Raw genomic sequence first — 72089 nt, 5'->3', positions numbered from 1 at the left:
AAGGAATCATCGGTGATAAGAGCCATTATTGAAGGCCACAGACACCTTTGCGCATGGTGGAGGACTTATAGCTTCTGGCAGCCACACCATACTTCTGAGAGACAGATGAGTTTTCCTGTCCAAATGTTCAGCTTGTAGGGAAAGGACAAGGAATAGGACTAAGCACATCAATAGGAACAAGGTACACCTTACCCACAGCTCCAAGTCAAACCTAAAAAGCCTAAAAACAGTGGATTTGCAGAATCAACTCTGTAACATCAAAAGACTGCATTTTTGTACTGCTGCAACCAAAATCATCAACAGTAAAAGTTGTGAGTTGCATCTTACCACTGTCTACCTCATTATTACTACTAATGGTTGTACGACCATTAACGGTACTGGCATCACAACAAAAACCATCAAGGGACTCAGCCGCAACAAGCACCCTAAGCACCCTTAACATCAAGGGCACCTCAACCACCATCTTGGCTGATGCTTCCCTACCACAGAGTGTGCCCCGGAGGATTTCGTGCTGTCCACCTCAACACTGTGCTGCCAGCCCAGGGAGGCTTTCTGCTAACCATGAGTAAACTGATGAATTGTGTGTTATAATTTGGCCCCTCATCGGTCCACCGTGCACCTCACGCGTTGTCCCTGCGAAACTGGCTGGCTGCATAAGTATGTGGCTGGAGGTAGATTACACGGTCATTGGATATCAAGTTTACATCAGGCCAGTGTACTACAGGCCCCAAAAATTATGCATTCAGAGTACATAAAAGAACAAGTATGTATGTGGCTGGAGGTAGATTACACAGTCATTGGATATCAATTTTACAGCAGGCCAGTGGACTACATGCCCCAAAAATTATGCATTCAGCAGACAGAAAAGAACAAGAAAGTATGTGGCTAGAGGTAGGTTGCACGGTAATTGGATATCAATTTTACAGCAGGCCAATGTACTACAGGCCCCAAAAATTATGCATTCAGAGTACATAAAAGAACAAGTATGTATGTGGCTGGAGGTAGATTACATGGTCATTGGATATTAATTTTACAGCAGGCCAGTGGACTACATGCCCCAAAATTTATGCATTCAGCGGACAGAAAAGAACAAGTTAGTATGTGACTGGATTTAGATTACACGGTCATTGGATATCAATTTTAAAGTTTAAAAGAACTAAAAATCTAAAATTGGATTAAACACATGGCTAACAAAATCCCCCCTTTTTCCCAAAAAAACTAATGATAGTTGAAACACATGGTCGTCACATGTGTTGAATTCCTCCGAGGCCCAAAACAGTTGGCATTCAACGGACAGAAAATACCTTTTATGCTGCTGTTTTTACGGTACTTAAGACAGGGACCATTATGTTTTCTGGGTGGTGGCAGATATTTGTGGGCTGAGGAAATTAAATTAAATGTGGTTGACTCGTCACATGTGCTGAATTCCTCCGAGATCTATGTCTCATTCATTTTCAGAAATGTGAGGTAGTCCGAGTGGACTTATCGGTCATGATCTCCCCTGCTGAGCTGAAAGTCCTTTCGGACAGGACACTGGATGAGGGGCAAGCCAAGAGTTTCATGGTAAATTGTGCTAGCTCTGGCCATAGGTCAAGCCTGCACACCTAGTAGTCCGGGGGTTCCTTGCTTCTCAGAGCATCCACATGGCCCGTTATCCCAATGTAGTCGGACGCCTGTCAGTCTAGGAATTCCCTGAGGCTGGATCCGGAGGGCAGCTGTCGATGGGTGGGCTGCAAGAATGATCTTATATCCGAAGTGACCAACACATCTTCAAACCGCAATCTTCTTGTATGCGCTGTTGGATTGGTACCCGCAACTGTTTCCTGTGAGAGAAAATTTCTCTGCCAGCACCCGCAAAAACAGAATGCAGCATTTCTCGAAGCAAAGCCTGGAAGTGCTGCATTGTGACAGCTCTCTGTGATGCTGGTAACATGTCAGCCATTTTGTGTTTGTACCGGGGGTCTAAGTACATTGCCACCCAGTACTGGTCCTTGCCCTTTATGCTTTTTATACAGGGGTCCCTTTTCAAACACTGGAGCATGAAGTCCCCCATTTACGCTTAACTGGAAGCAGTGGAGTGGCCTGACTCCTGTTCATCGTCCAGGATTTTGTCGTCCTCGGTCTCTTCCCCCCAGCCACGGACAACACCAGGGATCCCAGAAAAATTTAAAGCATGCTCTTCTTGCTCCTCCTCCGCCCCGGCACCATCCTCCTCTGACTCCTCTTCAGACTCCTGTTGACTTGATTCAGATGGATTACCCCCCCTTCCCCCCGGGAATTCATTCAGCATTCCTGCTCCTGCTCCTTGACTGCTTGATCAATGACCCGACGCAAAGCACGCTCCAGAAAGAAGGCGTAAGGTACGATGTCACTGAGTTTGGTGATCTCATCAAATGGCAGCAGAATTCTGCATGCGTCACGCAGGTGGAAAAAAAAACAAGCTCCCTAGAACCTGTACTGCCGCAGAGTTCGTACAGGTAGTTGTTAACGGCACGTTTCTGCTGAAGCAGCCTATCAAGCATATACAAGGTGTAGTTCCATCGCGTCAAACAGTCATAAATCAGATGTCTGACGGGCAGGTGGTGTCGCTGCTGAACGTCAGCAAGGCGAGCCATGGCAGTGTAAGATCTAAAATGCAAACCTATTGCAAACCTATTTTATTGGAATGAAAAGAAGTTTGAAACTCAATTTTGCCTTGACCGGATTTTGGAGCGCCAAAAAGCAGAATTTCTTCTATTATTTATGCTATGGCCAGTGAAGACAGACTGGACATCCTTCTACACTGGAACCATATCCTGCGGCCGCACACCCGAAGGCAACTACTTTTTCATCTGATACGACTACAGTAGAGTTGTTCCTATCTTAGCACAACTTGAAAAGGTGAGCCTCTAATCACTAAGTAATTCCTTCATTACTATCTAAGAATTAGGACGTACTATCCTATTGTGCGTTATTTTCTTGAGCCTTAGGCACGTCCACCCTGCATTAAGATCTAAAATGGGCAGAGATTTTCCTGGCCTGCCGCAAGACATTCTGGACCCTGGGGTATTTGGCAACGAATCGCTGCATGACTAAGTTCAGGACGTGTGCCATGCGCGGCACGTGTGTCATTTTGCCCAGTTTCAGCACGCTCAGCAGATTGTCGCACACCACTTTACCAACTGTCAAATTGAGCGGGGTTAGCCACTGATTGGCCTTTGACCGCAGAGCTGAAAGGAGTGCAGGACGGGTGTGATGGAGGAAGGAGTAGGAGGAGGAGGATGAGAAGAGACAGACCTGCATGCAATCCGTGGCAGCAACATCAAATCCACACGGGTGCCACGAGTTGCATGCTTGCCGTCTGACAAATGGTTCACCCAGTGGGCAGTAAAAGTTATGTACCTTCCCTGCCTGTGTTTGCTAGACCACGTATCTTGGCACCGACACTGTGCGCTAGAGATACATTCACTTGCCACTGAACATGGCCAAATAGCCAGATGCCCTTCTGGGAGAAATATTTCCTTCCGCGGACCTTACATTGCGGTGTGCCTATGGCCACAAATTTTTTACAGGCCTCCGAGTCCACCAGTTTATATGGCAGTAGTTGGCAGGCTAGCAGTTCCGACAAGCCAGCGGTCAGCCATTGGGCAAGAGGGTTATCCGGCGTCATCCTCTTTTCACACTCGAACATTTGGGCCACGGGAGCCTGCCGCTACAATGGCACGGTGGAAGGTGGAGTGGAGGACAAATTGGAGGTGAGAGGAGAAGGATAAGAGGCATTACGTGGAGCACCGGGAGTGTGGTTTTGTGGGTTCAGACGGTGTTTCTCCCACTCTGCTCAGTGATGGGAGGCCAGGTGCCTTTTCAAGGCGGTCGTTGCAAGGTGAATGTTGGGCTTTCCGCAACTTATGCGTTGACAGCAGGTGGCAACACTTTTCACAACGAGGTGTGGGAGGGAACACCAAACCAAACACAAGGGGGGGAGGTATCTGGCCTAGAAGCTAGGGAGAGGAAAAGGTCACTACCTAATGAATCCGAACCCTAGCCCCGGCTGCTAACTGAATGAACAGACCTCAGTGGTAGGACCGTTTATTCACTGGAACTTAAAGCCTGACTTACCCTGTAAAGCCCTGAGGTAGTGATACGGCCCAAAGACGACCCGTTCCTTAAGCAGAAGGAACAGGGGTCTTGACTCAGACCAAATGCCAGAAGGCAGGGGAAACAACACAAAACAAATACTTAACTACTGAAGTAGAAGAAAGAGCAGGAACACCAGAGGAGACAGCACACACCAGCTCTTCCACTTGCAAATGAAGCTATACACCGCAAGGAGTGAAGGGAGTAGGCAGACTTAAATAGTAATGACCATTATGCTGCACCTGACTAGAGGTGTGGTCATTACCATCAACAACAAAGTGAAATAAAAATTGGCTGTCAGATGACAGCCTCTCTGACCTTCTAACTAGAGTTGAGCGGACACCTGGATGTTCGGGTTCGACGGGTTCGGCCGAACTTCGGAAAAAAGTTTGAGTTCGGGACACGAACTTGGCCTGACTAGAGGGCTGCAAATGCCGTCAAAATGTGGTTAAGAGCATGGCAAGTGCTCTGCAAACAAATGTGGATAGGGAAATGACTTTAAATAACATAAAATACGTTGAAAGAAAATAATCTTGATCTAGGAGGACCAGGTCCATATGGAGTAGGAGGTTGAGGAGGCAGTGGATGTGGCGGTGGTGGTGGAAGCTGCGGTGGAGGAGGAGGTAGCCTACACTGGTTTTGAGTTTTAAGTTTTGTATTTTAAATTAGGGTACACCCCAAAACATTGGGACATATAACCTGTGATAACTCCCTCCAGTCATGCTAAACACACATTCAGACAATACACTGGCTGCAGGGCAGGCCATCACCTCCAAGGGGTAAAGGGCAAGCTCAGGCCATGTGCCCAATTTGGAGACCCAGAAGTTGCCGGGGCTGACCCCTGTCAGTCAGTTCGTGTAGGCGTGTGCACACTTACTGCCCCACCATGTCGCACGTCCCCGTGATGTTTACGATCCAATTTGATATCTGCTCTATCAACTTTCGATGTTCTTTTATGCGCCTACCATGGTGATTACGGTTGGCGGGGAATCAGGGTTCCATGCCGGAGAGGGAGCGTGAGAAAAAGAGACCAAATTTAAGGGAGGAAACATTTTTTTCTAATTTAAAATTAGAGTTGAAATATGGGAGAAATTATTAAAGCATAAAAGTGTTACAACTTTTCAAAGTTTAAGCATTGAATGTAAGGATGTGGTGCGCATTAATTACTGAATAATGTATTCAATTTTATTCCCTGTCACCTATGCATAGCGGGTGTTTATTCACGTCTAAAATTATAAACATAACAAACAAGTGTGAAACAACTGAAAATATGTCATATTCTAGGTTCTTCAAAGTAGCCACCTTTTGCTTTGATTACTCTTGGCATTCTCTTGATGAGCTTCAAGAGGTAGTCCCCTGAAATGGTTTTCACTTCACAGGTGTGCCCTGTCAGGTTTAATAAGTGGGATTTCTTGCCTTATAAATGGGGTTGGGACCATCAGTTGCGTTGAGGAGAAGTCAGGTGGATACACAGCTGATAGTCCTACTGAATAGACTGTTAGAATTTGTATTATGGCAAGAAAAAAGCAGCTAAGTAAAGAAAAACAAGTGGCCATCATTACTTTAAGAAATGAAGGTCAGTCAGTCAGCCGAAAAATTGGGAAAACTTTGAAAGTAAGGGCTATTTGACCATGAAGGAGAGTGATGGGGTGCTGCGCCAGATGACCTGGCCTCCACAGTCACCAGACCTGAACCCAATCGAGATGGTTTGGGGTGAGCTGGACCGCAGAGTGAAGGCAAAAGGGCCAACAAGTGCTAAGCATCTCTGGGAACTCCTTCAAGACTGTTGGAAGACCATTTCAGGGAACCACCTCTTGAAGCTCATCAAGAGAATGCCAAGAGTGTGCAAAGCAGTAATCAAAGCAAAAGGTGGCTACTTTGAAGAACCTAGAATATGAAATATTTTCAGTTGTTTCACACTTGTTTGTTATGTATATAATTCCACATGTGTTAATTCATAGTTTTGATGCCTTCATAGTCATGAAAATAAAGAAAACTCTTTGAATGAGAAGGTGTGTCCAAACTTTTGGTCTGGGGTGGTGGTCTCCGCTCTGTACCCTGAATTGGAGATGGAGGGGTTGGGAGCCCAGGAGGGGGCTCCTGGTTCTTGTCCCCCAGGGAGGTTGTTTGTTCCTGAGGGCCTGCAATATAAAGAACATCACAATACTGTCCTCGCTGGACATCCTGGTGGTAAGTCCACCTGTGATCTAGTATCCCGGAGGTTCTGGTGGCCAGGGTTACGTAAGAGCAATGAGAATTTCGTGACAGCTTTTGAAACCTGCGCTCGGTCAAAGGTTTCTCATACTCGACCGTTCACTTCTTCCATTGTCGATTCCGTCTCATCCTTGGACGCATTTGTCTATGGACTTTATTACGGATCTGCCGAGTTCCTCCGGAAGAACAGTGATTTTGGTGGTAGTTGACCGTTTCAGTAAAATGGCTCACTTTATACCACTAACTAGTCTGCCTAACGCTAAGATTCTTGCGCAGATTTTTGTGGATAATATTGTGAAATTGCATGGTATTCCTTCGGATGTGGTCTCTGATAGGGGCACGCAGTTTGTCTCCAGGTTTTGGAGGGCGTTCTGCTCTTGGCTTGGCATTCAACTTTCATTCTCTTCGGCTTTTCATCCGCAGTCGAATGGTCAGACGGAGCGTACTAATCAAAACCTGGAGACCTACTTGAGGTGCTTTGTGGCTGAGAATCAGGAGGACTGGTCCTCATTCTTGTCCTTAGCAGAGTTTGCGTTGAATAACCGTAGGCAGGAGTCCACGGGTAAGTCGCCATTTTTTGGCGCATACGGTTTCCATCCTCAGTTTAGTACCTTTTCTGGGACTAGTTCCTCTGGGATGCCAGAGGAGGAGAAATTCTCTTCTGCCTTATCCTCCATCTGGCGGAGGATTCAAGGGAATTTGGAGAAGATGGGTGAGAGGTATAAACGAATGGCTGAGAAGAGACGTGTGACTGGTCCGGACCTGTGTGTGGGTGATCTGGTGTGGTTGTCCACTAAGAATATCAAATTGAGAGTGCCATCTTGGAAACTGGGTCCAAGATTTATTGGTCTGTATAAAATTTCTGCTGTGATCAATCCTGTAGCGTTTCGGCAGGATCTTCCGCAGACTTGGAGGATCCATGATGTGTTCCACAGGTCTTTACTAAAAAAATATGTGAGACCGGTGGAACCATCGCCATTGCCTCCTCCTCCTGTTCTAGTCGAGGGAAACTTGGAGTTTGAGATCTCCAGGATTCTCGACTCTAGAGTTCTTTGGGGTTCCCTTCAGTACCTGGTGCACTGGAGGGGATACGGCCCTGAGGAGAGGATGTGGGTTCAGGCGTTGGATGTCAACGCCAGCCGACTGGTGAGGGCTTTTCATAGGTCCCATCCGGATAAGGTTGGTCCGGGGTGTCCGAAGGTCACCTGTAGAAGGGGGGGTACTGTCATGCCCCGCTCTGACGATGTGCGGAGGTCGGCCAGGATAGCAGCACGAGTTTAGTGTTTGTTTTGGAGCCGTGCTGGATCCGCCTCTCATCAGGTGCACTGGGTGGGGTCATTAGTTTAAATAGCACACTATCCCAGTGCTCTGAGCGGATTATAGGAATCATTGTGGTCTTGGAAGCTAGGAAGGAAGGTTGTCTGTTCCAGCTCAGAAAGATAAGTGTGATTTCTAGTTTGGTTGTTTTGTGTGATCTCTCCCATCCAGGTTCTGTGCGAGCAGGCTGCTCCTATTTCCCCTCTTCACCATCTTAGGGAATTTAGGGTGTTTCAGCCCAGGCACGGGGACACATCATACCTACCATAAAAGTCTGCATGTGGGCTGAGCAGTGCAGGGAAAGGGGTCAGGGATTAGCTAGGAGGTGACCCTTCCCCTGTCTCTCGCCCAGAGCCTGGTTGGTGGGTTATCTGTGAGTCTGAGTGCACGCCCGCCGTGACAGTTCCTTTTTAATTTTTTTGTAATATGCGTTCGAAAACCCATCTGGGCCGGGGGCCTTATTATTGGGTAGATTTGTGATGACTCCGAGGATTTCCTGTTGCGTAATAGGGGAGTTTATGTTCTCTAGTTGGGCCTTGGTGAGGCTAGAGAGAGCAAGAGAGCTTAAAAATTGATCTATCGCTGCCGCTGTTTGAGAAGGTATGTCAGTCTGTGGCTTCAAGTTATTGAGAGCTTCATAAAAGCCTTTGAAGGAGTTTGCAATTCCCTTTGGGTCCTGACTGTTGTACCGTAATGAAGGGGGTCTTAGCCTTGGCAGATCTTTCCTTCAGTCTACGGGCTAATAACTTTCCTGATTTATGGTCTTGCGCATAATATGTTGCACAAATAGTTTTTAGGTGTTTCTCATATTTATAGAGGAGACACTCTTTTAATTGGAGGTGCAGGTTCTGCAGTTGGGTTCCTACAGTAGCGGAAGGACTGGTCTTGTTGCTAGATTCTAAGGATCTGATCTGTTGGGTCAGGGCATTGATACGCTCTTCTCTATCTTTCTTCACCATATATCCAGACTTTATAAACAATCCCCGCATAAATGCTTTGTGGGCATTCCACAGGGAGAAGGGGTTTGATACAGACCCATCATTAATGCAGAAGAATTCTTCCAGTCCCTCAAGCAATGTTGATTTGTATTTAGGGTGTTCCAACAGGAACGTATAATTATTGCGCCATGGGGAGTAAGGGGGTCTATTGATGGTTTCACTAATAGTCAAAGTGATGGGCGCATGTTCAGACCATGTGATTAATTCTATGGAGGAGTGTGTGGCGTTTCGCAAGAGGTGTCGATCAACCAGAAAAATATCTATTCTGGAGTAGGTTTGGTGGGCATTTGAGAAGAACGAATAGTCCCTTTCTCTATCATGATGTAGCCTCCAAATATCATAGAGGTCTTCCCTCAGTAAAATGGGGTTGAGGCTCTGCGGGTGAGCTCTGGTTTTGGATGTCGAATCCATATGAGGATCTGATACAGAGTTAAAGTCTCCTTCCCAGAGGACCAAGCCCTCCTTCACTGCGTTCACCTTGTTCAGTAACTTACGTAAAAAGTGCAATTGGTGCTTATTAGGAACATATACAAATACCATCGTGTATGTCACATTATTTATGGACGCTATCAGGATAACATATCGGCCATTCTGATCCTCTATAGATCTGGACAACTGAAACACAACTGAATCCTTGATTGCGACCATCACACCCCTCTGTTTTTTACTAAAATGGGAGTGGAAAATATGGGGGAAATTAGCATTTTTGAGTCTATGAGCATCTTCTTTCAACAGGTGTGTCTCAGTTGCGCAGATGATATCCCCTCCCAAAGCCCTCGTCTCCCTCCACAGCATAGACCTCTTGAACGGGCTGTTTAAGCCCTTAGTGTTGATGGCAACCACTTTAAAGACCATGTTGGGAGAAAACTATGCTGTGAAGGCGTAACGCACCAGTAAGATATGAAGCATTGCAAGTAAGAGTATCCCGTAACAATAGAGCCCGCTGACATCCCATCATGTAAGTGTACTGAGTAACAGGACATACAAAAAAATCTAATCTGCGTAACCCAGATAACAAAATCAAAAAGGGACAAACAAAAACACGGCATAAGGTGCCGCAAACTATTCGTTAGGGCAAATATCACAGCTCCTGGCCGGGAAGGACTGCACATCACTACCATGACCAACAGTGCACCTGTGGCACCCACAATCACCTGTCAACAGTGGGATTTCCTCTTCTGGGACACTAGTTGCCAACCAGAGTCCAGGGGAGCAGATGAGCTGTGTCCTTGGTCCGGGACCTCCATCGAGATGTTCCAGGAGTCCAGAAGCTTCTTCCCGGATTCTAAGGAGGTGACGACGTGGGCGGCTCCCTGGTGATGAATCAAGACTTTGGTCGGGAAACCCCACCTCTACGGGATGGTATTAGGCCGTAGAGTGGTAGTAAAAGCACTAAGGGATCTACGCTGTTGAAGAGTAACAGCTGACAAGTCTTCGAAGACCTTGATTTGGCTGTATGGAGAAGGCAGTGTGCCTAGCTTCCTGGATGCCACTAGTATGGCTTTTTTAATGTGGAAGAAATGGACCCGCACCAGAACATCTCTCGGCGACGTGCTGGGAAGGTGCTTTGGCCTCATCACCCTGTGCGCTCTATCCAAAGTAAGATCATGGGAGAGAGATCTGGGATCAGGGCTGTCATGAGGCTCTGTAGATAAGGGGTTAAATCTTTAGGTGCTATGTCCTCAGGGACCCCTCGAAACGTAAGATTATTCCGGCGTGACCTGTCCTCCAGGTCCACCACTTTAGATTTAAGCCGGTCTATTTCTTCAGATAAATCATTATGGGCGTCAATGAGCTGGTTGTGCGATGAAGCAAAATCTCCCATCTTGGACTCAATATGATCCACTCTGCTCTCCACCGCCACTACTGCTGCTTGAAGTGGGCGGACTAGGGCGGTTAAGTCCTTATGCATGGACTCGCTAAAGAGGACCAAAATGTCCTTTAACAGGTTACTGGATGCAGGCTGATCATTAGTTGGAATCGCCTGTATAGTCAGGGTAGTGTGATCACTCACCTCCCCGTTTGGGATCTCCTTAGCCTGCTGCGGTCGCGCCTGTCCTGCCTTAGGCGAGTTTGAAGATGGCGCCGGTGTATTGGCGCGCTTCTGTGGACTCCCAGCTTGAGATCCGCGGGTTGCTCTGGGCCTCACATACCCTGTCGGGGATTCAGAGGCTGCAGGTGGGAGCTGGTCAGACGCGGCGTCCGGTGAATCAATAGCCATGTCGCCCCGGGGGCTGTTCCGGGCCTCTGGAACATCGAGGCCTTGCTGGCGGGACGGTGGAGAAGTATCCCCTGGAGGGACGCCTTTCCCCAGGTAAAAGTCCAGCTTCCCCTGATTTTTCATGGACAGCTTGCCTCTAGTCATCATCCGGACTGTCTGCATTCTCTCGGCTATAGTGGAGAGCTTAGTTGTGGCCAATCAACAAGCGTTTAACTAGTGTGCCTTTAGGAGCCATCACAGCCATGCCTACTAATTGTATGGCTTTGACCCAGCCTCTATATAAGCTGGAGTCACGTAGCGCCGCACGAGGGAGATAATAGGAAAGAATCTGATATCAAAACTTGTTGTTAACTCTGCGATCTACAGCGATTTTTTTTGTGTGGGTGCAATGCAACATTTTTGTACCCTGCCCTGAGCCCAGTGACACAAAAAAATGTGTCAGTCTGTCAGTTAGGTGGGCGTCAGCGGCCATTTTGTGCAAGTGCAGTGCACCCGCGCCAGGGTCAATAATTTAATCCTGTTCTTTTAGTTCAGTGGGCAACATATACCCATTTTTTAAGTGCACCTGCACTGCATATGAGCCAGGGGAAGGGAAAATAATTTAGGTAATCCGTCTGTGAGTTCAGGGACCCAGGGGGTGACATATTAAAATGTTTTTCTGTAACGTACCCCTGTGCTGCATATGTGAGTGTAATCAATTCAGTAAATCCATCTGTTAGATTCTGAGGGGAAAATACATTTATTAATTTTTTTGCTAAAAAGTACATTTGTGCCCTGGAAAATCAGTGAAGGAAAATCAGTTAAATCAGTTTCATTGTGGGCAAAAAAAATCATATTTTTTTCCCCATAAAGTACTTTTGCGGCCTGCACTGCAAATCTGAAAGTGAAATATAATCAGTAAATACTTCTGTTTCACTGTGGGTGAAAAAATCATATTTTTTTCCCCCATAAAGTACCTTTTCGGCCTACACTGCATTTGTGATAGTGAAAGAAAGTCAGTTAAATCCATCTGGTTCACTGTGGGTAAAAAAAAACATATTTTTTTTTGCCAGAAAATACCTTCAAATCTGATAGTGAAATGTAATCAGTGAATACAACTGGGACATTGTGGGTAAAAAAAAACACCTTTTTTTTTTGGCCATAAAGTACCTTTGTAGCCTGCACTGCATTTGTGATATTGAAATAAAATCAGTTAAATCCATCTGTTTCATTTGTGGGTGAAAAAAATCATATATTTTTTCCCATAAAGTACCTTTGCGGTCTGCAATGCAAATCTGATTGTGAAATATAATCAGTAAATCCATCTTTTTCACTGTGGGTGAAAAAATAATCTTTTTTTTTTCCATAAAGTACCTTTGCGGCCTGTGCGGCCAGATTTGATAGCGAAATAAAATCAGTAAATCCATCTGTTTCACTGTGGGTGAAAAAAACATACTTGTTTTTCCATAAAGTACCTTTGCGGCCTGTGCTGCAAATCTTATAGTGAAATATCAGATTTGCAGTCCCCACGGACCCTCTACACAACTGCTCGGTCCTCTTCTCCCAAAACCCTCTTCTCCACCATTACAGAAAAAAAACTCTCCACTCTACTCTCCAGATCTCATCTGACCATTTGTGCACTTGACCCAATTCCATCCCACCTCATCCCTAACCTCACCACAGTATTTATCCCAGCCCTTACTCATCTCTTCAACCTATCACTAACCTCTGGTATCTTCCCCTCTGCTTTTAAACATGTTGCCATTACACCCATACTCAAAAAGCTTTCACTTGACCCATCTGCTTTGTCCAGTTATCGCCCCATATCACTTCTTCCGTATGCGTCAAAGCTACTTGAACAACATGTCCATTCAGAACTGTCCCCCCACCTCTCCTCCTGCTCCCTCTTTGACCGCCTATAATCTGGCTTCCGACCACACCACTCGAATGAGACTGCCCTTACCAAAGTCACCAATGACCCACTAACAGCCAAAACCAAGAAACAATAATCTGTCCTCCTTCTCCTTGACCTGTCCTCTGCCTTCGACACTGTTGACCACTCCCTTCTGTTGCAAACTCTCATCTCTTGGCATCACTGACCTGGCCCGCTCCTGGTTACATCATCCCTCACAGAATGGACATTTTGTGTCTCCCACTCCCGCACCACCTCTTCCTCTCATTCCCTCTCTGTTGGTGTCCCGCAAGGCTCTGTCCTTGGACCCCTGCTCTTCTCTATCTACACTTTTGGCCTGGGACAGCTCATAGAGTCCCATGGCTTTCAGTGTCACTCTTATGCTGATGACACACAAATCTACCTCTCTGGTCCAGACATCACCACCTTACTATCAAGAATCCCACATTGTCTATCTTCTATATCATCCTTATTCACCTTTCGCTTTCTAAAACTTAACATGGATAAAACAGAATTCATCATCTTTCCCCCATCTTGTTCAACCCCCCCAACAGACCTATCTATCACAATCAATGGCTGCACACTATCCCCAGTCAACCAAGTCTGCTGCCTTGGAGTGACCTTGAATTCTGTCCTTTCCTTCCGACCGCACATCCAAGCCCTTTCCACCACCTGCCGCCTCCAACTCAAAAACATCTCCCGCATCCGCGTTTTCCTTAACTTTGAATTTGCGAAAATGCTTGTACATGCCCTCATCATCTCCTGCCTAGACTACTGCAACACACTCCTCTGTGGCCTTCCATCTAGCACTCTTTCATCCCTCCAATCTATCCTCAACTCTGCTGCCCGACTTATTCACCTCTCACCCTATTACTCCTCTGCCTCTCCACTCTGCCAATCCCTTCACTGGCTACCCATTGCCCAGCAAATTCACTTCAAAGTAGTAATACATACAAGGCCGTCCATAACCTGTTCCCTCCCTACATCTCTGAGCTACTTTCCCGATACATCCCCACACGCACTCTCAGATCCTCAAAAGACCTCCTTCACTCCTCTCCTCTTATCACCTCTTCCCACAATCGCCTACAAGATTTCTCCCGTGAATCTCCCATACTCTGGAACTCGCTACCCCAACATATCAGACTCTCACCTACAGTGGAATTTTTCAAAAGAAACCTGAAAACCCACCTCTTCAGACAAGCCTCCAACCAGTGACCCTGCTGCCTCTATATTGCCATGACCAACTTCACCCGCACCTACTGTGTCCTTCTCCCATACCATGTAGATTGTAAGCCCTCACGGGCAGGGCCCTCTCTCCTTCTGTACCAGTTTGTAACTCGTCTTGTTTATGATTAGTGCAATTTTCTGTATTATGTATACCTCTTCTCATATGTATAGCGCTATGGAATGAATCGCACTTTAACCACTTAAGGACCACATGTTTATATCCCCCTAGTGACCAGGCCCTTTTTTACAAATCGGCACTCCACAACTTTAACGGTTTATTGCTCTGTCATGCAACTTGGCACCCAAATGAATTTTACCTCCTTTTCTTCTCACTAATAGAGCTTTCATTTGGTGGTATTTCATTGCTGCTGACGTTTTTACATTTTTTTGTTATTAATCGAAATTGACCAAAATTTTTGCAAAAAAATGACATTTTTCACTTTCGGTTGTAAAAATTTTCAAATAAAACTACATTTCTATATAATTTTTTCTCTAAATTTATTGTTCAACATGTCTTTGATAAAAAAAAATGCAATAAGTGTATATTTATTGGTTTGCGCAAAAGATATAGCGTTTACAAACTATGGTACAAAAATGTGAATTTCCAAATTTTGAAGCAGCTCTGACTTTCTGAGCACCTGTCATGTTTCTTGAGGTGCTAGAATGCCCAGACAGTAGAAACACCCCACAAGTGACCCCATTTCGGAAAGAAGACACCCCAAGGTATTCCGTAAGGGGCATGAAGAGTTCCTAGAATTTTTATTTTTTAGGCACAAGTTAGCGGAAAATTATGTATTTTTTTTATTTTTATTTTTTACAAAGTCTCATATTCCACTAACGGAAAATACAAATGTTATAGCACTCTGCATCCAGCACTCTGCCCTGCCTCCATGCTGGATGAGGCATTGGTGTACATTTTGGCCAAAGCGTAATAATCTGCTCACCACGTCAAGGTCGCCTCTATTGAGTGGTCCCTAACACTAGTTCCTACCTGTTTATGGGCCATGACAGCCACACAAAGTCCAGGGAATGCAGGTCAGCATGCACGCCAAGCACACTCTGCTTTTAACCCCGTCCGGTGCCATTACAGCTTTCATCGGATCCAGGGATGCAAGTACCAACATGCATGCTGAGCCCACCATATACTTCTCCAGGAGCCAAATGGCTACTGGTAGGTTCTATACAAGCAGACTCAGTTTTATACTGACTTTAAAACCAGCCTCCAGGACAGATTGACTGGTCAGGTGTGCATGACTCCAAGGAGATCGCCACGCCTCCAATATATACTACAAAGAAAAAATGTGGGGGATTGAGTCAGCACAACCTGTATGTAGGTGCACGCTGAGCCCACCATATACTTCTCCTGGAGCCAAATGGCTACTGGTAGGTTCTATACAAGCAGACTCAGTTTTATACTGACTTTAAAACCAGCCTCCAGGACAGATTGACTGGTCAGGTGTGCATGACTCCAAGGAGATCGCCACGCCTCCAATATATACTTATGCTTAAATCTGTGGAACTGTTTTGGGCAGGAAAGCCATTCTTGCGGCCGGCCAAATGTGACTTCCATGGAAGGCGTGGCGATCTCCATGCAGTCATGCACACCTGACCAGCTAGTCTGCCCTGGAGGCTGGTTTTAAAGTCAGTATAAAACTGAGTCTACTTCTACAGGGCCTACCAGTAGCCATTTGGCTCCAGGAGAAGAATATGGTGGGCTCAGCGTGCATGTTGGTACTTGCATCCCTGGCTCGGATGAAAGCTGCAATGGCACCGGACGGGGTTAAAAGCAGAGTGTGCTTGGCGTGCATGCTGACCTGCATTCCCTGGATTTTGTGTGGCTGTCATGGCCCATAAACAGGTAGGAACTAGTGTTAGGGACCACTCAATAGAGGCGACCTTGACGTGGTGAGTGGCTTATTACGCTTTGGCCAAAATGTACACCAATGCCTCATCCAGCATGGAGGCAGGGCAGAGTGCTGGATGCAGAGTGCTATCACATTTGTATTTTCCGTTTGTATATGTATTTCGCCATAGTGATGTGCACCTACATACAGGTTGTGCTGAGACAATCCCCCACATTTTTTCTTTGTCATATTCCACTAACTTGTGTCAAAAAATAAAATTTTACATGAACTCACCATGCCCCTCACGAAATAACTTGGGGTGTCTTCTTTCCAAAATGGGGTCACTTGTGGGGTATTTATACTGCCCTGGCATTTTACGGGACCTAAAGCGTGAGAAGTAGTTTGGAATTCAAATGCGTAAAAAATGACCTGTGAAATCCAAAAGGTGCTCTTTAGAATTTGGGCCCCTTTGCGCACCTTGGCTGCAAAAAAGTGTCACACATGTGGTATCGCCGTACTAAGGAGAAGTAGGGCAATGTGTTTTAGGGTGTATTTTTACATATACCCATGCTGGGTGAGAGAAATATCTCTCTAAAAGTCAACTTTTCCCATTTTTTTTATACAAAGTTGTCATTTTAGAGAGATATTTATCTCACCCAGCATGGGTATATGTAAAAAGATGCCCCAAAACACATTGCCCTACTTTTTCTGAGTACGGCGATACCACATGTGTGACACTTTTTTGAGGCCAAGGTGCGTAAAGGGGCCCAAATTCCAAAGAGTACCTTTTAGGAGGGCATTTTTAGACATTTGGATTCCAGACTTTTTCTCACTCTTTAGGTCCCGTAAAATGCCAGGGCAGTATAAATACCCCACATGTGACCCCATTTTGAAAAGAAGACACCCCAAGGTATTCCGTGAGGGGCATGGCGAGTTCCTATAATATTATGTTTTTTGGCGCAAGTTAGCGGAAAATTATTATTATTATTATTATTATTTTTTTCTTACAAAGTCTTCTATTCCACTAACTTGTGACAAAAAATTTAATTTTACATGAACTCGCCATGCCCCTCACGGAATACCTTGGGGTGTCTTCTTTCCAAAATGGGGTCACTTATGGGGTATTTATACTGCCCTGGCATTTTAGGGGCCCTAAAGCGTGAGAAGAAGTCTGGAATATAAATGTCTAAAAATTTTTACGCATTTGGATTCCGTGAGGGGTATGGTGAGTTCATGTGAGATTTAATTTTTTGTCACAAAAAAAAAAATCAATTTCCGCTAACTTGTGCCAAAAAAAAAAAAAAATCTTCTATGAACTCACCATGCCCCTCAAAATTTATCTTTATAGCGCCGCAGCGATTTTACAGTGTTTTTGCAGTGATCAGAAAAAAAAACATTTCTGTCACTGCGGTGGGGCGGACTGAACGCAAGTGTGCGCACAAGATCAGGCCTGATCGGGCGAACACTGCATTTTTTGTAGAGCCTATAGAACATGTCCTATTCTTGTCCGCAATTGCAGACAAGAAAAGGCATATTCTATATAGTTCTGGCAATGTGCGGATCCGCAAAATGCGGAAAGCACATTGCCGGTGTCCGCGTTTTGCGGATCCGCGGTGTCCGTGTTTAGCGGATCCGTGGATCCGCAAAACACATACGGACGTCTGAATGGAGCCTTACAGGGGGGTGATCAATGACAGGGGGGTGATCAGGGAGTCTATATGGGGTGATCACCCCCCTGTAAGGCTCCATTCACACGTCCGTATGTGTTTTGCGGATCTGTGGATCCATGGATCCGCAGAACACATACGGACGTCTGAATGGAGCCTTACAGGGGGGTGATAAATGACAAGGGATGGTCACCCCATATAGACTCCCTGATCACCCCCCCTGTCATTGATCACCCCCCTGTAAGGCTCCATTCAGACGTCCGTATGTGTTTTGCGGATCCACGGATCCGCTAAACACGGACACCGCGGATCCGCAAAACACATATGGACGTCTGAATGGATCCTTACAGGGGGGTGATCAATGACAGGGGGGTGATCAGTGACAGGGGGGTGATCAGGGAGTCTATATGGGGTGATCAGAGGATAATGAGTGACAGGGGGGGTGTAGTGTAGTGGTGTTTGGTGCTACTTTACAGAGCTGCCTGTGTCCTCTGGTGGTCGATCCAAGCAAAAGGGACCACCAGTGGACCAGGTAGCAGGTATATTAGACGCTGTTATCAAAACAGCGTCTAATATACCTTTTAGGGGTTAAAATCGCATCTACAGCTTGCCAGCGAACGATCACCGCTGGCAGGCTGTAGATCAGCTCGTTTACAGGAAATCTCACGTCTCGCGAGATGACGCCGATCAGCGTTAGTGTGACCTGGCAAAGCCGCCGCATTGACGCTGCCGATCGGCGTTAGCTAGACGGGAGGTGGTTAATAATAAATAATAATAATAATATAATTAGTAAATCCATCTGTTTCACTGTTGGTGAAAAAAAATCATCTTTATTTTCCTATAACGTACCTTTGCGGCCTGCACCGCAAATCTGATAGTGAAATAAAATCAGTTAAATCCATCTTTTTCACTGTGGGTGAAAAAAATCATATATTTTTTTCCATAAAGTACGTTTTTGGCCTGTGCTGCAAATCTGGTAGTGAAATATAATCAGTAAATCCATCTGTTTCACTGTGGGTAAAAAAATCATTTTTTTTTGCTGGAAAGTACCTTTGCGGCCTGTGCTGCAAATCTGATAGTGAAATATAATCAGTAAATCCATCTGTTTTACCGTGGGCAAAAAATATATATTTTTTTAAATTATTATTATTTTTTTCATAAAGTACCTTTGCGGCTGGCACTGCAAACCTGATAGTAAAATATAAACAGTGAATACAACTGGGACATTGTGGGTCAAAAAAACACTTTTTTTTGGCCATAAAGTACCTTTGTGGCCTGCACTGCAAATCTGATAGTGAAATAAAATCTGTAAATTCACTGTGGGTGAAAAAAATCTTATTTTTTTTCCATAAAGTACCTTTGTGGCCTGTGCTGCAAATCTGACAGCCAGGCAAATAAATACAGTAATTCCATCTGTAGAATTGTGGGGTGACATTTCCACGGTTATGAGGCTAGTCATTCACAAGTGGTTCGGAGGGTGGGTTCCTGCACCAACATAGGCCAGGTACACAATTGTACAGCCAGGGCACATGTGCAATACACCATTTTTACACCCCAGACACAGAAAGATAATTTATCTGTCTGTTCATACTGTGGCTGACCTTCCTACAGCAATTTTTGAGTTGGTGCAATGCAACATCTAAAATAAATATTAATCATTTAATACTTGCTCCGTCTGTTAGTTAGGTGGACGACAAACCAATTTTTGTGTGAAGTACACCTGCACCTGCGTATGTGCCAGGGACAATAATATAGTTAATCCATCTGTGAGTTCAGAGGTTGACATATTAGCATTGTTGGCTGTTTTATACCCCTGCTCTACATAGCAGACAGGGAAATAATTTAAAAAAAATTGTCTGTCACATTGTTGGGTGACATTAATCCTATTTTGGCTGTTTTATACTCCTGCTCTACATAGCAGAGAGGGAAATAATAAAAAATAAAAAAAATTGTCTGTTACATTGTTGGGTGACATTAAACCTTTTTCGGCTGTTTTATACCCCTGCTCTCCATAGCAGACAGGGAAATAATTTTAAAAAATGTGTCTGTTACATTGTTGGGTGACATTAACCCTTTTTTGGCTGTTTTATACCCCTGCTCTACATGGGTGGAAGATGATGTGGAGGACAATGAGGTCCTCGACCCCACATGGAATCAAGGTAATGCGAGTGACCTGTGTAGTTCGGAGGAAGAGGCGGTGGTCGCACAGAGCCACCAGCAATGCAAAAGAGGAAGCAGGGTGCAAAAGCGGAGTGGCCATCACCTAGACAGTACGCCTGCTACTGCCCACCGCAGCAAGGGACCGAGCACACCAAAGCCAGCTCCAAGGAGTTCCCTGGCGTGGCAGTTCTTCAGACAATGTGCTGACGACAAGACACGAGTGGTTTGCACGCTGTGCAATCAGAGGCTGAAGCAAGGCATAAACGTTCTCAACCTGAGCACAACCTGCATGACCAGGCATTTAAGTGCAAAGCACGAGCTGCAGTGGAGTAGACACCTCAAAAACCAAGAAAGGTCTATGGCTCCTCCAGCATCCTATTCTGCTGCAGTCTTGGCCTCTTCATCCCCCTCTGGAGTGACAGTGGCACCTGCCACCCCGCAAATAGAGGATGTGACAGCAACGCCACCACCTAGGTCACCAAGCATCTCCACAATGTCCCATGGAAGCGTTCAGCTGTCTATCTACTAAACAATGGAGCGGAAGAGGAAGTACCCTCCTACCCACCCCCGATCCCTGGCCCTTAATGCCAGCATTTCCTAATTCCTGTCCTTTGAAATGCTGTCATTCCATCTGGTGTACACGGACAAGAATCTGATGGCGGTGGCTGTCCCACAGTACGCTGTGCCCAGCCGTCACTACTTTTCCAGGCGAGCCATCCCTTCCCTGCACAACCAAGTGGGGGACAAAATCAGGTGTGCACTGCACAATGCCATCTGTGGCAAGGTCCACCTAACTACAGATACGTGAACCAGTAAGCACGGTCAGGGACATTATATCTCCAGCACACTGGGTAAATGCAGTGGCGGCTGGGCCTGAGGCGGATAGAAGTTTGGCACATGTCCTTCCACCACCGAGGATTGCAGGGCATTTCTCTTTGCCTCCTGTTGCTTCCTCCTCCTACTCCGCTTCATCCTCCTCTACCACCTCCTCATCCGGTCACCTTCACCACCAACTTCAGCACAGCAAGGGGAAAACGACAGCAGGCAGTTTTGAAACGTATCTGTTTGGGGGACAAACCCCACACCGCGCAGGAGCTGTGGACGGGCATGGAACAACAGACCGATGAGTGGTTTGTGTCAGTGAGCCTCAAGCCCGGCCTGGTGGTGTGCGATAATGGGCAAAATATCATAGCAGCTCTGGGCCTAGCCGATTTGACGCACATCCCTTGCCTATTGCATGTACTGAATTTAATTTAATAACTTTTCCCACATTGACCTCCCTTGGATGTGGTATCCTTTTCTCAGGCTTCCTCTCCGACATGGAACCCTGATTCCCCATTGCCCGTGATCACCATGGTAGGCGCATAAAAGAACATAAAAAGTTGATAGGGAAGATATCCAATTGGATAATGGACGTCACAGGGATGTGCGATCAGGCAGAAATTATCTAGAGTCAACAAAGCGGCAGCAGGGCCTCTCCTGTATAACTTTTTCTCATCCAAACTACCGCAGTGACATTCCCTGTAATTTTTTATTACTCATTCTAATAACAGGGTATCTTAAGAGTCCTGTATTATTTATCGTCACTACCTCCCCGAGTCGGAAGTGGGTAATTGCCACGCGCCCCCTCCTTTCCTTCGATTCTTCCACTTTAATAACTTGTCCCACATTTCCACCCGATCAGATTTCAGCCATTGACCTCCCTTGGATGTGGTATCCCTTTCTCAGGCTCCCTCTCCAGTATGGAACCCTGATTCCCCGTTACCCTTGACCACCATGGTAGGAGAATAAAAGAACAATGAAAGTTGATAAAGAAAATATCCATTTGGATCGTGGACGTCACGGGAATGTGTGAAATGGTGGAGCAGTATGTGTGCACACGCCTACACGTACTGACTGATGGGTCTGCCCCCTTCAACTTCTGGGTCTCCAAATTGGGCACATGGCCCGAGCTTGCCCTTTACGCCTTGGACATGCTAACCTGTCCTGCAGCCAGTGTATTGTCTGAACATTTGTTTAGCACGGCAGGAGAAGGTTATCACAGACAAGCACATCCGTCTGTCCACAGCCAATGTTTACAAGCTCACGTTCATTAAAATGAACCAGGCAGGGATCCCACAGGACTTGTCCGTACCTTGTGCAGAATAGACATGTATACCGGCCTCACCTAGCCATTGTTGTACTCCGGAGCACTTTCTCTTTATTTATTTTTTATATTTCCCAATGTTTTGTGATCTACCCAAATTTGAACAAAATAAAAATAATAATAAAATAAAAAACAAAAACAAGTGTTGTCTACCTCATCCTCCTCCACCGCCGCTTCCGCCTAAGCTGCCACTTCCACCGCCTCCTCAACCTCCTACTCCATATGGACCTCCTCCTCCTAGATCAAGATTATAATTTTTTATTTTTACATATTTTATGTTATTTTAAGTAATTTCCATATTCACATTTGTTTTCAGAGCCTTTGCCATGCTCTTAACCACATTTTGCTGCCTTTTGCAGCCCTCTAGTCCTTTCCATGACTTTTTTTTAGAGCCATTTTAGTGCTCCAAAGTTCTGGTCCCCATTGACTTCAATGCAGTTCAGGTTCGGGGTCAAGTTCGGGTCAAGTTCGGGTCCCGAACTCGAACATTTTTGCGAAGTTCCTCTGAACTCATCGAGCCTGAACTTCCAGGTGTCTGCTCAACTCTATTTTTCACTCTGTGCAGCTGCGATAACACAGCAAAACCGCAAACAAATGCTGCACTACCTAAATGCACTATATAGAAAGTATATTATTGATATATCACACCCCTGCTTCAATCAGTTTTTTTGGGGGGCAACTGGTATATCACACCAGTAGAAATGATTTGTTCCAATAGCATTTGTCACTCTGTGTAGCTGCAGTATCGCAGCAGTACCGCACACAACTGCTGCACAATACAAATGCACTGTAATATACTTTCTATGTTCAAAAGTATATTATAAGTATATTACACCCCTCAGTAAGTCACCCATATCAATAGCACACCTATATCAGTCCTTAAAAGGACTTTTTTGGCCCTATTAGCTAGCGTTTGGTGTCCATGACAGTCTGTTTCTGATCCACACAGCAACCTCTCCCTACACTAGCAAAAGACTGAATGTAAAATGGAGGCCAGATCGGGTTTATTTATAAGGTAGGGGGTATGTCGATGTGCTGAAATGTCTCAATTGGCTGTCCTGTACCACCTGATGGATGTGTCATGGGTCAAAGTTCTTCAAAATGTAAAAAAATATGGTGCCAGTGGATATCGTCATATGGTCGCCTGTTCGGCGAAGGAGCAAAGTTCGCCGTGAAACGACCACCAGGTGATCCACGTCCTGCCTCCTGTCCTTCTACTTTCTCCTCCCATTTGTCCTCCACTCCATCTTCCACCGCACCGTCGTCACATTCATCTGGGAGAAGGCAGGCTTCCATGGCCCAAATGTTCGAACGTAAAAAGTTAACGCCGGATAACCCTCTTGCCCAATGGCTGACCGCCGACTTGTCGGACCTGCTAGCCCGCCAACTACTGCAATATAAACTGGTGGACTCGGAGGCCTTTAGAAAATTTGTGGCCATTGGCACACCGCAATGGAAGGTCCCCGGAAGGAAATATTTCCCCCAAAAGGGCATCCCGGAGCTATATGTCCATGTTCAGTGGCAAGTGAATGTATCTCTGACACGTGGTCTAGCAAACACGGGCAGGGAAGGTACATAACTTTTACTGCCCACTGGGGGAACCTTCTGACGGCTGTCAAGCATGCAACCTGTGGCACCCATGTGGATTTGGTGTTACCGCCACAGATGGCATGCAGGCCTGACTCTTCTTTTCCTCCTACTGCATCCTCAGTCTCCTCCTGGGCTGACTCCTCCTTTTCCACTGCTACCGCCTCTTCCGCTGCACCCCCCCAGCTCCCCAGAACCTATTTGACGTGTCAGGTGAGACATTGCCATGCTTTTCTGCGGCTGTTGTGCCTGGAAGCCAAGAGCCACACCAGTCCTGCACTCCATTCAGCTCTGCGGTCAAAGGCCAATCAGTGGCTAACTATGCTCAATTTGACAGTTGGTAAAGTGGTGTGTGACAATGGTGCCAATCTTCTGAGCGCGCTGAAACAAGGCAAAATGACACACAAGCAGTGCATGGCACACGTCCTGAACTTAGTCGTGCAACGATTTATTGCCAAATAGCCGGGGGTCCAGGATGTCTTGCGGCAGGCCAGGAAAATCTCTGCCCATTTTAGAAGATCTTACACTGCCATGGCTCACCTTGCGGATGTTCAGCGGCGATACCACTTGCCCATCAGATGTCTGATTTGTGCCAAAAATTACAAGGAAGAGGCTCTCCGCTACAACCCCTGTATATCACATAAAAGAGGGCATCATACACACCCTAGAAAAATTATTATTGATGGCCTGCTGGTTACCCTCAAAAATTTTAGGAGCAAGGGCCTGCTGCTGAGCTGACCATCTAAAAAAAATTGTGAGCGAGTGTCTGCTGCCGAGCTGACCATCTAAAAAATTTTATGGCCAAGTGTCTTCTGCCAAGCTGACCATATAAAACATTTTGTGGGTGAGGGCCTGCTGCCAAGCTGACCATCTAAAAAATGTTGTGGGTGAGGGCCTGCTGCCGAGCTGACCATCTAATAAATTTTGTGGGCGAGGGCCTGCTGCCGAGCTGACCATCTAAAAATTTTGTGGGCGTGGGCCTGCTACTGAGCTGACCATCTAAAATATTTTGTGGGCTAGTGCCTGCTGCCGAGCTGATCATCTAATAAATTTTGTGGGCGAGTGCCTGCTGCCGAGTTGGCCATCGAAAAAAAAACATTTTGTAGGCGAGGGCCTGCTGCCGAGCTGACCATCTAAAAATTTTGTGGGCGAGGGCCTGCTGCCAAGCTGACCATCTAATACATTTTGTGGGCGAGTGCCTGCTGCCGAGCTGACCATTTAAAAAATTTGTGGGCAGGGCCTGCAGCTGAGCTGATTATCTAAAACATTTTGTGGGCGAGGGCCTGCTGCCGAGCTGACCATCTCAAACATTTTGTGGGCGAGAGTCTGCTGCTGAGCTGACCATCTAAAACATTTTGTGGGCGAGTGCCTGCTGCCGAGCTGACCATCTAAAACATTTTGTGGTCGAGGGCCTGCAGCTCAGCTGACCATCTAAAACATTTTGTGGGCGAGGGCCTGCTGCTGAGCTGACCCTCTAAAACATTATGGTTGAGGGACTCCTGCTGAGCTGACCCTCTAAAACATTTTGGTTGAGGGCCTGCTGGTGACCCTCTAAAACATTAGGAGCGAGGGTAGCCTAATAAGTATGTTGATATGATGGAGGAGGAGGAGGACGAGAAAATGGAGATTGAACCATATACCTTTTTTAGTGGTGGAAGGGGTGCGTGGGAATACAGTGTATTCAATACACCATAAAAGCCACATTTAGAGTGCCTTTATGTTCAGCCGCTTTCCTCTGTTGGAGTAGAAAAGTCAGGGGAAATCCAGGCCTGGTTTATTTTTATAAGAGTCAACCGGTCAGCATTTTCAGTTGACAGGCAGATGCGCTAATCAGTCATTATATCCCCAGCAGCACTAAATACACACTCTCACAAAACACTGGTGGTGGGGCAGGTCAGCACCTCCAAGGTGTAGTTCGCCAGTTCATGCCATGTGTCCAGCTTGGACACCCAATAGTTGTAAGCCACACAGGGATCACTGAGGATGCTGACACGGTCTGCTATGTACTCCTTCACCATCTTCCAAAATGTTTCCCTCCTTGTGGCACTAGGCCGCACATTAGGTTGAGGGTGCTGACGGGGTGTCATAAAACTGTCCCAGGTCTTGGAGAGTGTTGCCCTGCCTCTGTTGGAACTGCTGTGTGTTCCCCTCGTCTCCCCTCCTCGGTTGGCTAAGAAACTACGTACTCTGCAGCCAGAATTGTCATCTGGAAATTTTTGGAGCAATTTTTCCAAAAGGACCTTCTGGTATTGCACCATTTTGATCATCCTCTCCACCATAGGAATGAGAGATGAGAAGTTCTCTTTGTAGCAGGGGTTGAGAAGGGTGAACAACCAGTAGTTGGTGCTGGCCAAAATGCTTACACCGCGAGGGTCACGGGAAAGGCAGCCTAACATAAAGTCAGCCATGTGTGCCAGAGTCCCAACAGACCAGACTTTGCTGTCTTCATCGGGAGGATGACTCTCAATCTCCTCATCCTCTTCCTCCTCTTCTACCTATCCACGCTGAACAGATGGAATTAAACTTCCATGGGTATACCCTTTGTAGCGGAGGCAACCGTCGCCTGCTCCTCCTCCTCCTCATCATCCAATTTGCACTGAGAAGAAGAAACTGAAGGTGATCTGGCTATCACCCTGTGTACTGTCTTCCCCAATTTCCACCTCTTCCACATGCAAAGCGCCCGCCTTAATTGTGAGCAGCGAGCATTCGAGTAGACACAGAAGTGGGATGGTTATGCTGATAATAGCGTTATCGCAGCTTACCATCTGTGTTGATTCCTAAAAGTTGCGTAAAACCTCACAGAGGTCAGACATCAATGCCCACTCATCGCTTGTGAAGAGCTGAAGCTGACTTAAAAGGCGACAACCATGTTGCAGCTGGTATTCCTCTACTGCCATCTGCTGCTCACAAAGCCTGGCCAACATGTGGAACGTGGAGTTCCAACGCGTGCTCACTTCGCACAACAGTCGGTGAGCTGGCAATTGCAAGCGCTGCTGAAGCATTGCCAGGCCAGCGGAAGCTGTCAATGATTTGCGCAAATGGGCACACACGTGGCTCACCTTCACTAGTAGCTCAGGCAAATTGGGGTAGGTTTTGAGAAACCACTGAACCACTAGGTTGAACACGTGGGCTAGGCATGGTATGTGTGTGAGCTTGCTGAGCTCCAAAGCCGCCAACAAGTTACGGCCATTATCAGACAGAAACATGCCTGGTTGTAGGTTGAGTGGCGAGAGCCACAGCTCAGTCTGGTCCCTTATCCCCTACCACAGCTATGCGGCAGAGTGCTGTTTGTCACCTAAGAAGATCAGTTTAAACACGGCCTGTTGCCTCATCCCCACTGCAGTGCTACACTGCTTCCAGCTACTGACTGATGTCTGACTGGTGCTGCAAGATGATAATTCAGAGGTGGAAGTGGAGGAGGAGGTGGAGGAGGGGGGGTTGCAGCCATTAGGCTGCAGAAAGCCTCAGTGTCCACAGGTTTAAATGGCAACATTTCCAGTGCCAGCAATTTTGAAAGGTGCACATTTAGTGCTATGGTCTGTGGGTGGGTGGCTGGATGGATATCTGCACTTTCGTTTAAAGGCAAGAGGTATAGACATCTGTACACTGTGCTGGGACACAGAAGTGGGCGTGCTAGCTGATGGTGCTTGCGAAGGTCCAGGTGCATGGTGGGAGGCCTCCGTGCCTGCGTCTTGGCCAGGGGATTGGCCAGCACAAAACACAGGGGATGAGGAGACAGTGGTGTAAACCGCAGACCCTGGTTGTGGACCCAGGCGTTTGGCCCACCTATTACGGTGCTTTGATGCCATGTGCCGGATCATGCTGATGGTGGGGAGGTTGCTAGTGTTCATGTCCCTGTTCATTTTGGTACGGCAATACAAGAAAAGAGGAGACAGGAAGGTCGAGTGTGGTGGGGTCCCACCCAATGCAACTCCAGTAACCCAAAACGAGCGCCAGTTCACTATAGTTAGTTAGGTTCTAGTTATGGGGTTTGTGGTATTTTACCCCAATCTGTAGGAACACCTCATGAGAGGAATAAAACGTTTGCTCTTGCCCAGGGGATATGTGCCCGTTGGTGAAACGCGTAGAGCCGGATTTGACTATAATAAAGAAAGTTGAATAGAAGCCCTGAGTGATTGGCTGCCTTCATTCTTAAACATCCTAGAGGTGATCCAAGCTAATTTATACATTTATCTTTTACATTATTTTATACCATTTATGCTAGTTTTTACGGCACTCTAACTTTTATGTGACACCTAACCGTTTGCTTCCCTCACCTACGGGCACATATCCCCTGGGCACGAGCAAACGTTTTATTCCTCCCACGAGGTATTCCTACAGATTGGGGTAAAATACCACAAACCCCATAACTGGAACCTAACTACCTATAGTGAGCTGTCGCTCGTTTTGGGTTACTGAAGTAGGTTTTATTGGGTGGGACCCCACCACACTCGACCTTCCTGTCTCCTCTTTTCTTGTATTGCCTTTACATGCAGACAACTTGTCCGCATGGTTAACCCTTGAGCAGCCTCTCCACTAGTCCTACTCCATCCATCTTTCTGTCTCATCCCTAAATATATCTCTTCATCTTCTGGCGCCTCAAGTTTTTTCTGGACTTCTGGATTTATTTCCACAAGATCCGATTATCCCTGAACTCTTTTTTTATTTCTATACACATTTTGGTACGGCACAGGTTGCAAATGACAATTCTTTTATTGTCCGCACTTTCCTCAAAAAAGCGGCAGACTACGGAACACCTACCCCTTGGCAAGGGAGATTGCTGCAAGGGGATGCTCTGGGGAACAGTTGTGGGCCTGTTTGGTGTGGCACTCCCTCTCCCTTTAGCCACCCCACTGCCTCTTCCAGCCTGTTGCGGTGCTGCGGATCCCTCCCCCTCTGTACTGCTGTCCTCACCCGGCTTGCCACCTATCCAGGTTGGGTCAGTGACTTCATCGTCCAGCACCTCCTCTTCCACTTCCTCACTTTAGTCATCCTCCTGACTGTTGACCTAACAACAACTTCAGTTATTGACAACTGTGTCTCATCCTCATCATGAACATTTTGAGACACTAATTGCGGTTGACTTATTGGCAACTGTGTCTCATCATCATCATCCACCTCTTGAAACACTAATTGCCGTTCCCCACCTCATCATCTTCTGACTGTGGATGCTCCAGACTCTTGGCTACTGAGACTGGACTTTGTGGAAGACAGGGTGGTGCTTAACCGACTGGAAGCATTATCTGCTGCAATCCAACCGACCACCTAGTCACACTGGTGACTTCGAGAGGGGTGTCCTTCACCGCCCTGAAAACTGGGACATGAAGCTAGGTATTGTGGATGAGTGTGTTTCTTGTGCTCTGGCAGCAGGCACAACTTCTCCGCGGCCAGGGCCACAGCCTCTGGGTGCACCATCAGCAGCATGGCCACTTCCACGTCCCTTACTGCTCGCCTTGCGCATATTAAATGGTATATATGCTTGCAAGTATGTCACACATACAGGAGCACAGGTTTTGTAAGTGTTTGCGCATATAAAGTACACAGAATGTCACAGATATTTTTAGGATGCACACACGTTAAACAGGAGGTATAGCACAAGTAATGTCGCTGTCACCACCGCCGAATAAAAAATTACACTGAATAAATGTCACTAATATTTAGGATGCACAAACGTTATACAGGAAGTATAGCACAAGTAATGTTGCTGGCACCACTGGCTAATAGAAAATGACACAGAATTAATGTCACTGATATTTAGGATGGGCAAATGTTATACAGATGTAGCGCAGATAATGTCGCTGCCACTAGCAGCAAAAAAAAATTGTCTGAATGTCACTGATAATTCGGATACACAAACGTTATACAGGAGATGTAGCGCAGGTAACGTAACTGTTAACTTCAGATGGAAAAAAATGATGAATATTCTAAAAAAACAAATATATAGCACTATATTGAATATAGTGCTATGTATTAGTTTTTTAGAATATTCATAATTTTTTTCCATCTGAAATCATGATTCCTCTCCGCTTAAGTTGCTTGTGGGCCAATGACTCATTGGCCACAAGCAATAAGCAGGGAGGAATCATGTGTTCAGATGGAAAAAATTACTAATATTCAATATACACTCACCTAAAGAATTATTAGGAACACCTGTTCTATTTCTCATTAATGCAATTATCTAGTCAACCAATCACATGGCAGTTGCTTCAATGCATTTAGGAGTGTGGTCCTGGTCAAGACAATCTCCTGAACTCCAAACTGAATGTCAGAATGGGAAAGAAAGGTGATTTAAGCAATTTTGAGCGTGGCATGGTTGTTGGTGCCAGACGGGCCAGTCTGAGTATTTCACGATCTGCTCAGTTACTGGGATTTTCACGCACAAACATTTCTAGGGTTTACAAAGAATGGTGTGAAAAGGGAAAAACATCCAGTATGCAGCATTCCTGTGGGCAAAAATGCCTTGTGGATGCTAGAGGTCAGAGGAGAATGGTCCGACTGATTCAAGCTGATAGAAGAGCAACGTTGACTGAAATAACCACTCGTTACAACCGAGGTATGCAGCAAAGCATTTGTGAAGCCACAACACGCACAATCTTGAGGCGGATGGGCTACAACAGCAGAAGACCCCACCGGGTACCACTCATCTCCACTACAAATAGGAAAAAGAGGCTACAATTTGCATGAGCTCACCAAAATTGGACTGTTGAAGACTGGAAAAATGTTGCCTGGTCTGATGAGTCTCGATTTCTGTTGAGACATTCAAATGGTAGAGTCCGAATTTTGCGTAAACAGAATGAGAACATGTATCCATCCTCTGATGGCTACTTCCAGCAGGATAATGCACCAATGTCACAAAGCTCAAATCATTTCAAATTGGTTTCTTGAACATGACAATGAGTTCACTGTACTAAAATGGCCCCCACAGTCACCAGATCTCAACCCAATAGAGCATCTTTGGGATGTGGTGGAATGGGAGCTTCGTGCCCTGGATGTGCATCCCTCAAATCTCCATCAACTGCAAGATGCTATCATATCAATATGGGCCAACATTTCTAAAGAATGCTATCAGCACCTTGTTGAATCAATGCCACGTAGAATTAAGGCAGTTCTGAAGGCAAAAAGGGTTCCTAATAATTCTTTAGGTGAGTGTATATCGAATATTATATATTCACTATATTCTAAATATAAGCACTATATTCTAAATATTCACAAATTCTAGAAGTGGAGATATTCACGATCAAAATTCGCTTTTCGAATATTCGTGCTCAACACTATTAACAACATATACATTCTTGCCTTTTGCCTATGGTAGTCTGGAATGGACTGAACCACTGGTGTTGGCTTTATGTGTGTTTGCTGTAGATACTAATAAATCAAATATACATTAATTCAAGAATATTTTGAATGCCATGGTTTACTTTATATATGGCTTCATTTTATAAACGTGTTGCAAATATTGTATGTAAAGGTTCATTTTTGCCCCTGCCGCTTATCCAAACCTTTAAGTCTGAGCTTCAAAGCCACATTCCATATCTAATAGCACAGGTGAGCACAATGCATTTACCTGTTCAATATTAGGATATTCTTCGTCTTTTTGGAAAGTTCTGTGCCCTCCCTAGTGTGGACACTTTGGCCAGACACAGACAAGTGACAGAAATTTGCTGTCTGGCAGTGTGAGTTCCCATTCTTATCTCTGCTCCTCTGACAGGATCGCACAGCATTATAATGATTTATAAGGCTGTGTCTCCCTTTGAGACCTGGAATCTACTGAATTACACTGACTGCATTATACCAGCATAATTCCATAGATTCCAAGTCTCTCGGGAACACACAACATTATAAATGATCATAATGCATTGCGATCCTGTCGAAGGAGCAGAGGTCAGAATGGGAACTCACACTGCCACACTCAGCGAGTTTCTCACATTGAACTCACTTGTCTGTGTCTGACCTCAGGGGGAGATGCACCTAATTTGTAATGAGGCACAGGCCTCATCATGTATCAGGTCCATTGCCTGGCAGGCAACATAGCTGCCATAAATTTCTGTCTTGATTTGCACCTGAAAACTGGATGTACAGGTGAAACTTGAAAAATTAGAATATTGTGCAAAGTTCATTTATTTCAGTAATGCAACTTAAAAGGTATAACTAATATATGAGGTAGACTCATTACATGCAAAGCGAGATATGTCAAGCCTTTATTTGTTATAATTTGGATGATTATAGCTTACAGCTTATGAAACCACAAATTCACAATTTTGAGGTACAGTACCCTTTGCTCAGGGGGTATGGATTAATTAGCTGACTAGAGTGTGACACTTTGAGCCTAGAATATTGAACCTTACCATAATAATCTAATTTTAATTTGCATTACTGAAAGAAATTAACTTTTGCACAACATTCAAATTTTTCGAGTTTCACCTGTAAATAAAGATAAATGTGGTAAACCGTTTTCCCTGCCCACTCCTCACCATGCTCTCTTTTAGGGAAAGTGACACTGCAGGGTGGCACTTAAAGTTCACTTGCGACAAAATTTGTTGTAAATGACAATAAAAAGATGCAAACATTGGCGCAAGAAGATGATAAATCTCCCCCTATGACTAAAAATATTGCATGTGATAGACCTTTCTTGAAAATGCCACTCTTACTGTACTATATCTTGGTTGTCGGCAAACACAATGAATATGCATCACCAACAGACTTGAAGCATTTATTTTGTGTATTTGCTACATTATCTACCTACTTATTAGCTGTATTTTATTGGCTGTATATGCCTTTTACACTGTTTGTCATAGAAATCGTGTATTACTATTCAAGTAGCAACTGTGTGTGAGCCCATTTTTTTCCATATCCTAAAATCCATTGTGAAAGAACTATGAACATCCTGTCTCCTTGCATACCATACTGCTTCCATATCAGTGAGCTATCACACTCTCAGTATACAGTATGGTTTTTCAATGGCAATCACCTTTACCATGCCATGCTGGGCTCCTGGGTTTGCACCCAACAAAGGGCAGCCACTGTTTACCACTTATGTGGTCTCCTTGAGTTTGAGTGAGTGTACTCTTGGTATTCTGGCTTCCTTTTATGCTCCACAGCCATAAAGATAGACTACTGACTTCTTATATTATTAGCTCTATTGTGTATGTGTGTAAGAGACAGAAATTAGAGTGTAGCCCCTTTGGAAGCAGGGGAGGATGTGATCTGCACTGCTTTTGGCTCTATACTATGTGTGCAACAAGAAAGAAATGCCATAGTCCTTAAATATACAATGCATATACTGTATGTTGTTTATAAGATGTAACATGTATTTAACCCCAGGACCAAGCCATTTGTCACCTTCATGACCAAACGTAATTTTGAAAATGTGACGTCACTTTATGTGCTAATAACTTAGGAATGCTTTTACTTATGCAAGCTATTCTGAGAACATTTTCTAATGACACATCATACTTGATGTTAGAGGTAAATTTGAGTTAATATGTTTTACCCTTATTTTTTAATGCAAAATTTACAGAAAATTTTAGAAAAATGCAATTTTCTAAATTTGAATTTTTATACATTAAAGACAGATAATGATGCCTCATAAAATAGTTATTAATTAACATCCCTCATATGTCTACTTTATGATGGCATCATTTTGTAAATGTCATTTAACTTTTTTTAGGACATTAGAAGGCAATTTTATAATTTTAGAAGCAATTTATTTTAATTTTTTATAAAACTTTCAAAACCAGCTTTTTTAAGGACCAATTCAGTTCTGTAGTCACTTTGAGGGCCTTACATAATACAAACCACCTATAAATGACCCAATTCTATAAACTACATCCCTCAAATTACTCAAAACTGATTTTACAAACTTTTTTAACCCTTGAGGTGTTCCACAAGAATTAAAGGAAAATGGAGGTGAAATTTAAAATCTTCATTTTTTTGTGCTTATTTTTTCTTATTCAAGGAAACAGGTCGGCACTTCACCTTTAGGTGCACGCTGCACGGGAAAGGAGCAATCTCCAGTAGATACAAAAGATAAATCCCAGCAGCTGTGTCTTTCAAATAAGCTTCTTTTTTATTTTTTCTTCATAAAGCAGAAAGTCCTACAACCAGGACGCGTTTCGGCATGCAAGCCTTTTTCAACAGGTACATCCATAAAATAAATCAAAACTTATATATAGGGTCTAGTTCAGCCCATTCATGACGTCTCCACCCAGTGGGTGGTATTTTAAATGAATAATTAATCAATCAATTAATGATAGCAGGTGAAAAAAACAAAGCAACATATGTCATGGGTTATATTCTACCTTATTGGAGAATCTATATATCCTTTTCATCACATGGCAGCGGTCTAAAAAGAATACATGAAAATATAATAAATGTATCTATATATTTCAAATATTATGCAACAACAAAATCTCATAAATGTGCGACCTCATACTCCCTATTAAGTCCCCTTGAATGCAGTGTATCCAGGGTATGGATCCAAAAAGCCTCTCTTCTGAGGAGAAGCCTTTTGACATCCCCCCCTCTCCTTGGTCTCTTTACCTGTTCTAATATTTGAAAACGTAACTGTGCAACAGTGTGTTTGTATTCCTCAAAGTGACATGGAACCGGTAACATGAGTTTTTTTGTCCTGATATCAGATTTATGTTTACTGATGCGATCCTTCACTGCCTGCATTGTCTCACCCACATATAATAGGCCGCAAGGACATTTAATAAGGTATATAACATTTGCGGAATCACAGGTAAAAAAACCCTTTATTCCAAAACTTTTACCAGTATGAGGATGATAAAACGAAGGACCTTTAATTACATGTGAGCACTGGAGACAATGCAGCCAGGGAAATGTACCCATCCGAGGCGAGGATATCCGCTGTTGTTTCAATATTGCTTTTGTACTGCCTAAGTCTGCATGAACCAATTTGTCACGATAGTTCAAATTCTTTTTATTGCAGATGAGAGGTGAGTGTTTAAATTCATCAACCTGAGGGTACGCTTTATTTAACAGGTGCCAATGCTTCCTGACTATATTATCAATGCCTGTATTGAATGGATGGAATTTATGGATAAAAGCTATCCTGGATTTATCTCCATCTAATGAGGCCCTCACCCCTTCCATCCCTTCTCTAGCTGTTTTCAGAATAGTCAATGGATAACCGCGTTCACAAAATCTCTCTGTCATTTCAGTGATCCTTATTTTTTGTACAGCCGGATCTGAGACTATTCTTTCTACTCTCTGATATTGTGATTTGGGAATGGCTTTTTTTTTTGATTTCAACATTTTTATTGATATTTTTCAACAAAAGTATCAGCATATCATGGCTAAACATAGACATGTTAAGGTGGGTGCAACCACCAAAGAGGTAGATCCAGTAACAAAATTTCCATTATCATGGAAGGTATGGCATAACATTGACAGTTAGAAACCACAAATCAAGATCCAGTAAAACAATATTATATTACAATGATATTACCAAACGGACAAAGGCATACCAGTGAAGTGTTTTTACATAAACACCAAGGTACCACAACCAATTCGTACAGTAACGTATCTGTCATATCAGTAGGCTAAACTACAGGAGGGACCCAAATAGAAAGATATCTGAGAGTGAATCTATGCACCTTCCTCTAAATAAACACGATCTGTAAAGGTCACTCATTGGGAGAATTTCGAGTGTGCAATCCAGGGACTCCAGGTATATCTATACTTAGCAGGAGGGAGCATTGAGGGGGGAATCATTCTCTCATAACGACATGTGTTATTCAACTCCGCTACCACCTCTGAAATATCAGGAGAGATCACTTTTTTCCAATGGCGGGTTATGACTAATTTAGCTCCAAGTAAAACACGCCCCGTGATGGGTCTATATGGTGGATGAATACGTTGGATACCCAAAAATAAAAGAGCGAGATCCGGAGAAGGGGAAATATCATGGCCAGATAATTCCCTCAGCAGTACAAACACCTGTTTCCAGAAACCAGTGATAATTGGGCATGCCCACAAAATATGGAGCAATGAGCCCACGACTCCACATCCCCTCCAGCACAGAGGAGAAGAAGTAGGGTATATTATATGTAGCCTCTTGGGTGTAAAGTACCAATTTAGGAGTGTCTTAACCCCAGCTTCATAATGTGTAACACATTTAAAGTTAGAGGTCAAGAAACTTATTGCACAGGTCCAGTCCTCTCCAGAGAATGTACGACCCAGGTCTCGCTCCCATTTCAGGAATGGTTTGGATTTAGCAAACTTAGATTTGTCTCCCATATATTCGTATATATTTCCTGTTGCTCCTTTCCTTAGTAAGTTTCGGGAATAATAAAGCTGAAGGATCCCCACATGTACAGAGGGAGGCTTAGAAATAATAGACTCCAGTAGGTGCTTTACCCTAAGGTAGTTAAATATCTCTCCAGCTGAAAGCTGAAACATCTGCTGAGCTTTGTTAAACGAGAGAACACCCTCAGGACCGATAAGCTGAGAAACTCTCTCGAAGCCTTGATCCCGCCATCTGCTAAGATTGATATCTTTCAAAATCCATTCCAGTGAACGGGTATCTAAATGTGAAAACAAGGCGTCGGTAGAGTCTGCACACGTATTATGAAAGTGTAACCAGAGCTTCCCTACATGTTTCATTGTCCGGAGAGAAAGATCAGGAATTTTCCCCTTCCACAATATACTGATGAGTAGATCCCTCAACGAGCCCTCCTTAAGTGAATGGGATTCAATTTGATGCCATGCTTTATCGCAGTCTCTATCCCACCATTCCCTGGCAAGTGATAAGCCAATAGCCTTGTGATAGTCCCCTATACAGGGCAGTCCTAGACCACCGGCCTTTTTCCTTAGGAAAAGCTGTCTTTGGGCAATTCTGGGTTTAGATGATTTCCAAATATATTTGGATAATATTGCCTGCGCTTTTCGAAAAAACTGGTCAGGAACTGGGATAGGGAGAGCTCTAAATATATAAACCAATTTAGGGAGCGTCATCATTTGAAACGCTGCCACCCTGCCAACCCATGATACATCTTTCATGGTGTAAAGGGAAAAATCAGATGACATAGTTTCAAGGAGAGGCTCGTAATTCTGTCTATATAGGAGAGAGCCGGGGTACGTCAACTTGATCCCCAAATATGGGAGTTCCATATCCTGCCAGTCTAGTGAAAAACGGGATTTTAGCTCCCTGGCATCTGTCTGAGGGATATTAAGTAAAAGAGCTTGTGACTTGGAATTATTGATCTTGTAATACGAAAGTGTGCCAAAATGTGCTATTATGTCAAAAGCGGATCTCAACGACTGGAGGGGGCTCGATAATGTGAGGATGATATCGTCAGCATATAGCGAGATTCTATGGTCTCTTCCACCAATATTTATTCCTTGAACAAGGGGAGCTCTTCTAATACGCTGAGCTAAAGGCTCCAGAGCCAAGATGAACAATAGGGGTGACAGGGGACACCCTTGACGGGACCCATTGGTGATCTGGAAAGGGACCGATAACACCCCATTAACCCATACTTTGGCCAGAGGGGAGGCATATAAACTAGAGAAAGCGTTCAATATGCAACCATGAAAACCCATCTTGCGGAGGACTGAGAACGCGAACGACCAATGTAAACGGTCGAACGCTTTCTCAGCGTCTAGCGTCACCGCCAACATTTGGATATTATTACACTCAGCATGGTCAAACAGATTAATCAATCTCCTAGTATTATCTGATGAAATACGGCCCTTAACAAATCCTGTCTGGTCGTCTTTGATCAAGGAAGGGAGAATAGCTGATAATCTACTGGCAGTCAACTTGGCGAAGAGTTTGACATCTGAATTCAGCAATGAGATTGGCCTGAAATTTTGAGGAATGTCCGGGGGTTTACCAGGTTTTGGTAAGGTAACTATAAGGGCTGTGAGCATCTCAGATGGGAATGGGGTTCCCTCAAGAGCTCGATTGAAAATATCCAGTAAATAGGGGGACAGTACAGGAAAAAAAATGTTTGTAGTACTCATTAGACAACCCGTCTGGGCCTGGGGATTTACCGGATGGGAGAGTGGCTACTATTTTTTGAATTTCAAGGGACGTGAGGGGGGCATTTAACAAAAGAAGCTGGTTGGGAGAAAGGGTAGGTAAATCAGATTGATTCAGAAAATTCTCCACCAATTCAGAGTAGTTATCGGGTAGAGTAACTGTTTCTTTAAGATTATAAAGGCTGTGATAATAGCTACGGAATTGTTCAGCAATGTCTCTAGGATCTAGAAGCTTCGCTTTAGATGTCGGATGTATGAGGAATGGGATTTTTGATTTGGTTTGCTGGGCCTTGAGTTGACTGGCCAGTAGCCTGCCAGCTCTGTTCCCCTGGGCATAATATCTCGACCTCAACCTTAGCAGGGATCTAGAATAGTCACGAGATAACAGACTTCCTAATTTATCTCTCTCTGCCTTCAGTAAGGAGGACACTTGAGATGTCGGTAATAGCTTATTACGATTTTCAAGATCTGCAATAGATTTAAGCAGTTGAGATATCTCTCTTTCTCTAATTTTCCGCAATTTGCATTTTAATCTAATCAGTGAGCCTCTAATAAAAGCCTTATGGGACTGCCACAGGATATATTCATCCGCGACCGAGCCAACATTGAAGTTGAAAAATTCCTGCAACTCAGCAGACAACTCCTTAATTGTATCAGGGTTGGAAAATAAATACGTGTCGTTACGCCATATGGGAGCACGTGGAAACTGATATAAATCCTCTAAGGTCAATAGTATAGGGGCATGGTCGGACCATTGAATGAGCCCAATGTCAGATGAAATTGTATGCAATAAGGTGGCTTGATCTACGAGAAACATATCAATGCGTGAGTATGAGAGATGAGGAGCAGAGAAAAATGTGTAATCTCTTTCCATGCTATGTTGAGCTCTCCAAACATCAATGAGTCCCTCTACATGAAAGAGAGAGGCTAAGTCCCCTCCAGAACGCCTGGTTAAGTTGGAAGTGTCCAACGACCGATCCATCACCGAGTTAAAATCCCCACAAACAATTACCTTTCCCTGTTTCAATGAGTTTAGTTGTTTCAGTAATTTTCTCAGGAAAGTAATTTGGCGATTGTTAGGCGCATATACATTGACTATTGTGTAGGTGATGTTATTGATGGAACATACCAGGATGATGTATCGGCCGTTGGAGTCCACTTTTGAGGAGATGATAGTAAAGGCCACTGAGTTCTTGACAGCTATGAATACCCCTCTAGACTTCTTGCTAAAATGAGAATGCAATACATGAGGAAAAAATCGATTATGCACACGTTTAGCATCCGCCTGTAGTAAGTGAGTTTCCTGGATGCAAATGAGGTCCGCTCCAGCTTTGGCTGCCTCTTTCCAGACATATGATCTTTTCTGTGGACAGTTAAGTCCTTTAACGTTCAGTGATAGGATTTTAAGACCCATATGAGTGGAAAGAGGAACCAAGTTTAGTACGGTCTGACAGACAATAACAGATTATCAAACCAACTCTAATAACAGTAGGCAACTGCCTAACAATAAGCAGAAATGACAAGTAGCCACAGAGAGATGGTTAAAGCGGCAATTGGTGAACAGAAATAATTGGGTTAGGGAAAACAGAAGGAAGAAGTTAAACACCAGACAGCTGAGCCCGTCTGTGCGACAAAGGTGGCGTAAGTCCACTAATGAGGCTGAGAGGAGCCTCAAATACACGGAGTCCTTCAGCATAGAGACCGCACCTAAAATAAAAGGTTAGACAACAGACCCATTGTGAAGAATGCAATCTGGTCTCCATGTCAATAAGCCTCTGTCGACTATGGCACTATATTGGTAACAGCTTCCTTGTGTTTTTTCAGAAACCTTGTAAGTTCCGTGTAGGGAAGTCAGTCCTCTCGAGTCCCAAATGCGGATATTCGATCATCCCGGGTGCGATTCCCTCTTCTTTCCATCTGGGGAGAAATGTCCCATGACAATAGAAGTTCTCGTCCATCTGAGACAGATTTCACCACGTGAGTTTTTTCATCTTTACGGATCAGCAATTTCTGCGGATAGCCCCACTTATACGGAATATTATTATCCCTGAGAGCCAGGGTAATCGGTTGCAATTCTCTCCTTTGTCTCAATGTCGCCCTGGAAAGATCAGCAAAAAGTCTGACTGTTTGAAAAGGAGCAGGCAGGTTGTTGCAGTTTCTAGCTGCTAACATTAAGGCTTCCTTAGTGTGGAAGAAATGGATCCGAGCAATCGTATCTCTTGGAACATCAGCGCTAAGATGTGGTGGTTTTGGAAGTCTGTGTGCCCTATCGATGATCATGTCAGGGACCGGTATTTTAGGTAACAACGCTTTTATGAGGCTCTTGAGATATGCTTGTAAATCTCGGGGTGCTATTTCTTCTGGAATACCCCGGAATTTCACGTTGTTCCTTCTGGAACGGTCTTCCATATCCGCTAGCTTGCTCTTAACAGTCTCCAGTTCATCAGCTAAATCATTATGAGCATCTATTATGTTGTTCTGTGAAGTGGCAAAATCTGCCATTTTGTTCTCCACATGCAAAAGCTTATCTGAAGTCTCTTTGACTTTGGACGCCAGGGGGTTAATCAGCCCTGCCATGTCTGCACGCAGGGACTGGTGCAAGGCCATCAGCATATTTTTCATGGAATCTTCACATAAGGGCTTATCTGAGGCCTGATATGCATTAAAAGGAACCACTGCTGGGGACATCACAGCTTGTGCCCATGATCCCGTACTGACCTCAGGAGGGCATGATGTGTCCAAACGCGGTTTTTGTTTCTGGGGGCTGCAAGATGGAGAGAGCCCTGCCAGGTCAGCAGTGGCGCCGCTCTGAGTAGCTGTAGCCCCTGGGGTTCCCAGGTCACTAGGCGTCGGTGGGAACGAAGGAAACTCCGTTTCTGTTAAAGAGAGGATGTCGGGCTCTAGCGGAGGTGAGGCGGATCCAGAAGGGCTTCTCGGCGACGCGCTGCCATGAGGAGATGAGGTACGCATTCCGGTGCGGGAGCCCGCGCCATCTTTAGCTGGGCCCCGCTCAAAGAAGCCATCAAGGTTTCCGCTTTGCAGCCTGGGAAGCTGCCTTTTCGACTTGCCCATGTTGTCCAGGAAGGTGTCCAGCTTTTATCGCCAATGCAGGCACAGAGGAGGCAGGGTCCGTAGCTCTGGGAAGCTTCTCTGAACACGCTGAGGTGCAGGAGCTGTGGGATCAAGCGGCCATTCCTCTCAGCAGCCAAGCCACGCCCCCGGGAATGGCTTTTTTTAAGGGACAATGGGTGGGCACTCTTATAATGTAATATACTGTTTCTATCCGTGACCTTACGATAAATGTCAGTGGATAAATGACCCCCAAGGTTTTTGATGACTTTAGTGTCTAAAAAGCTCACCTGGTTTACGTCACAGGTGACTGTGAACTGTAGACCCTCAACTGCAATATTTAAATCATTCATGAAATCAGATAGGGTCTCTTGGGACCCCGCCCATATGCAAAAAATGTCGTCCACAAATCTTTTCCAAATAATAGCGTTTTTTTGAAATAGCTTATTATTGTATACATATTTTTCTTCAAATGACGACATAAAGAGATTTGCATAGGGCGGGGCCACGTTAGACCCCATCGCGGTGCCACGCCTCTGTAGGTAGAACGCATCCATAAACAAAAAATAATTTTTATAAAGAACCAAATTTAATAACTCAAGAAAAAATTCTTGCTCTATGGTCGTGTAATTCGTTTTATTGAGTACGGCTGAAACTGCCTGTATGCCCTCCTGATGGCCAATGGAAGTATATAAACTAACTACATCAATGGTCACCAGGAGGCTCTCCACGGGAACAGGACCCAACTCTGCTATAATCCTCAAGAAATGAGGTGTGTCCCATAGGAATGATTTTGTTAATTTCACCAAAGGGGTTAAAACTTTTTCAAGGACAACCGCCAGAGGGGATAAGATGGATCCCACTGAAGACACTATAGGGCGTCCAGGGGGATCAATCAAGGTTTTATGAACCTTTGGCAAAATATATAGGACAGGAGTCCTGGGTGTATGATTTACCAAAAATTTACTAAGATGCTGATCAATTACACCTAGACCTGAATAGTGTTGAACTATCCCAATGATTTTATGTTTTATTTCAAAAAGGGGGTCACCACCTAATGGTTGATATGTCAATTCGTCAGATAATTGTCGCATAACTTCTTGTATATATTTGATTTTGTCCATTATTACAATGGAGCCACCCTTATCAGCAGGTTTTATCACCAAATTGACATCCTCCATTAAGGATTTAATGGCTCTCTTTTCACCTATTGAAACATTATGTCTTAAGTGTAATTCACCCCTCTTTATTGAGTCAATCTGTTCCCGTACCTCCCTAGTGACCAATTGTATATATGTTTCAACAGGATGATAAGTCCTGGGGGGCATAAATGTGGATTTATTCTTTAAACCCAAATCAACAAGACGCAAACAAGAAACAGTCTCTATAGGCTCCATGCTCCGCTGCACATCAACGGGTCCAGAGAAATGGGCTTTAAGTCTTAATTTTCTGAAAAATTGCTGCAAATCAACATCCAACTGAAAAGTATCAAAGTCCGCTGTGGGGCAAAAGGATAAGCCCCTTTGGAGAGCGGAAATTTGTTCAGAGTCCAGACATCGAGATGACAGGTTTATAACTAGCGATGGCTTACCTGCGACCTGGTCTGTATCATCTGGCCCTGCGGTGCCCCTGATGTTCTGCCGGTGGTGCTTCCGTCCTGCTCGCCTCCTCCTCCACGCGGACGCCGGCCGCCTTTCCGAAAAAAAGGACGCATCTCGCGAGAGCCAGTTGAATCCCCGGAACTTGAACCTTGAGAGCCAAATCTCGCGGGTTTTCGATATCCGGACTGTGACCGCAGGTTTGTCTCTTGCCATCTGTATACACGATTCAAGTAATAATCCTCACTATCACGTAGAAACTTGGATCTTTTTTTCTCTTCTGTGTCTTTTTTGTAAGTTGCAATCTGTGCATCCACCGCTTCTTTCAATTTTTTAAACTCATCAGAGGAAATAGAATCGCGCAGCTGTTGTTCGGTGCTGGCTACTTGTTCCTTTATCTCAACAATCGCTTTTTGGATGCGTTTGATTGTAAGGAGTATGAGGTCATATGAACACTTATTAATGATGTGTTCAAAATCTTTGCAGTATTCTGAATCGTCAGGAAAAAAGGTCGGACGAAGATGTACTCTAAGACCTCGCTGTATTCTACCAACCTTGTGATATTCGGCTAGAGTCGCCACATGTAATTCATATGAAGTAAGTCTCCTCAATTTCCTTTCCAAGTGTTGCTTTTTATATTCACTTGTAGGAATATTTAGGAACTCCGAACTAGACGTCACCTGTGATAGGATTTGTTCGGCCTCAGTATTGTCAAAACTGAGCGTGGTACTTGTGGTACTCATTAGGAAATGGTGGTGCACGTACCAGAGAGTTCAAGTATTCAAGGAAACAGGTCGGCACTTCACCTTTAGGTGCACGCTGCACGGGAAAGGAGCAATCTCCAGTAGATACAAAAGATAAATCCCAGCAGCTGTGTCTTTCAAATAAGCTTCTTTTTTATTTTTTCTTCATAAAGCAGAAAGTCCTACAACCAGGACGCGTTTCGGCATGCAAGCCTTTTTCAACAGGTACATCCATAAAATAAATCAAAACTTATATATAGGGTCTAGTTCAGCCCATTCATGACGTCTCCACCCAGTGGGTGGTATTTTAAATGAATAATTAATCAATCAATTAATGATAGCAGGTGAAAAAAACAAAGCAACATATGTCATGGGTTATATTCTACCTTATTGGAGAATCTATATATCCTTTTCATCACATGGCAGCGGTCTAAAAAGAATACATGAAAATATAATAAATGTATCTATATATTTCAAATATTATGCAACAACAAAATCTCATAAATGTGCGACCTCATACTCCCTATTAAGTCTCCTTGGATGCAGTGTATCCAGGGTATAGATCCAAAAAGCCTCTCTTCTGAGGAGAAGCCTTTTGACATCCCCCCCTCTCCTTGGTCTCTTTACCTGTTCTAATATTTGAAAACGTAACTGTGCAACAGTGTGTTTGTATTCCTCAAAGTGACATGGAACCGGTAACATGAGTTTTTTTGTCCTGATATCAGATTTATGTTTACTGATGCGATCCTTCACTGCCTGCATTGTCTCACCCACATATAATAGGCCGCAAGGACATTTAATAAGGTATATAACATTTGCGGAATCACAGGTAAAAAAACCCTTTATTCCAAAACTTTTACCAGTATGAGGATGATGAAACGAAGGACCTTTAATTACATGTGAGCACTGGAGACAATGCAGGCAGGGAAATGTACCCATCCGAGGCGAGGATATCCGCTGTTGTTTCAATATTGCTTTTGTACTGCCTAAGTCTGCATGAACCAATTTGTCACGATAGTTCAAATTCTTTTTATTGCAGATGAGAGGTGAGTGTTTAAATTCATCAACCTGAGGGTACGCTTTATTTAACAGGTGCCAATGCTTCCTGACTATATTATCAATGCCTGTATTGAATGGATGGAATTTATGGATAAAAGCTATCCTGGATTTATCTCCATCTAATGTCCTTGCGGCCTATTATATGTGGGTGAGACAATGCAGGCAGTGAAGGATCGCATCAGTAAACATAAATCTGATATCAGGACAAAAAAACTCATGTTACCGGTTCCATGTCACTTTGAGGAATACAAACACACTGTTGCACAGTTACGTTTTCAAATATTAGAACAGGTAAAGAGACCAAGGAGAGGGGGGGATGACAAAAGGCTTCTCCTCAGAAGAGAGGCTTTTTGGATCCATACCCTGGATACACTGCATCCAAGGGGACTTAATAGGGAGTATGAGATCGCACATTTATGAGATTTTGTTGTTGCATAATATTTGAAATATATAGATACATTTATTATATTTTCATGTATTCTTTTTAGACCGCTGCCATGTGATGAAAAGGATATATAGATTCTCCAATAAGGTAGAATATAACCCATGACATATGTTGCTTTGTTTTTTTCACCTGCTATCATTAATTGATTGATTAATTATTCATTTAAAATACCACCCACTGGGTGGAGACGTCATGAATGGGCTGAACTAGACCCTATATATAAGTTTTGATTTATTTTATGGATGTACCTGTTGAAAAAGGCTTGCATGCCGAAACGCGTCCTGGTTGTAGGACTTTCTGCTTTATGAAGAAAAAAATAAATAAATAAATAAATAAATAAAAAAAGAAAAAAGAAGCTTATTTGAAAGACACAGCTGCTGGGATTTATCTTTTGTATCTACTGGAGATTGCTCCTTTCCCGTGCAGCGTGCACCTAAAGGTGAAGTGCCGACCTGTTTCCTTGAATACTTGAACTCTCTGGTACGTGCACCACCATTTCCTAATGAGTACCACAAGTACCACGCTCAGTTTTGACAATACTGAGGCAGAACAAATCCTATCACAGGTGACGTCTAGTTCGGAGTTCCTAAATATTCCTACAAGTGAATATAAAAAGCGACACTTGGAAAGGGAATTGAGGAGACTTACTTCATATGAATTACATGTGGCGACTCTAGCCGAATATCACAAGGTTGGTAGAATACCGCGAGGTCTTAGAGTACATCTTCGTCCGACCTTTTTTCCTGACGATTCAGAATACTGCAAAGATTTTGAACACATCATTAATAAGTGTTCATATGACCTCATACTCCTTACAATCAAACGCATCCAAAAAGCGATTGTTGAGATAAAGGAACAAGTAGCCAGCACCGAACAACAGCTGCGCGATTCTATTTCCTCTGATGAGTTTAAAAAATTGAAAGAAGCGGTGGATGCACAGATTGCAACTTACAAAAAAGACACAGAAGAGAAAAAAAGATCCAAGTTTCTACGTGATAGTGAGGATTATTACTTGAATCGTGTATACAGGTGGCAAGAGACAAACCTGCGGTCACAGTCCGGATATCGAAAACCCGCGAGATTTGGCTCTCAAGGTTCAAGTTCCGGGGATTCAACTGGCTCTCGCGAGATGCGTCCTTTTTTTCGGAAAGGCGGCCGGCGTCCGCGTGGAGGAGGAGGCGAGCAGGACGGAAGCACCACCGGCAGAACATCAGGGGCACCGCAGGGCCAGATGATACAGACCAGGTCGCAGGTAAGCCATCGCTAGTTATAAACCTGTTATCTCGATGTCTGGACTCTGAACAAATTTCCGCTCTCCAAAGGGGCTTATCCTTTTGCCCCACAGCGGACTTTGATACTTTTCAGTTGGATGTTGATTTGCAGCAATTTTTCAGAAAATTAAGACTTAAAGCCCATTTCTCTGGACCCGTTGATGTGCAGCGGAGCATGGAGCCTATAGAGACTGTTTCTTGTTTGCGTCTTGTTGATTTGGGTTTAAAGAATAAATCCACATTTATGCCCCCCAGGACTTATCATCCTGTTGAAACATATATACAATTGGTCACTAGGGAGGTACGGGAACAGATTGACTCAATAAAGAGGGGTGAATTACACTTAAGACATAATGTTTCAATAGGTGAAAAGAGAGCCATTAAATCCTTAATGGAGGATGTCAATTTGGTGATAAAACCTGCTGATAACTGTGGCTCCATTGTAATAATGGACAAAATCAAATATATACAAGAAGTTATGCGACAATTATCTGACAAATTGACATATCAACCATTAGGTGGTGACCCCCTTTTTGAAATAAAACATAAAATCATTGGGATAGTTCAACACTATTCAGGTCTAGGTGTAATTGATCAGCATCTTAGTAAATTTTTGGTAAATCATACACCCAGGACTCCTGTCCTATATATTTTGCCAAAGGTTCATAAAACTTTGATTGATCCCCCTGGACGCCCTATAGTGTCTTCAGTGGGATCCATCTTATCCCCTCTGGCGGTTGTCCTTGAAAAAGTTTTAACCCCTTTGGTGAAATTAACAAAATCATTCCTATGGGACACACCTCATTTCTTGAGGATTATAGCAGAGTTGGGTCCTGTTCCCGTGGAGAGCCTCTTGGTGACCATTGATGTAGTTAGTTTATATACTTCCATTGGCCATCAGGAGGGCATACAGGCAGTTTCAGCCGTACTCAATAAAACGAATTACACGACCATAGAGCAAGAATTTTTTCTTGAGTTATTAAATTTGGTTCTTTATAAAAATTATTTTTTGTTTATGGATGCGTTCTACCTACAGAGGCGTGGCACCGCGATGGGGTCTAACGTGGCCCCGCCCTATGCAAATCTCTTTATGTCGTCATTTGAAGAAAAATATGTATACAATAATAAGCTATTTCAAAAAAACGCTATTATTTGGAAAAGATTTGTGGACGACATTTTTTGCATATGGGCGGGGTCCCGAGAGACCCTATCTGATTTCATGAATGATTTAAATATTGCAGTTGAGGGTCTACAGTTCACAGTCACCTGTGACGTAAACCAGGTGAGCTTTTTAGACACTAAAGTCATCAAAAACCTTGGGGGTCATTTATCCACTGACATTTATCGTAAGGTCACGGATAGAAACAGTATATTACATTATAAGAGTGCCCACCCATTGTCCCTTAAAAAAGCCATTCCCAAATCACAATATCAGAGAGTAGAAAGAATAGTCTCAGATCCGGCTGTACAAAAAATAAGGATCACTGAAATGACAGAGAGATTTTGTGAACGCGGTTATCCATTGACTATTCTGAAAACAGCTAGAGAAGGGATGGAAGGGGTGAGGGCCTCATTAGATGGAGATAAATCCAGGATAGCTTTTATCCATAAATTCCATCCATTCAATACAGGCATTGATAATATAGTCAGGAAGCATTGGCACCTGTTAAATAAAGCGTACCCTCAGGTTGATGAATTTAAACACTCACCTCTCATCTGCAATAAAAAGAATTTGAACTATCGTGACAAATTGATTCATGCAGACTTAGGCAGTACAAAAGCAATATTGAAACAACAGCGGATATCCTCGCCTCGGATGGGTACATTTCCCTGCCTGCATTGTCTCCAGTGCTCACATGTAATTAAAGGTCCTTCGTTTCATCATCCTCATACTGGTAAAAGTTTTGGAATAAAGTTTTTTTTTACCTGTGATTCCGCAAATGTTATATACCTTATTAAATGTCCTTGCGGCCTATTATATGTGGGTGAGACAATGCAGGCAGTGAAGGATCGCATCAGTAAACATAAATCTGATATCAGGACAAAAAAACTCATGTTACCGGTTCCATGTCACTTTGAGGAATACAAACACACTGTTGCACAGTTACGTTTTCAAATATTAGAACAGGTAAAGAGACCAAGGAGAGGGGGGGATGTCAAAAGGCTTCTCCTCAGAAGAGAGGCTTTTTGGATCCATACCCTGGATACACTGCATCCAAGGGGACTTAATAGGGAGTATGAGGTCGCACATTTATGAGATTTTGTTGTTGCATAATATTTGAAATATATAGATACATTTATTATATTTTCATGTATTCTTTTTAGACCGCTGCCATGTGATGAAAAGGATATATAGATTCTCCAATAAGGTAGAATATAACCCATGACATATGTTGCTTTGTTTTTTTCACCTGCTATCATTAATTGATTGATTAATTATTCATTTAAAATACCACCCACTGGGTGGAGACGTCATGAATGGGCTGAACTAGACCCTATATATAAGTTTTGATTTATTTTATGGATGTACCTGTTGAAAAAGGCTTGCATGCCGAAACGCGTCCTGGTTGTAGGACTTTCTGCTTTATGAAGAAAAAAGAAAAAAGAAGCTTATTTGAAAGACACAGCTGCTGGGATTTATCTTTTGTATTTTTTCTTATAACACAGCAAGGGTTAACAGCAAAACAAACCTTAATATTTATTACCCTGATTCTGCAGTTTATAGAAACACCCCATATGCTATTGTAAACCTCCATATCTGCACACAGCAGGGCTCAGAAGCGAAAGATTGTCATATGGTTTTTGGAGGCCAGATATTGCTGGAATGGTTTTTGGGTGCCATGTCACATTTGAAGGGAACCTGAAGTACCCCTATAAAGGAAACTCACAAAAAGTAACCCCATTTTGGAAACTACAACCTCATTGAATTTACTGAGGGGTGAAGTGAGGGCTTTGACCCAACAAGCCTTTCATCGAATTTCAAAATACTTGGCTATGAAAATGAAAAATACCATTTAGAGGAAATAGTCGCTTTAGCCTCAATTTTTTTCATTTTCACAAGGGGTAAAAGGAGAAAATGTACCACAGTTTGTTACCCATTTTCTTCTCAATACGGCAACACCCAAATATGTGGTCGTAAACTACTGTATGGGAAGACTGCAGTCTTCAAAAAGAGTTCAAAAGGAAAAGAGTGGCATCTGCATTTTTTAACATGGAATTTGCTGAAATTGTTTGTAAGAGCCTTAACCACTTGCCGCACACCTAACGTCGATGCGGCACACTCAGGCTCAGCGACGCCTATTGAGCCGAGATTTCCTGTGAATGCGCGCTCACAGGAGCGCGCGTTCACAGGATCGCGCAGTTCAGAAGTTCAACTACAGCCTGCCGGCAGCGATCATTGGCTGGCAGACTGTAGATTTTTAAAAGATCCAATGAAATGGGTATGTCAGATGCTATTTTGTAAATAGCGTCTGATATACCTGGTACCTGGTCCTCTGGTGGTCCCTTTTGCTTGGATCAACCACCAGAGGACACAGGCAGCTCTGTAAGTAGCACCAATCACCACACACACACACACATTACACCCCCCTGTCACTTATTAACCCCTTATTAAACCCTGAACACCCTATATTAGACTCCCTGATCACCCCCCTGTCACCCCCCTGTCATTGATCACCCCCCTGTAAGGGTCCCTTATCACCGCCAGTTACTTAGCTACTTGTAAGGTAGTTAGCGCCCAGCCCACCGCACCACAGTCACTCTCAAGTCGCTGATTAGCGTCATCGCTGTTGCTAATCAGCACTAATACTATATAGTATCTGTAAGTGATCAAGACTGATCGCAATCAGATCTATATAAGTACATTAGGGTCACCTTAGGCTCTACAAAAAACGCAGTGTTCGTCCGATCAGGCCTGATCTTGTGCGCACACTTGCGTTCAGTCCGCCCCACCGCAGTGACAGAAAAGATTTTTTTCTGATCACTGCAAAAACACTGTAAAATCGCTGCACCGCTATAAAGATCACTTTTGAGCTTTTTGGATCTTTATTAGCGATTGCAGCTTTACTTTGCAAGCACTCCTTTTTACTAGGCAGGTTTGCTCTTTTTCCTGGGTAGTCTCAAAGGAATACCCCCTAACTTTAGTTAGCCCAAAATGTCAAACAAGGGATATTCCGCTAAAGAGGCCTACAGGATTCTGGCTGTGATGGATGAAAGCGATGGGGACGCCTCACCCGCTGAATCCAGTGGTTCAGAATATGAACCTGTAGACAGCAGTGGCACTCTAACCGCTAGTGAAGATGACGAGGTTGAGGTCCCTGCTACGGTCAGGTGTACCCGATCCCATGTCAGTGTTCGGAATACCCCGCGTAATGAGCCTCATTTGCAGCAGAGTGGTGCTAGCGCTGATCTTTTTTATGGTGCGGCATACACCAGCAGCGCAGCACATCCTGGACCTTCTACCAGCACTGCCGTATTCCCTGGTGAAGTGGCGAGCACCAGAAGGGCAGTTCAAGCTGGTACGGTGGCAAGTGCAGTAACTCCCCCGTCGCAGCCACCACGTTCACAGGCCCGTAGAGCCCTTAGTCTCCCAGAGGTGCTGGCAAACCCAAATTGGCCCTCCCCTGCTTCCGTCACACCCGTATTGCCCCCTTTCACCGCCCAGTCTGGAGTTCGCGTGGAGACAGCTCATTTAGGATCAGCCCTCAAGTTTTTTGAGCTGTTCTTCACCGCGGATCTCTATGACTTAGTTGTGGCAGAAACCAACCGCTACGCCACAGACTATATAACCGCCAATCCGGAAAGCTTCTATGCCCAGCCTTTCCGGTGGAAACCAGTCACAGTTTCCGAATTTAAATTATTTTGTGCCTTATCCTCAGCATGGGTCTAACTAAAAAAAATGTATTGCGGTCCTATTGGTCTAAAGACCCAATACATTACATGCCCATGTTCTCTGCTGCTATGTCCAGGGCACGTTTTGAGCGCATCATGCGCTTTATGCATTTTACTGACAATAAAACCTGTCATCCAAGAGGCCACCCTGCTTATGACCGGCTCCACAAAATTCGGCCCCTCATAGACCATTTGTCATCCAGATTTGCAGATGCGTATACCCCCAATCAGAACATCTGCATAGACGAGTCCCTAGTACATTTTACCGGGCGCCTTGGCATCAAACAGTACATCTCCAGCAAGCGCGCCCGGTATGGGGTCAAACTGTATAAGCTCTGTGAAAGGGCCCAAGGCTATACATATCGTTTTAGGGTCTATGAGGAAAAAGACTCAAAACTGGAGCCGGTCGGATGTCCTGACTACCTGGGGAGCAGTGGCAAGATTGTCTGGGACTTGGTGTCACCCTTACTCCACAAGGGGTACCACTTATACGTGGACAATTTTTACACAAGTGTGGCCCTCTTTCGGCACTTACATCTAGTCGGAATTCAATGCTGTGGCACCGTGCGACCTATTCGCCGGGGCTTCCCCCAAAGGCTCGTTAATGCCCGACTTGCACGGGAGGAGAGGGCTGCCTTGTCTGACCAAGAACTGCTCGCGGTGAAGTGGAGGGACAAGAGGGACGTTTACCTTCTGTCCACCATTCACGCAGACACGACTGTCTAAATTGAAAGGGCAACTAGAGTCATTGAGAAACCCCTCTCTGTCCACGACTGTAACCTTCACATGGGAGGGGTGGACTTCAATGACCAGATGTTGGCTCCCTATTTAGTGTCCCGCCGCACCAAACGCTGCTATAATAAGGTGTCTGTTTATTTAATTCAATTGGCTCTGCATAATAGTTTTGTTCTCTACAGTAAGGCTGGGAGAACAGGATCCTTTCTAAAATTCCAGGAAGAGACCATTTCGGAAATCCTGTATCCAGGAGGGTCCGTGCCCCAAGTCCCTGATGTAGTCAGCCGACTACATGGCAGACACTTCCCGAGTGTCTATCCTGGTACCCCAACTCACCGTTCCCCAAGAAAAAGATGTTGTGTCTGTAGCAGGGCTGGAATATTGCGTGACACCACTTTTTTTTGTCCTGACTGTCCTGACCTGCCTGCCCTATGCATAGGGGAGTGTTTCCGGCAAGTACCACACACAGGTACACTATTAGTGTAGGGATTGCATGACACAGGACAGGCACACAGGGGTCTTAGGGCCCTTTCACACAGAGCTGCCACAAACCTCTCCTTTCACCTGGGACAAAGTGCATAATGTACTTTTCCACATCTCTGGGCAATTTGCGCTTTGAACATTGTCCCATGGGGAAGGAGAGGTTTGTTCTATAAAGGTAAAAAAAAAAATCACAGGTAAGCAAAAAAGTTAATGTTCTGTTTCAAATGTTATATAAAGTTTATAAAAGTTGATGTTAATAAATTTATTGCGTTGCGGCATGTTTTTTTTTTCTTTTTTACCTTCTAGGTGGACACAGCGATCAACCAGCTGCTGTCACGAGGGTGTCAAGAGCCACGCCTGACTCCGTTATACCTGGGGTCAGGAAGTCGCAGCGGGTGGCTGCGCGCTCTATGTCTAAAGACAGTGCTGTTTATTAATGGTAGCTTTCTGGGTTTGCCTTGCAATCCTTTTTGGCTCACTCAGGGATCCGTAGCTTCTCCTCCTCAGCTGTTTCTTGTCCAGCAATCCCAACCTCCTTATATTCCCATCTCTCACTTCTCTGGTTGCCAGATATAGAGCTTCCTGCCTGGACTTCTATACTGACCCACTGGAGCTGTGTAGCTGTGTTCCCTGGTTGTTGTTCCAGAACGTTACCCTCCGGATCCCTGTTGGGCCTTGGTGGTCTGCTGTTGTCTCCCACCTGGGATTATATGTTTGTCTGTATTGTCTGTCCTCTCCTTGGTGTTTTCCTCTTAGTGTCAGTGGTGCGGACTCATCTTAGGGAAAGCCAGGGTTTAGGCACGTGATCGGTGTACGGGTGAGGAACCCGTCTAGGGACGTCAGGGCAGTCAGGTGCCAGCCGCAAGGTGAGTCAGGGGTCACCATCTTTCCCTCTCCCTTGGACAGGGCCTTCCCATTTCCCTCCCTTTGCGTGACGCCGGTCATTACATTATATCTGGCCCTTATTTTGTGTAGGTAAAAAAAAAAAAAAAAAAAAATTTTTTTCTTTCTACCTACTTAGAATCCAGTATGGATCCAATTGCTGCTTTGTCAAAGCAACTTCAAGGCCTGTCTTTGGAGGTGGTAGGATTGAAGGCGTCGGTCCTCCAGTCACATCAGCAATTGCTACAGACCGCAAGCCCAGCGGTTGCTACAGGTAACCAGGTTGTTGCGGAACCCAAGGTTGCTCTTCCTGACAGATTTTCTGGGGGAAGGGACAAATTTGTGACGTTCCGTGAGTCCTGTAAATTATATTTTAAACTGCGCCCTTACTCCTCTGGTAATGAAGAACAGCGGGTGGGGGTTGTTATTTCCCTGCTTCAGGGGGACCCGCAATCCTGGGCGTTCTCTTTACCCACTGATTCCCAGGCTCTCCGGTCAGTGGATGAATTTTTTGGGGCCTTGGGTCTCATATATGATCGCCCTGACCGAATCGCACTGGCTGAATCAAAGTTACGGAGACTCCTACAGGGAGAGCGGCCAGTAGGAGTATTGCTCAGAGTTCCATAGGTGGGCTATGGATACCCAGTGGAAAGACCCGGCTCTCAGGAGTCAGTTCTGCTCTGGGTTATCCGAAAGGATTAAGGATGCGCTTGCGCTGTATGAGACTCCCTTTTCCCTTGATGCGGTTATGTCCCTTTCTATCAGGATAGATAGACGTCTTAGGGACAGATTGAAAAATCCGGAGCAACTGGTAACCCCTCCCAAGCAGCATTTAGTCTGTACGGAATTAGACGAGCCTATGCAGCTAGGAGGAACTACTCGTCAGGTCCGTCCTCCTGAGGCTTGCCGTAGGCGTGGGGTTTGTTTTTTCTGTGGGGAGAGGGGTCATTTTATTAATGTCTGTCCTTCCTTTCTCAAAAACAAAAGACCGTCGGAAAACTACTAACCCCAGGCTGTGTGGAGGATGTCAGCCGGGGGTTGTACGTTTCCTCCATACGAACATCACAATTTGTGTTGCCAGTGGTTGTTGTTTTTGGTGTTAAGACGGAGACTATTTCTTTTTTTCTAGACAGTGGAGCAGGAGTAAATTTGATAGATGCCCATTTTGCCCACACTATAGGTTTGTCTCTCTGTACGCTACAGAGACCTATTCCCATATTCGCTATTGATTCTGCTCCTCTGTCTCAGAGAAACCTCACTCACATTGTCCATAACTTACACCTTCGGGTAGGGGACCACCATAACGAGTGGCTTTCATGTTATGTTCTGGAGGGGCTTCCAACTCCTGTGGTGTTGGGTCTTCCCTGGTTGGTAGCGCACAATCCAGTGGTGGATTGGCAGGCCAGGGAGATATTGTAGTCGAGTGAGCATTGCAGAGAAAATTTCTTAAATAGCAATTGCTTAGTCGCCTCCATAGCTACCCTACCTACATTTGTTTCGGACTTTGAGGACGTTTTTTCTGAAAAGGGTTGCCAGAAGTTACCACCTCACCGTCCTTATGATTGCCCGGTTAACCTGATTCCCGGTGCAAAATTACCCAAGACCAGGTTATATAATCTTTCGGGTCCGGAGAGACAAGCCATGAAAGATTATATCTTCGAGAGCTTGGCTAAGGGACACATCAGACCCTCTTCTTCACCCGTGGCTGCAGGGTTTTTCTTAGTTAAAAAGAAAGATGGGGGCCTGCGTCCTTGCCTAGATTTTCGCGAATTAAACAGGATAACCATCCGAGACCCATACCCTCTTCCTCTCATTCCTGACCTGTTTAATCAGATTGTGGGTGCTAGGTGGTTCTCCAAACTTGATCTTAGGGGGGCCTACAATCTGATTCGTATTAAGGAAGGGGATGAGTGGAAGACAGCTTTTAACACCCCTGAGGGGCATTATGAAAATCTAGTCATGCCTTTCGGTCTGACCAATGCTCCTGCTGTCTTCCAACATTTCGTTAATGACATTTTTAGTTATCTTATCGGCAGGTTTGTGGTAATATACCTAGATGATATTTTAATTTATTCGTCTGATCTGAAAACACATGAGGTGCATGTCAGACAGGTACTGCAGGTCCTACGGACGAATAAATTATATGCTAAAATTGAAAAGTGTGTCTTCGCCGTTCAGGAAATACAGTTCCTAGGTTATTTATTATCTGCTTCAGGTTTCCGTATGGATCCTAGGAAGGTCCAGGCAATTTTAGATTGGGATCTTCCTGAGAACCTCAAAGCACTGCAATGGTTCTTGGGCTTTGCAAATTTCTATAGAAAGTTCATTAAAAATTATTCGGTGATTGTAAAACCCCTTACTGACATGACTAGGAAGGGGACTGATTTTTCTAAATGGTCTGACGCCGCTAAAGTTGCTTTTTCCTCTCTAAAAGAGAGGTTTACCTCGGCACCTGTACTAATCCAACCTGATGTCTCCCAGCCTTTTATTGTTGAAGTTGATGCGTCAGAGGTGGGAGTGGAGGCTGTGCTGTCTCAGGGTCCGTCTCCTGGCAAATGGCGTCCTTGTGCGTTCTTTTCTAAAAAACTATCTGCAGCAGAGAAGAACTATGATATTGGCAATAGGGAACTATTAGCTATTAAACTAGCGTTTGAAGAATGGCGTCACTTTTTAGAGGGGGCAATCCACCCAGTCACTGTGATTACGGACCACAAAAACCTTCTGTACCTCGAATCAGCTAAGCGTCTCACCCCTAGACAAGCTAGGTGGTCGCTATTTTTTACCAGGTTTAAGGCTGGGTTCAGACCTGAGCGTTTTACAGTGCGTTCCTACGCGCTGTAAAACGCTCAACAGGCAAGAACCAATGCTTCCCTATGGGCATGGTTCTCACCTGAGCGTTTTACAGCGCGTACGATCACGCTGTAAAACGCCCAACGCCCCAACAAGTACAGGAGCTTCTTTGGGGCATCTTGTCGCGCGTTCCCGTACATAGACTTCAGCGGGAACACGCGACAATGGGCGTTCGCTTGTTCCGGAGCCGCGTCTGTAAACGCGCATACAATCGCACATACAGAGCGCTCCATCCCGTATGCTCAGGTCTGAACGCAGCCTTACTTTGTTATTACCTATCGTCCTGGGGCAAAAAATACCAAGGCAGTTGCACTATCTCGTTGTTTCCCTGGAGGGGGTAATGTGAGTAATCCGGTACCCATTCTACAAAGAGGAGTGGTTGTCTCTGCGGTACACTCTGTTCTGGAGGGAAAGGTGTTAGAGGTCCAGGGGGACACTCCGGTCTCTTGCCCTTGAGAGAAATTGTTTGTACCGTTAAGCCTGCGTCTCAAATTATTATAGGAACATCATAATTCGGCACTTGCTGGGCACCCGGGTAGTAAAGCAACCTTGGAGCTATTGTCTCGTCGTTTTTGGTGGCCAAGGTTGCGTCAGGATGTAATGGATTTTGTGTCTTCCTGTTCTACTTGTGAGCGCGCGAAAGTCTCTCATACACGTCCTGCAGGGTCTTTATTGCCACTTGTCATTCCCAATAGGCCATGGACACATCTGTCAATGGATTTTTTCACTGACTTACCTTTGTCTGCGGGTAAAACAGTTATCTTGGTAGTAGTGGACAGGTTTAGCAAAATGGTACACTTCATTGCGTTACCCGCACTACCTAATGCTAAGACTCTTGCTCAGGTATTCATCAGTGAAATCGTGAAGCTTCACGGGGTCCCTTCCGATGTTGTTTCGGATCGGGGAACCCAGTTTATTTCTAAATTTTGGAAAGCTTTTTGTTCCCGTTTGGGGGTACACTTGTCCTTTTCCTCAGCTTTCCATCCTCAAATGGACAGACTGAGCGTACCAACCAAAACCTTGAGACATATCTAAGATGTTTTGTGTCTGAAAAGCAAGAGGTGTGGTCATCATATTTACCGTTAGCCGAGTTTGCCATAAATAATCGCCGTCAGGAATCTACTGGCAAGTCACCATTTCTTGGTGCATATGGTTTTCATCCCCAATTCTGTACTTTCAAAGAGGGGGGGTCTTCTGGGGTTCCCGAAGAGGAACGGTTTTCGTCATCTCTTTCTTCTGTATGGCAGAAAGTGCAAGCTAATTTGAAAAATATGGGAGGTAAATATAAATGCATGGCTGATAAGAGACGGTCGCCAGGTCCGGACCTAGGAGTGAATGACTATGTGTGGTTGTCTACTAGGAATATTAAATTAAAGGTTCCCTCTTGGAAACTGGGTCCTAGGTTCATTGGCCCTTACAAAATAGTAGCCATCATTAACCCCGTGGCTTTTCGCCTGGAGCTACCTCAGACTTTTAAAATCCATAATGTCTTCCATAAGTCGTTACTCAAGAAGTATGTTCCACCTCTAGAACCGTCACCGCTGCCACCTCCTCCTGTTGTTGTGGATGGTAATCTAGAGTTTCAAATATCCAAAATTGTTGATTCTCGTCGGGTCCGCCGCTCTCTTCAATATCTGGTGCATTGGAGGGGTTACGGTCCCAAGGAAAGAATGTTGGTTCCAGCGTCTGAGGTAAACGCCGACAGATTAGTTGGGCTTTTCATGCCTCTCATCCTGAGAGACCTAGTCCTGAGTGTCCGGAGGCCCCTCGTAGAGAGGGGGGTACTGTCACGAGGGTGTCAAGAGCCACGCCTAACTCCGTTATACCCGGGGTCAGGAAGTCGCAGCGGGTGGCTGCGCGCTCTATGTCTAAAGACAGTGCTGTTTATTAATGGTAGCTTTCTGGGTTTGCCTTGCAATCCTTTTTGGCTCACTCAGGGATCCGTAACTTCTCCTCCTCAGCTGTTTCTTGTCCAGCAATCCCAACCTCCTTATATTCCCATCTCTCACTTCTCTGGTTGCCAGATATAGAGGTTCCTGCCTAGACTTCTATACTGACCCAATGGAGCTGTGTAGCTGTGTTCCCTGGTTGTTGTTCCAGAACGTTACCCTCCGGATCCCTGTTGGGCCTTGGTGGTCTGCTGTTGTCGCCCACCTGGGATTATATGTTTGTCTGTATTGTCTGTTCTCTCCGTACATACACTGCGTGCAGAATTATTAGGCAAATTAGTATTTTGACCACATCATCCTCTTTATGCATGTTGTCTTACTCCAAGCTGTATAGGCTCGAAAGCCTACTACCAATTAAGCATATTAGGTGATGTGCATCTCTGTAATGAGAAGGGGTGTGGTCTAATGACATCAACACCATATATTAGGTGTGCATAATTATTAGGCAACTTCCTTTCCTTTGGCAAAATGGGTCAAAAGAAGGACTTGACTGGCTCAGAAAAGTCAAAAATAGTGAGATATCTTGCAGAGGGATGCAGCACTCTTAAAATTGCAAAGCTTCTGAAGCGTGATCATCTAACAATCAAGCGTTTCATTCAAAATAGTCAACAGGGTCGCAAGAAGCGTGTGGAAAAACCAAGGCGCAAAATAACTGCCCATGAACTGAGAAAAGTCAAGCGTGCAGCTGCCAAGATGCCACTTGCCACCAGTTTGGCCATATTTCAGAGCTGCAACATCACTGGAGTGCCCAAAAGCACAAGGTGTGCAATACTCAGAGACATGGCCAAGGTAAGAAAGGCTGAAGACGACCAACACTGAACAAGACACACAAGCTGAAACGTCAAGACTGGGCCAAGAAATATCTCAAGACTGATTTTTCTAAGGTTTTATGGACTGATGAAATGAGAGTGAGTCTTGATGGGCCAGATGGATGGGCCCGTGGCTGGATTGGTAAAGGGCAGAGAGCTCCAGTCCGACTCAGACGCCAGCAAGGTGGAGGTGGAGTACTGGTTTGGGCTGGTATCATCAAAGATGAGCTTGTGGGGCCTTTTCGGGTTGAGGATGGAGTCAAGCTCAACTCCCAGTCCTACTGCCAGTTTCTGGAAGACACCTTCTTCAAGCAGTGGTACAGGAAGAAGTCTGCATCCTTCAAGAAAAACATGATTTTCATGCAGGACAATGCTCCATCACACGCGTCCAAGTACTCCACAGCATGGCTGGCAAGAAAGGGTATAAAAGAAGAAAATCTAATGACATGGCCTCCTTGTTCACCTGATCTGAACCCCATTGAGAACCTGTGGTCCATCATCAAATGTGAGATTTACAAGGAGGGAAAACAGTACACCTCTCTGAACAGTGTCTGGGAGGCTGTGGTTGCTGCTGCACGCAATGTTGATGGTGAACAGATCAAAACACTGACAGAATCCATGAATGGCAGGCTTTTGAGTGTCCTTGCAAAGAAAGGTGGCTATATTGGTCACTGATTTGTTTTTGTTTTGTTTTTGAATGTCAGAAATGTATATTTGTGAATGTTGAGATGTTATATTGGTTTCACTGGTAAAAATAAATAATTGAAATGGGTATATATTTGTTTTTTGTTAAGTTGCCTAATAATTATGCACAGTAATAGTCACCTGCACACACAGATATCCCCCTAAAATAGCTAAAACTAAAAACAAACTAAAAACTACTTCCAAAAATATTCAGCTTTGATATTAATGAGTTTTTTGGGTTCATTGAGAACATGGTTGTTGTTCAATAATAAAATTAATCCTCAAAAATACAACTTGCCTAATAATTCTGCACTCCCTGTAGTAACATAGTAACATAGTACATAAGGCCGAAAAAAGACATTTGTCCATCCAGTTCTGCCTGTTATCCTGCAAGTTGATCCAGAGGAAGGCAAAAAACCCTGTGAGGTAGAAGCCAATTTTCTCCACTTTAGGGGAAAAGAAATTCCTTCCCAACTCCAATCATGCAATCAGAATAACTCCCTGGATCAACGACCCCTCTCTAGTAGCTATAGCCTGTAATATTATTAAGCTCCAGAAATACGTCCAGGCCCCTCTTGAATTCCTTTATTGTACTCACCATCACCACCTCCTCAGGCAGAGAGTTCCATAGTCTCACTGCTCTTACCGTAAAGAATCCTCTTCTATGTTTGTGTACAAACCTTCTTTCCTCCAGACGCAGAGGATGTCCCCTCGTCACAGTCACAGTCCTGGGGATAAATAGCTGATGGGATAGATCTCTGTACTGACCCCTGATATATTTATACATATTAATTAGATCTCCCCTCAGTCGTCTTTTTTCTAAAGTGAATAACCCTAATTTTGATAATCTTTCAGGGTACTGTAGTTGCCCCATTCCAGTTATTACTTTAGTTGCCCTCCTCTGAACCCTCTCCAGCTCTGCTATGTCTGCCTTGTTTACAGGAGCCCAGAACTGTACACAGTACTCCATGTGTGGTCTGACTAGCGATTTGTAAAGTGGTAGGACTATGTTCATATCACGGGAATCTATGCCCCTTCTGATGCAACCCATTATCTTGTTGGCCTTGGCAGCAGCTGCCTGACACTGGTTTTTGCTGCTTAGTTTGCTGTTTATTAAAATTCCTAGATCCTTTTCCATGTCAGTGTTACCGAGTGTTTTACCATTTAGTATGTACGGGTGACTTGCATTTTTCCTTCCCATGTGCATAACTTTACATTTATCAGTGTTAAACCTCATCTGCCACTTATCTGCCCAAGCCTCCAATCTATCCAGATCCCTCTGTAGTAGTATACTGTCCTCATCAGTGTAAATTACTTTACACAGTTTAGTGTCATCTGCGAAAATTGCTACTTTACTATGCAAGCCTTCTACAAGATCATTAATAAATATATTGAAGAGAATAGGGCCCAATACTGACCCCTGAGGTACTCCACTAGTGACAGTGACCCAATCTGAGTGTGTACCGTTAATAACCACCCTCTGTTTTCTATCACTCAGCCAGTTACTTACCCACATACAGACGTTTTCTCCCAGTCCGAGCATTCTCATTTTATATACTAACCTTTTATGTGGTACAGTGTCAAATGCTTTGGAGAAGTCCAGATATACGACATCCATTGATTCGCCGCTGTCAAGTCTAGAACTTACCTCCTCATAGAAACTGATTAAATTAGTCTGACATTACCGATCCCTCACGAAGCCATGCTGATATGGCGTTATTTGCTTATTTCCGTTGAGATGCTCTAATATAGCATCTCTCAGAAAACCTTCAAACAGTTTACCCACAACAGATGTTAAACTTACCGGCCAATAGTTTCCAGGCTCTGTTTTTGGCCCCTTTTTGAATATTTGCACCACATATGCCACGCGCCAATCCTGTGGGACATTCCCTGTCAATAGTGTGGTGTTTTCCTCTTAGTGTCAGTGGTGTGGACTAGTGATCCCACCGCCCCGTTCACTACATAGGGCTCATCTTAGGGAAAGCCAGGGTTTAGGCACGTGATCGGCGTACGGGTGAGGAACCCGTCTAGGGATGTCAGGGCAGTCAGGTGCCAGCCGCAAGGTGAGTCAGGGGTCACCATCTTTCCCTCCCCCTTGGACAGGGCCTTCCCATTTCCCTCCCTTTGCGTGACGCCGGTCATTACAGCAGCAGCACTGATGTGCATTCTAACAGAAGCATTGCGCTGCTGTCAGATTACACAAAGTCGGTGTATGCGGCGCTGCAAGATGAGATTTCTCCTCTGCAGTAAAAACGATACGTTTGCCGAGGCTTATGAGCTGAGGGGCGGTGTTCATATGCTTTGGCAAACATTTTTTATAAAAAAAAAAAAAAATTCTGGCAATGATTTATTCATCCACATCGATTGATGTGAATGGAGAAATCGGGTTTGCCAGGGCATACGAGCTGAGTGGGTTTGGATGTTGGGCGGAGCTCCTATGTCCTGGCAGACGCCTTTCCCCTCTTTTTTTTTTTTGCACATTCTTTGGCAGAGATTTTTTCATCCACATTGATCGATGCGAATGAAGAAATCTATGCCAGCCCAGAGGCTGAACGGAAAAAAAATATCTCATTACCCGTATGCTCAATATACGGAGAATAGCAGAAACTCTTAATGCTGGCCATACATGTAATGATTGTGGAGACCCTCAAATGCCAGGGCAGTACAAACACCCCACAAATGACCCCATTTTGGAAAGAAGACACCCCAAGGTATTCACTGAGGGGCATATTGAGTCCATGAAAGATTGAACTTTTTGTCACAAGTTAGCGGAAACTGAGACTTTGTGAGAAAAAACAAAAAAAATCTATTTCTGCTAACTTGTGCCAAAAAAACTATCTTCTATGAACTCGCCATGCCCCTCACGGAATACCTTGGGGTGTTTTCTTTCCATAATGGGGTCACATGTGGGGTATTTATACTGCGTGAGAAGAAGTCTGGAATCCAAATGTCTAAAAATGCCCTCCTAAAAGGTACTCATTGGAATTTGGACCCCTTTGCGCACCTAGGCTGCAAAAAAGTGTCACACGTGGTATCACCGTACTCAGGAGAAGTAGGGCAATGTGTTTTGGGGTGTATTTTTACATATATCCATGCTGGGTGAGAAAAATATCTATTTATACTTTTCTGGCAGCCTTAAATAATCCTGTACTAAAGACATTCTCTCACTGCACATTCAAATTAAAATGTCTGATCCTGTTCTTTCTCTAATACATAAATTATGATTCCGATTGGTAGTCTGTCACATAACTTTAAAATGAAATGGAGGAAACCAAAAGTTTTCAAAAAGGATGCGCAACAATTTTAGCCTTACAGCTTTCTTTGGTATGGGCACATTTTCTGAGATACACTAAGGTTTCTGTGAATGATAAACAGAAGGAATATTTTTTTCTATACAATGCATCTCTTAGAAACTAGTGGAAATCACTGGCAGCCACATGAATGACCCTTAAAATTGTGATAACGCATGCTGCTACAATGAATGCAAATAACATATTTTAAAACTGTGCTATGAGGATAGTTTAAAAAATATAGATATTTTATTTTTCAAAATGCAAAACAGCACAGAGGAGTAATTCTATTTTCTGATATGAATAAAATGTGTATCTAGTAGCTTCTTTAACTTTTCTATTTAATTGTTTTCTAATCAATATCTTGCTTGCACAGTGAATTCCAATATTACACTTACTCACTGTGACTTACCCTGGGAACTACAGTGAGACCTTTTGTAGTGTGACTTTCCAATTTTAACTATCGATCTGCAGTCTTCAGGATTTGTTCTATGTGGCTAAAAGTATTTATATGAGCAGCAGTTGTTTTAGAAGGGATTTCTGATTGTCTTAGCCTTCCCATCAGCTTCTCCAAATTAAGACTTAAAGGTGTTGTTATGGACAATTAATAGAGCATGTGGACATTACAGAGAGGGATTTGTTCATGTCCAACTATAGCACACTTGACCATATACTGTAAAAAGAGTGTAATGAGTGTAATACATGAGTGTAGAAAAGTCAAGATATTCAGCTGATCAATGGGGAAAAATCACTCTGAGGAAGTGTAGTCTATTTGGTATTCAATCATGTATTCACTTATATTGGCTAATCAACTTCAGAAATGCTGAATACTTAAACTATAACACTCCCTGAACCTAGCAGATCCCCAGACAAGCCAACATTATACTTTAAGCAGATATAAACATCTACTGTAAAGAACCTATGCTAACTTCTCATTTTAATGGGATACTCCAAAGTTGAATTAAACAGTAGTGATGAGCGGCATAGGCAATATTCAAATTCATGATATTTCACAAATTTCTTGCCGAATATTCACCATAAATATGCAAATTCGAGAATTTGTGATCTCCCGTCATTATTTCCTTGATTGTGAAAATCGGCAATGTAATATATTTGCAATAAAAATTTGTGATTAGAATATTTGTGATCAACACTAAGGGGTAGGCAACATTCCTATTGGTTGCTAGGGATGTTGCTAAGTGCCAATATTTGCGATAAATTCACGATTAGAATATTCGCGATCTACACTATTCGCTAATACAAATATATAGCACTATATTCAACATTTTCGCGAATTCTCAAAGTGACGATATTCGCAATTAAAATTCATGATTCGAATATTCGCGCTCAAAACTATTAAACAGATACCAATTAGGTTTAACCCCTTCACTACCGAGCCACTTTTCACCTTAAATCCCAGGCCTAATTTTGCAAATCTGACATGTGTCACTTTATGTGGTAATAACTTTGGAACGCTTTTACATATCCAAGCCATTCTGAGATTGTTTTCTCGTGACACATTGTACTCCATGACAGTGGTAAATTTCTGTCGATATATGTCACCTTTTTTTTTTATAAAAAGCCTAAAAATTAAAAAAATTCACTATATTCTAAATATGAATTTCTCTACTTTTATGGCAGATAGTGATAACTCACAAAATAGTTATTACTTTACATTTTCCATATGTCTACTTTATGTTGGCTTCATTTTGTAACTGTCATTTTATTCATTTATAACTTTAGAAGGCTTACAATTTTAGATGCGATTTTTCAAAATTTCAACATTTCCAAAACCATTTTTTTTTGTGAGTAATACTGGAGGCCACGGTTGAGGAAGTTTGTCAACAGTGTTGAGTGTGTGAACTCACTAAAAGCATGGAACAGAGGGCACCCCTACAGGCCATACAGACCAAAGAACCTCTGGAAGTATTAATGATAGACTATCTCCTCGTGGGACAATCAGCTAGAGGCCTACAGTACTGCCTGGTCATGAATGACCACTTCTCCAAGTTTGCAGTGGTCACCCCAACTCGGGACCAGACGGCTGAGTGCGCAGCTCGGGCTGTCTGTCAAGACTTCATCCGGGTCTACGGGTATCCGAAGCGAGACTGCCCATACCCCTGAAGACGCCAAGTTAATTTGGCGAAACATGTCGGGGGGCAGAGTGCTGCAGAGCATGTGGTTTTAGACAGTGTATGCCTGCGTTTCACTACTTATAACTGTTAAGACAGCGGCAGCTAGATAGGCAGACCGTGTGGAGTGAGTGCTCATTAGTCATCGTGAGAGACCCAGCTCTGTGCAGTAACAGAGTTGGCAATAAAATCAAGCTGCATTGGCTGCTAAATATAAGGCAGCCTAGCAGAATAGGGGAGCAGAGCGATCAGTAGCACCTCCATACCTATCCAAGGGCTCCATAAGTCTCAATAATATTTACGATTCATATGCAGGCATAGCTGATAATTTTAAATGTCAGTTCAGTGTAGTGTTTTATTTATAGTAAATAATAAATGTTACGTTTTAGTTTACACTATCACACGTGTCAACCTAGAGACAACTATTGGTCCTAGTGACCATTTGAAAATAATAATAAAACTGTTCCAGTCCCTAAGTTCCAGAGGTACTGTGTTTTGCGGCACAGTACGCAAAAAACTGAGAGGCCTCCCTAGATCCCTGGTAGGGCAACCACTAAGAAAAGGAGACAGCCATGCTCTCCTCAATGAGAATATGTTGGTGGTTAAGTACAAGGTCAAGAAGGATGTCCTTTTGCTGACCTCCATTTACAGTAACACCCCTGCACGTGGTACAACTACCACTGCCCCAAACCAGATTGCATTCTGGACTAAACAGGGACATGGGCGGGGTTGATCTTTCAGATTAAGTTCTGAAGCCCTACAGTGCCTCACGAAAAACTAAAGTGTGGTACAAAAAGCTGGCCATTCACATTGTATAGATGGCGCTGTACAATTCATATGTGCTATTTAGATCTAGAGGCCAGACAAGAATTTTCCTACAATTTCAAGAGGTGGTAATAAAGGCCCTAGTTCTTCCAAACCAAGCAATGGAGGGCACCAGTACTTCTGCAAGTTATGGTGCCTGAGTTGTACCAGGGCAGAATTTCCCTGGTGAAGTCCCCCAAACAGCGAGGAAGGGAAGGACCTAAAAAAAGATGCAGGGTCTGTTCCAAAAGGGGGATAAGAAAAGACACTACAATTGTAAAACCTGCCCTGAAAAACCTAGCCTATGCATCAAGGATTGTTTCAGAATCTACCACTCATTCATGGAGTATTAATTTAATTTCATCCTTGATGTGCCCTGTAGTTTTAAAATGAACTGTGCCGGTCGATGACAGGAGAATCCCTGTAGGGGTCCTACCTCTAACTTTAAAAAAATAACTTTATTTATGCCATTAAAACACCAACCTATACTAACTGAAATTTAAAACTATCAGGCTAGATATGGGAGATTAGCGATGCTCTATTATCGATCACGGAGCCTTATTCAAGCAGGCTCTTAGGGTTTTTCTTGCATGAGTGGGCAAGGATACTGTGTGGCTTAATGCCACAGACGTGACCTCGATAGGTCTATCAGTGTTTTAATGGCCGTGTATTATACTCATATTATATTACTGGACGACCTTGTGTGTGTTAGATTGAAAGGAGCTTATGCTTCCTATTATTGTTAGCTTTTCAATATGCACGTATTAGTGTAAGATTAAGGGTGACCCTATTGGTCACACTCCCCAATATTCAATACACTGTCACCTATCACACACACATGGACCTGCCCACTGCACCACCACTAGGTAGACACGGTCCCTCTTACAGGCTGGAGACTTGCACACTCATGCATGCCCTATATACTGTGTGTGGCTACTATTTCTGAGCCACTCTTGCATTGCTCGCTGTTGCCCTGCCTGCCTAAAAACGCACTCCTAACACTCTCCCACCCTACATTTTCGCCGCTGCTGCGGCTTCGTCAGGGGTATAGGGTATTAGCATCGGCGTGCCACAAAACAAACTCCTATATACATAGTTACCGCCCCCTTCTTACCACTCACAGCCAATCCGCTGTGAGTCGTCGCGGAATGACATCACATACTGGCTAGTACTGATAGGAGCGTGAGTTGTCCCGCCCCCTTTGTTGTCACAACACCGCTGTGAGTACGTGTTCAATGACCTCCGACACTGATCTATTGCTGATTGGAGGATGAGCAGAGCGTCATACATGTGCGCTCTCACTCTCCGCCAACCCGAGTCGGCTTTTCCCTTCCAGGCTCCTCCCCTGCTGGCGTCTGTAAGCCGTAACTCATACCTGTGAATGAAGGGGGAAACGGTACAACACAGAAAGCCACAGAGTTATCCCCTTCCTCACCAATTTATATTAACCCGATGCTTCCTGTTTATACTAGTTAGTATCGTAAGTACTGCCTTCACTGTATTATGTAAACCATGCGCAGAGTTATCCCTACACGTTGTAAAACATCCCTTATTATTATAGGGTATATTAGATGCTTCTCACTCGTAAATTACCAGTTGTACTATATTATTTTATTTATTTATTATAGATAGTATATACAGAAAGCATCTACGGGTGTTGTAAAAACATCCCTTGATGTGAGGTATATTGGGTGCTCCTCACTAATGTGCTACATACACATGGGGGTTGTTGTTTATCAATTAATAAGGTTGTGCAATTGTTTTTTTATTTTACTATTATCATCATTAATAATGTGACTCAATTGGCCATAGTTTTGCAGACTATGCACCTGCTGTAAATGTGCATTATACATTGTAGAATCAGATTAAGGCTGTATACGAAAAACCTTCATACAGACCTTTGGGGCTCAGGGATTGTAATTTGTAGATCCACCTAGCTTCCTCCTTTAGTAGTTTTTGGTCCAAATTGTCACTCCTCGGGCCCATTTTGACTTGTGACAGGCCCCAAAATTTCAGTAACTCCAGATTGTTATTATGGACATATGACACGTGTCTATATAGTGATGTATCCTTTTTTGTATTTATAGCACTAATGTGACCAGAGATTCTTATCCTCAATTCCTGAATAGTTTTGCCCACATATAGTTTAGGGAATGTACAGGATGCCACATAGACTATTTCACTGCTGCGACAATTAAAGTAGTCCCTAATCACGTATTCGTGTGCATCCACCGGGTTTCTGAATTTTTTGATTTTCGGTATATATTTGCAAAAACTGCAACTTCCACACGAAAATGAGCCTGTCACTTTTGATTTTAGCCTGAGTCCATTGTCCATTTCTATTTTAGGAAGAAAACTATGGACTAATTGGTCCCTGAGGTTCTGCCCTCTTCTGTAGGTGACACGGGGATGGGACGCCAAGACTTGTTTCAAATCTGGGTCACGGGTAAGTATTTTCCAATGTCTCCTTAAGATGTTCATTATTTGTAAATGATCAATGTCATGGGTTCCTATACATCTTATGGTTTTCTGAGGAGAATCCTCCACCTCAGTTCATTTTTTGTTTTGTGATAAAATGTCCTCCCTTCTTTGGCTTTTGGCTCGATTAAAAGCCTTTTTAAGCATTTCCGTGGGTACCCTCTGGCCCTAAACCTTCTGTACAGCTCATCCGCTTCTTTTTTAAACAACTCCTCCGTGGTGCAGTTCCTTCTGGCTTGCAGGTATTGTCCCCCAGGTATACAATTTTTTTATGCTGTTGGATGCCAGCTGGACCACTGGAGAAGGCTATTTGTTTATGTTGACTTGCGGAATATATCCATCTGAATATAACCACTCTCATCTTCAAAGATCTTTAAATCCAAAAAGTTTATATTTTTGGGGTAAATTTCATGTGTGAAATGCATACCAATGCTATTGTCATTTAATTTCTCCACAAACTCGAGAAAGGTGGATTTGTCTCCCTCCCAGAATAGTAAGACATCATCTATAAATCTGCCCCAATATTGAGTGTGTTTCGTGTAATGTGCCAAGACTTCAGAGAAAACAATCTGGTCCTCCCACCACCCTAAAAACAAATTGCATCCGGAGATGCTTTCTGTATATACTATCTATAATAAATAAATTAAATAATATAGTACAGCTGGTAATTTATGAGTGAGAAGCATCAAATATACCCTATAATGATAAGCAATGTTTTACAACGTGTAGGGATAACTCCGCACACGTTGTTTACATAATACAGTAACATAGTAACATAGTAACATAGTACATAAGGCCGAAAAAAGACATCTGTCCATCCAGTTCGGCCTGTTATCCTGCAAGTTGATCCAGAGGAAGGCAAAAAAAAAAACCTGTGAGGTAGAAGCCAATTTTCCCCACTTTAGGGGAATAAAAAATTCCTTCCCGACTCCAATCAGGCAATCAGAATAACTCCCTGGATCAACGACCCCTCTCTAGTAGCTATAGCCTGTAATATTATTACGCTCTAGAAACACATCCAGGCCCCTCTTGAATTCCTTTATTGTACTCACCATCACCACCTCCTCAGGCAGAGAGTTCCATAGTCTCACTGCTCTTACCATAAAGAATCCTTTTCTATATTTGTGTACAAACCTTCTTTCCTCCAGACGCAGAGGATGTCCCCTTGTCACAGTCACAGTCCTGGGGATAAATAGATGATGGGATAGATCTCTGTACTGACCCCTGATATATTTTACATATTAATTAGATCTCCCCTCAGTCGTCTTTTTTCTAAAGTGAATAACCCTAATTTTGATAATCTTTCAGGGTACTGTAGTTGCTCCATTCCAGTTATTACTTTAGTTGCCCTCCTCTGGACCTTCTCCAGCTCTGCTATGTCTGCCTTGTTTACAGGAGCCCAGAACTGTACACAGTACTCCATGTGTGGTCTCACTAGCGATTTCTAAAGTGGTAGCACTATGTTCTTATCACGGGCATCTATGCCTCTTCTGATGCAACCCATTATCTTATTGGCCTTGGCAGCAGCTGCCTGACACTGGTTTTTGCAGCTTAGTTTGCTGTTGATTAAAATTCCTAGATCCTTTTCCATGTCAGTGTTACTGAGTGTTTTACCATTTAGTATGTACGGGTGACTTGCATTATTCCTTCCCATGTGCATAACTTTACATTTGTCAGTGTTAAACCTCATCTGCCACTTATCTGCCCAAGCCTCCAATCTATCCAGATCCCTCTGTAGTAGTATACTGTCCTCTTCAGTGTAAATTACTTTACACTGTTTAGTGTCATCTGCGAAAATTGATATTTTACTATGTAAGCCTTCTACAAGATCATTAATAAATATATTGAAGAGAATAGGGCCCAATACTGACCCCTGAGGTACTCCACTAGTGACAGTGACCCAATCTGAGTGTGTACCGTTAATAACCACCCTCTGTTTTCTATCATTGAGCCAGTTACTTACCCACATACAGACGTTTTCTCCCAGTCCGAGCATTCTCATTTTATATACTAACCTTTTATGTGGTACAGTGTCAAATGCTTTGGAGAAGTCTAGATATACGACATCCATTGATTCGCCGCTGTCAAGTCTAGAATTTACCTCCTCATAGAAACTGATTAAATTAGTTTGGCATGACCGATCCCTCACGAAGCCATGCTGATATGGCGTTATTTGCTTATTTCCGTTGAGATGCTCTAAGATAGCATATCTCAGAAAACCTTCAATTTATTGTTGTTTTTAGCTCCATATATCTCTACCCACAGTGACTCCACATGTTCATATCCCTCACTTATATCTTCACGGAGTGTGGGCTTTAGACAAGACTTTACATAAACGAGTTGTGGCGGGGTATAGAACAACAGACCTACGAGTGGTTGCTGCCAGTGAGCCTCAAGCCCAGCCTGGTGGTGTGCGATAATGGGCGAAATCTCGTTGCAGCTCTCGCACATCCCTTGCCTGGCTCATGTGCTGAATTTGGTGTTGCAGAAATTCATTCACAACTACCCCGACATGTCAGAGCTGCTGCATAAAGTGCAGGCCGTCTGTGCGTGATTCCGGCGTTCTCATCCTGCCGCCGCTCGGCTGTGTGCTCTACAGTGTAACTTCGGCCTTCCCGCTCACAGCCTCATATGCAACGTGGCCACCAGGTGGAACTCCACCTTGCACATGCTGGAGAGACTGTGCAAGCAGCAGCAGGCCATAGTGGAGTTTCAGCTGCAGCACGCACGGTTGAATCGCACTGCAGAACAGCACCACTTCACCACCAATGACTGGGCCTCCATGCGAGACCTGTGTGCCCTGTTACGCTGTTTCGAGTACTCCACCAACATGGCCAGTGGCGATGACGCCGTTATCAGTGTTACAATACCACTTCTATGTCTTCTTGAGAAAACACTTAGGGCGATGATGGAAGAGGATGTGGCCCAGGACGAGGGGGAGGAAGAGGGGTCATCTCTAACGCTTTCAGGCCATTCTTTTAGAAGTGGCTCAGAAAGAGGATTTTTGCAACAGCAGAGGCCAGGTACAAATTTGGCCAGCCAGGGCCCACTACTGGAGGAGGAGGAGGATGATGATGAGGAGGAGGATGGGGATGAAGCATGTTCACAGCGGGGTGGCATCCAACGCAGCTCGGGCCCGTCACTGGTGACTGGGGGAATACGGAGGACGCAGACGATACGCCTCCCACGAGGACAGCTTGTCCTTACCTCTGGGCAGCCTGGCACACATGAGCGACTACATGCTGCAGTGCCTGCGCAACGACAGCAGAATTGCCCACATTTTAAAGTGTGCTGACTACTGGGTGGCCACCCTGCTGGATCCCCATTACAAAGACAATGTGCCGTCCTTAATTCTCTCACTGGAGCATGATCGGAAGATGCGCGACTACAGGCTCACGCTGGTAGACGTGCTTCTGAGAGCATTCCCAACTTACGCCGGGGGACAAGTGGAAGCACAAGGCGAAGGAAGGGACGGAGGAAGAGGTCGCCAACGCAGCTGTGTCAGCGCCAGCACCTCAGAAGGCAGTGTTAGCATGGCCGACATGTGGAAAAGCTTTGTCACCTCGCCGCAACAACCGGCCCCAACTGCTGATATGGAGCGTGTTAGCAGGAGGCAACATTTGAACAACATGGTGGAACAGTACCTGTGCACAAACCTACACATACTGACTGATGGTTCTGCCCCATTCAACTTATGGGTCTCCAAATTTTCCACATGGCCAGAGCTTGCCCTGTATACCTTGGAGGTGCTGGCCTGCCCTGCAACCAGTGTACTCTCTGAACGTGTGTTTAGCACGGCAGGAGGCGTCATTACAGACAGACGTAGCCGCCTGTCCAGAGCCACCGTGGACAAGCTCACGTTCATTAAAATGAACCAGGCTTGGATCCCTCGGGACTTCTCTGTACCTTGTGCAGAATAGACAGTTCTAACAGCCTCAACCATCCATCCTTGTACTCAAGTGCACTTATTCCTTTTTTTTTTTTTTTTTATATGTCCCAATATTTTGGGGGATACCCCTATGTAAAAATGCAAAATAACACACATCTGTATTGGCTACATATTCCTCCTTCGCCGCCGCTTCCACCTAGACCGCCACGTGAGCCTACACGGCCACATCCACCCATTCACCGACCTCCTCAACCTCTTCCTCCTACATCATTCCTAATTTTTATTTTTTTAAGGTCTTTTATGTTTTTTGAATTCATTTCCCTATCCACATTTGTTTGCAGAGCATTTGCCATGCTCTTAAGCACATTTTGCTGCCTTTTGCAGCCCTCTAGCTCTTTCCATGACATTTTTACAGCCATTTTAGTGTTCAAAAGTTCGGGTCCCCATTGACTTCAATGGGGTTCAGGGTCAAGTTCGGGTCCCGAACCCGAATTTTTTTTTCAAGTTCGGCCGAACCTGCTGAACCCGAACATCCAGGTGTCCGTTCAACTCTACTCACTTGTATTGTTTTGCACCTGAATTTCTGTAGTAAAGAATCACACTAGTAAACTGCAGATTCTGACTCTCTGGACTT

The sequence above is a fragment of the Bufo bufo genome, chromosome 9 (genome assembly GCF_905171765.1).
Source record: "Bufo bufo chromosome 9, aBufBuf1.1, whole genome shotgun sequence".
In the NCBI taxonomy this organism is placed as follows: Eukaryota; Metazoa; Chordata; class Amphibia; order Anura; family Bufonidae; genus Bufo; species Bufo bufo.
Note: the sequence above shows the minus strand (reverse complement) of the source record.